Source organism: Pristiophorus japonicus, chromosome 3 (assembly GCF_044704955.1).
Source record: "Pristiophorus japonicus isolate sPriJap1 chromosome 3, sPriJap1.hap1, whole genome shotgun sequence".
NCBI classification, from domain to species: Eukaryota; Metazoa; Chordata; class Chondrichthyes; family Pristiophoridae; genus Pristiophorus; species Pristiophorus japonicus.
Genome location: NC_091979.1, coordinates 173,816,148 through 173,888,236, shown reverse-complemented (window position 1 = coordinate 173,888,236; position 72,089 = coordinate 173,816,148). Strand labels below are relative to the sequence as shown.

Here is a 72,089-nt window from a genome sequence, read left to right as displayed (position 1 = left end):
TCTGGTCACCACTGTACAAAAAAGATATTGCAGTCGATCGTTTCGGTACAAATGCAGGTGTGGGTGAGTTGGTTGGTTCTTCGCTGGGCTGTTGGGCAGCTGGCCTTGCCGAGCTGCTGGGGATGGTGAGTTCAGCTTCGTGGTCAACCATGATGTCAGTTGCCACTTGTGTGTGTGTCGGAGAGTCGAAGTTGGTGGTGTCCTCTTCGGGTTGCTCGTGGCTGTTTGTGAATCACAGTTTGGTTTGCTCCAAATGCTTTTTGCAAGTTAGTCCATTGGCAAGTTTGACCTGAAACACCTTACTCCCTTCTTTGGCTATGACGGTGCCAGCGAGCCATTTGGGATCATGTCCATAGTTGAGTACAAATACAGGGTCATTGAAAGGATACAGAGAGTGCTACCAAAATAATTGAGGAGATGAGGATTGGATTATGAGGAACGATTGTGTAAATTGGGCATGTTCTCACTGGGAAAGTGAAGATTGCGAGGTGATAGGATTACAGTTTTTAGGATTCCAAAGCGACTAGATAATGTAGGCCCCGGTGTGATGATGGTGGAGTGACTGAATGTTTAAGGTGGTGGATGGGGTGCCAATCAAGCAGACTGCTTTGTCCTGGATAGTATCGAACTTCTAGAGTGTTTTTGGAGCTGCATTCATCTAGGCAAGTGGAGAGTATTCCATCACACACCTGACTTGTGCCTTGTAGATGGTGAAAAGGCTTTGGGGAGTCAGGAGGTGAGTCACTTGCTGCAGATACCCAGCCTCTGACCTGTTCTTGTAGCCACAATATTTATGTGGTTGATCCAGTTAAGTTTCTGGTCAATGGTGACCCCCAAGATGTTAATGATGGGTGATTCAACAATGTTAATGCCATTGAATGTCAAGGGGCGGTGGTTAGACTTGCGCTTGTTTGAGACTGTTAAGCTTATAATAAAGTAATGCAACTGAGTACTGTAGACAATGAGTATATGTGACCTCAAACTCCGGTGTTGGTACAGCATGGGAGGCCGGCTTATGTACAGTGCTCCCAAGGGATGCTGGGATCCCTTGGGACTCCAATAGGTGAGCCCTCTGGTGGCGGTATGATACAGGTTGCTTAGGGTTGCATACATAATTTCACTCCCTCCCAAAGTCAATAGTACTTATTTACAGGGTGAGGCGATCTGGGGCTTTTCGCTCGCTTGTCGATCGTCTCGGTACAAATGCAGCTGTGGGTGAGTTGATTGGTTTTTCACTGGGCTGTTGAGCAGCTGGCCTTGCCAGGCTGCTGGGGACGGTGAGTTCAGCTTCGTGGTTAACCGTGATGTCGGTTGCCACTTGTGTGTGTGTTGGAGGGTCGAAGTTGGTGGTGTCCACTTCGGGTTGCTCGTGGCTGTCTATGAATCGCAGTTTGGTTTGGTCCAAATGCTTTCTGCAAGTTAGTCCATTGGCAAGTTTGACCTGAAACACCCTACTCCCTTCTTTGACTATGACGGTGCCAGCAAGCCATTTGGGACCATGACCATAGTTGAGTACAAATACAGGATCATTGACTTCAATATCACGTGACAAGTTTACTCGATCATGGTACATGCTTTGTTGATGCCGCCTGCCCTCGACATGGACAAGCGAGAGCCTTGTTTTGAGCGCCCTTTTCATGAGCAGCTCAACTGGGGTAATCCCGATGAGTGAATGGGGTCTGGTGCGGTAGCTGAGCAGGACCCGGGACAAGCAGGTCTGCAGGGAGCCTTCTGACACACATTTCAAGCTTTGCTTGATGATTTGGACTGCCCGTTCTGCCTGGCCATTGGCTGCGGGCTTGAACGGTGCAGATGTGAGCTGCTTGATTCCATTGCAGGTCATGAATTCCTTGAATTCAGCACTGGTGAAGCATGGCCCATTGTCACTGACAAGGACATCAGGCAGGTCGTGCATGGCGAACATGGCTAGTAGGCTTTCGATGTTGGCATTGGACCTGCTTACAGACATTATTACACACTCAATCTATTTTGAATAAGCATCCACAACAACCAAAAACATTTTGCCTAGAAACGGACCCGCAAAGTCAACCTGAATCCGAGATCACGGTTTGGAGGGCCATGACCACAAACTTAGCGGTGCCTCTCTGGGTGCATTGCTCAGTTGAGAGCAAGTGTTGCATTGGCGCACGCATGACTCTAAATCTGAGTCAATGTCGGGCCACCACACATGGGATCTTGCTATAGCTTTCATCATTACTATGCCTGGGTGGGTACTGTGTCGGTCACGTATGAACGTTTCCCTGCCTTTCTTCGGCAAAGCCATGCAATTGCCCTCCAAAAGACAGTAAGCCTGAATGGACATTTCGTCTTTGCGTCGCTGGACGGCTTGATCTCTTCATGCATCTCCACTGGGACGCTGGACCAGCTCCTATGGAGGACACAGTTTTTTACAAGGTACAGTAAAGAATCCTGGCTTGTCAAGGTCCTGATCTGGCAGGCCATAATGGGTGACTTTTCATTTTCGAATGCATCCATCACCAAGAGCAAGTCTGCAGGCTGTGCCATTTCTACCCCAGTGGTGGGCAATGGTAGCTGACTAAGAGTATCAGCCCAGTTCTCTGTGCCTGGTCTGTGGCGGATTACATAGTTATATATATGCAGACAGCGTGAGCGCCCATCTTTGGATGCGAGTAGAGGCATTGCTATTAATCCCTTTGCTCTCTGAGAATAGCGATATGAGCGGCTTATGGTCAGTTTCTAACTCAAACTTGAGACCAAACAGATACTGGTGCATTTTTTTCACCCTGTAAACGCATGCCAGAGCTTCTTTATCAAACATGCTGTAGGCCCTTTCGGCCTTGGACAAACTCCTGGATGCATAGGCAACCGGTTGCAATGTTCCCGATTCGTTAGCTTGTTGTAAGACACACCCGTATGAAGACACATTGCAAGCTAGCATTAAACGTTTACATGGGTTATACAGAACAAGCAGTTTGTTGGAACATAATAGATTTCTGGCTTTCTCAAAAGCAGCCTCTTGTGATTTCCCCCATACCCAGTCGTCTCCCTTGCTTAGCATACATATAGGGGTTCTAGCAAGATGCTTAACCCGGGTAGGAAATTAGCGAAGTAGTTGAGGAGTCCCAGGAAAAATCGCAGCTCCATCACGTTCTGTGGTCTCGGCATGTTCTTGATGGCCTCCTTCTTGGCGTCAGTGGGTCTAATGCCACCTGCCGTGATTCTTCTCTCCAAGAACTTGACCTACAGCGCCAGGAAAACACACTTCGAGTGTTTCAATCTGAGTCCCACACGATCTAGCCGACTTAGAACCTCTTCCAGGTTCTTCAAGTGTTCAGTGGTGTCCCGACCTGTGACCAGTATGTCGTCCTGGAAAACCACGGTGCGTGGAACCGACTTTAGCAGGCTCTCCATTTTCCTTTGGAAAATTGTTGCGGCCGATTGAATCCCAAACGGGCATCTATTGTAGATGAACAGACCTTTGTGCGTGTTGATGCGGGTGAGGCCTTTCAAAGATTCCGCTAGCTCCTGCGTCATGTAGGCCGAGGTCAGGTCCAACTTGGTCAACGTCTTTCCTCTGGCCAGGGTCACAAATAGGTCGTCTGCCTTGGGTAGCCGGTACTGGTCCTACAGCGAAAAACGGTTAATCATTACTTTATAGTCCCCATAAATTCTGACCGTGCCGTTGCCTTTGAGAACCAGAACAATCGGACTGGCCCACTCGTTGAACTCCACTGGTTCAACTCAATTTCTACTTTCTCTCGCATCATGTATGGCACCGCCCGTGCCTTGTGGTGTATGGGTCGTGTACCGGGAACCAAGTGGATCTGCACTTTCACCCCCGAGAAACTTCAGATGCCTGGATCAAACAACAATGGGAACTTGCTCAGGACCTGGGCATATGAGGCATCGTTGACAGACGAGAGCGCTCGGATGTCGTCCCAGCTCCAGCAGATTTTTCCCAGCCAGCTTCTGCCAAACAGTGTGGGGCCATCTCCTGGTACAATCCATAGTTGGAGTTCGTGCACTGCTCCATCATAGGAGACTTTTACTACTGCGCTGCCGATAACGGGAATCAGCTCCTTAGTGTAAGTTCTTAGCTTGGTATGAATGGGGCTAAGCTTGGGCCTGTGTGCCTTGTTGCACCACAGCTTGTCGAAGACCTTTTTGCTCATGATAGACTGATTCGCATCCATGTCCAGTTCCATGGATATTAGAATTCTGTCCAGTTCAACTTTTAGCATGAGCGGTGGACATTTCGTGGTGAAGGTGTGTATCCCGTACACTTCTGCCTACTCGGTTCGAGTCTCTAGATCAGCCTGATCTGCCATGGATCGATCCTCCTCTGCAACGTGGTGGTTTGCAGGGTTTGCAGCTCGTCTGCATATTCGCTGGAGGTGTCCCATTGTTCCACAGCCTTTGCACACATCGTGTTTGAAGCGGCATTGATGGGCTCGATGATCACCTCCGCAGCGCCAACAAGGTGTTAACTGCCTCGCATTAACGATTGATGGCGGACTCTGGGTCATCTGAGGTCGTGCAGCTGCTGGCGTGTACGTTCTGCCATATGCATTCCTGCCTGAAAATGACATTACTTTGTGTGTAGTACTTGCCGAAACCTCTTTATGCTGCAAAATTTGTTTGGTGTTATCGCTGATGGACATAAATGCCTCGGCTATCGTTATGGCTTTGCTCAGATTTGGTGTTTCAACAGTCACTGTGTAGAATTGATACCTTGCCATCAGAAAGCTTTCCTTCAGATTTAGGTACTCCCGGACCAGCGTACACTGTTCTTCATATGATTTGGTTATTGGTTTCACCGGAGCTCGAAGATTCTTCATGAGGCCATAGGTTGTTGCCCCACAGACGGTAAAGAGGATCGCCATTCGTTTGGCAGCGTTCTCATCCCATCCCTTTCCAGCTCGTTGGCCACGAAGTATTGGTCGAGTCACTCCACGAAGGCCTCCCAGTCGTCCCCTTCTGAGAATTTCTCCAGGATACCAACAGTTCTCTACATTTTCACGTGGTTGTTTGTTATCTCATCGCCAGTTGTTAAGCTCATAAAGTAATGCAACTGAGTACTGTAGACAATGAGTAAGTGTGACCTCAGCTCCTTTATTCAAACTCCAGAGTATTGGTAAAGCATGGGAGGCCTGCTTATATACAATGCTCCCAAGGAATGCTGGGATCCCTTGGGACTCCAACAGGTGAGCCCTCTGGTGGCGGTATGATACAGGTTGCGTGGGTTGCATACATAACAGAGACGGTCATTGCCTGCCACTTGTGTGGCGCGAATGTTACTTGCCACTTATCAGCCCAAGCACGAATTGTGTCCAGGTCTTGCTGAATGCAGGCACAGACTGCTTCATTATCTGAAGAGTTGCGAATGGAACTGAACACTGTGCAATCATCAGTGAACATCCCCACTTCTGATCTTATGATGGAGGGAAGGTCACTGATGAAGCAGCTGAAGATGATTGGGCCTAGGACACGGCCCTGAGGAACTCCTGCAGCGATGTCCTGGGGCTGAAGATGATTGGGCCTAGGACACGGCCCTGAAGAACTCCTGCAGCGATGTCCTGGGGATTGAATGGCCATGTTATCAGTTGCCTGTCCAACTTGAATACTTATCTTCAATTTCTGCAAACTGTAGCTTCTTTAAAAACTTATGTGAAATCATTGAGTTTTAAAACATGACACTTCATCATAATTGAATCCAAAAATCCCTCCCATGAAGAAAAAAATGATAAAGGATCCTGAAACATGACAATCAATCACCAATACTGATGAATCTCAGCTATTCCCAAACCACTGAAAACACTCCCACAAATTCTTTAGAAACACCCGTCTTAAATCTTACCAACAAATAGACAAATCTTTTTTATTTGTATTGTTCCTTATTTTCCTGTCTATTTCCTTTCCTTCAGCAGCCTAACTCTTGAGTGCCAGCTCGGGAGTGCATTCGCATCTGGGTAGCTGTTGGGTAAAAGTCCTGTTCTACGATTCAGTGCAGCATTGTCGGTCGGATGAGATGTTAAAGCGAAGCCTAGTCTGCCTGGTTGAGTGGGCGTTGTAGTCCATGGCATTATTTAAAAGAGGTGAGCAGACTTCTCCTAGTATCCTGGCCAATATCCCTTCCACAGCCGATGCCAGCATCACAGATTCATTGTTCTTTCATGTCACTGGGGTTCTTCACACAATTTGTTTGCTGCATCGCCTATATCACACCAGTATTTGTACTTCAAAAAGTACTTGGTGTGAAGTGCCGAGACGTTTTTCAGACACATGATAAAGTATCATATAAATACAAGCTTTTTTCTCTAAAAGCTTATCTCTTCGACCAAAGCTTTCACTCTCCTCAGCATCACCTCCCACCCACCCCCCCACCACACCTGCACACCAGTCCCGACTCTCACAGACCCCACCCTCACAACCTCCACCTTCATACCTCCCCCCATCTTCACACCCCTCCCACCATCCTACCCCCACCCTCACAAACCTCTCCCAGCCTTACACCCCCTCCCATTCTCACACTCCCCATCCCCCGGATCTTCACACCTCCTCCACCTCACATCCCCCACACCCTCAAACCTCCCACCACCGCCCCCGCCCCCCCCCCCATCCCACAATCTAAGTTAATACCACAGAGCAATACTGATGGAGTGCTGCATTGGGGGTGGTGTTAAATTAAGGTCCTGCCCACCTATACAGGTCGATGTTATAGCTAAGTGGGAATGTGGTGAGGTCAATATTCCAAAAAGATGAAATTAAAATGGTTTGAAAGGCCTTCTTCATCAGAACCTGATTATTAAAAGGAAGATCATAATTATTGAAAAGTTATACATTATTGAGGCATTCCATCCTATACGCTCCATAAACTCCAACTCATCCAAAACTCTGCTGCACAAATTGAATCTGCACCAAATTCCACTCACTGACCTACATTGGTTTCAGGTCCTCCAGCGCCTCAAATTTAAAACTTTCATCCTCGTGTTCAAATAGCCTCACCCCTCCCTATCTCTGCCACATTCTTTAGCCATGCAACATCTGAGAACTTTGCATTCCTCCAAATCTGGCCCCTTGTGCATCCCCAACTCCCTTCACCCTACCATCAGCCTTCGAGCCACTAAACTCTGGAATTCCCTTCCTAAACCTCTCCACTTCGCCACCTACTTAAAACCCACCTTTTTGAACAAGCTTTTAGTCACACCTCTTAATATCTTCTTCTTTGGCTTGGTGTCAATATTTGTCTGATTACGCTCCCGTGAGGCACCTTGAGATGTTTCTTCCAGATTAAAGGTGCCATATCAATACAAATTGTTATTTTTGTCATCAGGACATATAGAAGTGGCACAATGAAGTATTTTGATGTGGTTTATGTTATTGCATTGTGTGCTGGGCAATCTATTTTTTCTTTTTCTCTTGAACATATTTTTAGAAAGCCAGAAGAAGCATTGTTTTGAATGGTACAATTCTGTTTGTAGCACAGTTTAGATTGTAGAGTAACTTTCAACTTCAACATTGACTTCAATGAAAATTGGGCAGGTTGTATAATGGGCAGACAATCTGATTTTACTAGTTTCACACCCCCCTCGAAGTTGAAAGCTACCCTCCCTACCCCCTCAATTGTTTTCGATAAAACCTATTGAATTTGTTATGCTCCCATTCTGCCACCCCACACCACATTATTGCTGGGTGCAGCCAACACATGATTAACATGTGATGTGCATTCCCACCATCATGGACACAGCAACAACACTAACTGGCTGCATCCTATCCCCACACACTGTGCAATCAAAATGTACAACGGCTCCCTGAAATGTATGTCTCTATGTAAATTATTGTATATAAAAAGCAATAAAAAACATATCCCCTGTATTAGCTATGACTCGCACTTTGCTCAATTTAGTGTGCAGATGGTGCAGCTACAAAGGGAACAATGAATTAGTGTTAGAGTCAGATTTGCCAAAATTAGAATGTATCTGCTGATCCAGTCATAACAAAATCTAGGTTATTTAACCTCCCATTTCCTCAACTATACCAATGGCCATTTAACACCCACTGAACTTGGCAACAGGATCTCTCCCAGTTACTATAAATATTGAAACTTCAAAACACATTCCAGAAGCAACTTGGCGTCAACCTCAGCCAAACCCTACAATCAAAGGAGAGGAAATTACTTCACCAATCGTAAATTGTAAATATTTTTTGAGATTTTAAATCTGGATAAAACTGTATAAAAACTTTTCAGAGCTGGCTCTTGTTCCAGTAACCATTCATTTCACATCCTATTATACACTAACACAAATCATTTAAACAAATAAACTCCCTCGCATTTCAAATTTTGGTTAATCTTGAGACATCCAGTAAAAGATTCAGATCTCATCTCATTAGTGACCAGCTTTCTTTATCCTCAGATCAGTGAGCAGTGACCTGTTTGACATGAGCTTGTATGTGCATTCAACAACAACTTGTATTTATATAGCACCTTTAATATAGTGAAACATCCCAAGGCGCTTCACAGGAGCATTATGAGATATAAATTTGACACTGAGCCACATAAGTAGAAATTTGCTTTCAAGTAGTTTGGGCGTGTAACTGGCAAATGAATTTCAATATAGGTAAGTGTGAGGTGGTGCATTTTGGTCGGAGGAATAAGGAAAGTAATCCTTGGGAAATAAGGGGGAAAAATTCAGGTCGTTTGCACCTTGTGTTGTAATGGGGTACAAACAACTTTTTTGCCCAGGTGCAGTGCCACTACCGACTCGTGTGAAATGCCACAGGAGTTTAGCGGCGACGGTAACCGGTAGCGTCCTGCTCCTACCGGTAGCACCCTGCGCTGCTGCACCGGCGATGATATCATCATGCACAGTGACCCATTTTCGCCCCGGAACAAAGATTTGGTAGCCCATTGTGAAGCTGCCACGAGTGGAGTAGGCCGCTCGCGGGGCAAAAATTAAAGGGGAGGTGAGGCAGCCAAAATAATGGCCAACTCACCGTTTGTAGATCAAAGGGTGCATGCCGCAATATTGCAACTAGGCACTCCGCCGGGCTGTTGCCATGGCAACCCGCTCCCTGCTGGTCCAGCGATGCCCCTATTTCCCACCCGTGGAGTCGGCAGCTTGGCCATTCCCTTTAATGGAAGGGGAGAGCTCTGTCTACACACCAGCACTATGCGTCCCACCACGTAGTGCTGAAAACTTTGCGTGGCTTTTCACCGCGCTCCCGCCCCCGAGAGGAAGTGCAGCACGATATATTGCGCTGGATATCCTCTCCGGGGTGATTCCCCGAATATAGGTTGCTGGGTGGGACTTCCGCGCCTGGCGCAGGAACTCCCCCTTCGTGGCTGTTACCACCCAAATTTCGCCCTTGAAGAGTCTAAATAAGGAGGAGGTGCAAAGGAAGATAGGGGTACAGATTTACAAGTCATGAAAAGTAGCAAAGCCATAAAAGTGCAAACCAAGAACTGGGGTTAATTTCTAGAGGAATAGAATTCAGAATCAGAGAATTTCTGTTAAATTCATATAGAACCTTGATTAGACTACATTAGGCATACTGTGCATTGTTCTCGTCTCCATATTACAAAAAGGGTATAGAGGCACTGGTGAAAGTTCAATAAAGATTTATAAGGATGATACCATAACTGGACTGTTAAAATTATCCAGAAAGACTTAACAGGCTGGGGCTCTTTTCTCTAGAAAAGTCAAGGTTGAGAGGTGACCTAATCGAGGTCTTTAAAATCATGAAAAGTTTCAATAGGGTAGACGGAGAGAAAATGTTTTCACTTGTGGCGGGTGTCCAAAACTAGCGGCCATAAATATAAGATAGGCATTAATAAATCTAATAAGGAATTCGGGAGAAACTTCCTGACCCAGGGAGTGGTTAGAATGCGGTATGGGCTACCACAGGGAATAGTTCAGGCGAATAGCATAGATAAACACATGAGAGAGAAAGGAATAGAAGGTTATGCTGATGAAGAGAGGTGGGAGAGGCTCGAATGGAGCATAAACCTGGCATCGACCAGTTGAGCCGAATGGCCTGTTTCAGTGCTGTAAATTCTACATAAATCTATGAAGCCTCTATAGGGGGGATTTTAACTCTCCCCGATCGGCAGGAAAGAAGCGTGGGGTGGTGGTGGTGGGGGCAGGGGTGCAGTTAAAATGGAGTGTCTCCATTTCACGCTCTATTCCCGCTGAGTCCCTATCTTAATGGGGAAACCATATTACTAGGTATGACAGTAGAGGGGCAATGGCGAGCATTTAAAGAATTAATACATCATTTAAAAACAAATATACACTCCTTTAAGACACAAAAATCCCACAGGAAAAGTGGTCAAACCGTGGGTAACAAGAGAAGTTAAAGATAATATTAGATCAAAGGAAGAGGCTTATAATGTTGCCAAAAAGAGCAGTAAGCCTGAGGATTGGGAGGATTTTAGAATTAAGCAAAGGAAGGCCAAGAAATTGATAAAGAATGGGAAAATAGAATTTGAAAATAAATTAGTGAGAGACATAAAAACAGACTGTAAAAGCTTCTATAGGTATGCAAAAAAGAAAAGATTAGTGAAAGTAAATGTGGGTCCCTTACAGGCTGAGACAGCAGATATTATAGTAGGGAATAAGGAAATGGCAGAGAAATTAAACAAATACTTTATGTCTGTCTTCATGGAAGAAGCCACAAAAAAAACTCCCAGAAATAGTGGTGATTCAAAGGTCTAGCAAGAATGAGGAACGAAAAGAAATTAGTATTAGTCAAAAGATAGTACTGGAGAAATGAATGGAACTATCACTGATAAATCCCCTGGACCTGATGGCCGACATCCAAGGGTTTTGAAAGAGATCGCTATTGCGATAGTGGATGTATTGGTTGTCATCTTCCAAAATTCCACAGATTCTAGAAAGGTACCCGTGGATTGGAAGATAGCAAATGTAACCCCGCTATTTAAGAAAGGTTGGGAGAGAGAAAATGGGGAATTACAGACCAGTTAGCTTGACATCAGTAGTAGGGAAAATGTGAGAATCTATTATTAAGGATGTGGTAACAGGGCACTTAGAAAATAATAATAGGATTAGGCAAAGTCAACACAGATTTATGAAAGGGAAATCATGTTTGCCAAATCATGTTGGGTTGTAACTAGAGAATAGATAAGAGGAAACCTGTGGATGTAGTGCATTTGGATTTTCAGAAGGCATTCGATCAGTTGCCACACAAGAGGTTATTAAACAAAATTAGGGCTCATGGGATTGGGGGTAATATACTAGCATGTGTTGAGGATTGGTTAACGGACAGAAAACAGAGAATAGGAATAAACAGGTCATTTTTAGGTTGGCAGGCTGTAACTAGTGGGATGCCACAAGGATCAGTGCTTGGGCCCCAGCTATTCACAATCTATATCAATGATTTGAATGAGGGGACCAAATGTAATATATCCAAGTTTGCTGATGATACAAAGCTCGGTGGGAATGTAAGTTGTGAGGAGGATGCAAAGAGAGTTCAAGGGAATATAGACAGGCTAAGGGAGTGGACAAGACCATGGTAAATGGAATATAATGTGGAGAAATGTGGCGTTATCCGCTTTGGTCGAAAAAAGAGAAAAGCGGAGTATTTTTTAAATGGTGAGAGACTGGGAAATGTTGGTGTTCAGAGGAACCTGGTTGTCCTTGTACACAAATCACTGAATGTTAACATGCAGGTACAGCAAGTAGTTAAGAAAACAAATGCTAAGTTGGCCTTTATTACAACGGGATTTGAGTATAAGAGTAAAGTCGTCTTACTGCAATTATATAAGGCCCTGGTGAGGCCGCACCTGGAGTATTGTATACAGTTTTGGTCTCCTTTCTGGGGAGTCTAGAACCAGGGGTCACTGTCTCAGAATAATGGGTCGGCCATTTAGGATTGAGATGAGGAGAAACTTCTTCACTCAGAGGATGGTGAATCTTTGGAATTCTCTACCCCAGAGGGCTGTGGATGCTTAGTCGTTGAGTATATTCAAGAGGGGGGTTGATAGATTTTTGAATATTAAGGAAATCAAGGGCTATTGGGATAGTGCAGGAAAGTGGAGTTGAGATAGAAGATCAGTCATGATATTATTGAATGGCGGAGCAGGCTCGAAGGGCCAAATGGCCTACTCCTGCTCCTATTTCTTATGTTCATTTGTTCTTAATGGTGCAAGCTTTGAAGGCCAATGAGGCTGTTGCCACACTCCGGCAGGGGTCTCATTACTAAATGCAAATCGGGCTCCAAGTTCATACATGGAATCCCAGCGGCATCTTAACCAGCTCAGATACTGGCACTGCGCAGAATTTAGAGGGCAGCTTAGAGGTGGAATCTGCATGTCGTGAGCCACCGGGCATGAGTGGGCTGCAGCCAGGGCAGAGGAAAATTGTAGCACAGGTGCCATCTCCCTGGATGAAGAGATCACACATGAGGTCTGCTGCAGAGGTCTCACATGAGGACTTGGATGGAGACGCCTACAGAAGAAGGCTGATGGGTCTGCACAACAAAATGCTTGGTGCAGGCCTGCCAGAAAGCTTGAGTGCAATGTCAAGGAGCATGGAGGAGTCCTGCACCAACCTTGCACAGGGCTTTTCGCAGAACTTTCGGAGCCCATCCTTTCCAGCATGGAAGGTGTAGGAAGATCCATTAGAGCACTTGTGGACCCAACCAACATACAGCGTCAGGTGGCTGATGTCTCAGCTTCCACTGCCGCAAAAGCAGAAGGCACTCTTTGTCTAAGTGCTGGAGTGGAAGCTCCGACTGAAGTCATGCAAGCTCAGACTGCTCACATGCATGTCCAGCTTTCTGTCACGCAAGCTCAGACTGCTGCCATCGTAGCTGCATTTACCACTGTGGAAAGGTGCTTGCAGAATGTCACAGCATTCCAGCAATTTATTCTCCAACAGATGGCTATGAATGCTGAGACACTGCTCCGGGGGAGTGGCAGTGGCTCTGTGACTGAGATCATGCTGCACTATTGCTCCTCAACCTCTTGACCTCTCTACAGCCTTTGACATGGTTGAAAACACCATCCTCCTCCATCACTTTTCCTCCATTGTCCCGCTCAGTGGAACTGCCCTCAGCTGGTTCCACTTGTAACCAGAGCATATCCAGCAATGGTTTTTTTCCCACCATCGTACCATTAGCCTGATTCTCTTCCTCACCTCTATGCTACCCCTTGGTGACATCATTTACAGACATGGGGTCAGCTTCCACATGTATGCTGTTGACCCCAGCTCTACTACTCTATCATCTCTCTCAACATCTCCACTCCCTCTGTGCTGTCAGATTGTTTGTCCAACATCCAGTCTTGGATCAGTTGCAATTTCCTACAGCTAAACTCTGCACCCTTACCAGAAATTTCATCCTGGCCATTATTCAAGACTGAACTAGACTGTTTAAAACTTTCTATTTAACCCTGAGCTGCCAACACCGTACGCTCCCCATCATCAAGACTACCTCTTTCCACTTCCCTAACATTGTTTGCTTCTGCTCCTACCTCAGCCCAGTTGCTCCTGAAATCCTCATCCATGCCTTTGTCACCTCCCGAATGGACTATTTTAATGCCCTCCTATCCTCTACCCACCGTATATTTCAGCTCACCCAAAATTCTGCTGTCCATATCCTATCCCACACCAAGTCCCACTCACCCATCACCACTGTCCTTGATGACTTACATTGTCTTTCGGTCCCCAGTGCCTCAAATTTAATATTTTCACTATAATGTTTAAATGCCTTCTTTGCCTCACTCCTCCCTATCTCAGTAATCTCCTCAAGCACTACATCCTTCCCCAGAACTCTCTTTCCCTCTGAATGTGGCCTCATGTAATTGCCCCTCTCTTTTCCCCACCTTTGGCAGCCATGCCTTCAGTTGTCGAGGCCCCGCGCTTTGTAATTCTGTCCCTAAATCCTGCCTTTTTCCTTTAAGACCCCCCTTAAAAGCTACTTCTTAGACCAAGCTTCTGACCACCCTTCCAAATATCGCCTACTTTGTCTCAGTGCCTATTTTTTTCTGATTGTGCTTTTGTGAAGTGACTTGGGACATTGATCTACATTGGAGACACTATATAAATGCAAGGTGTTGCTATTGATGGAATATCAGGATGTAAAGAGCTGCCCAATGTTAAATACTGTCCCCAATTTTTTAATAAGTCAGCCAAATTTGTCAACAAGATAAATGGTATCTTAAATTCAGACACGGCCAATACATTGAGGGATTAGGAGATTTTCTTTGCAGCAGACATGAGGCGTCAGGTTTCTTGGCTTCAGTTGCAGTGTTGATCCAGGAAATTCCAGGATTAGTTAACATTCACAGATTAGTGCCAATTATCCATAAAACCATTGTTCTTACAGAACAAGTCATCACAACAGAAAGTTAGATGTTATATGCAATCGGGGTTTTTCCTATTAATTGACTTTAATTAATCTAGTCACCTTACTCAAAGAACTATAACTAAGGGGCCTGCATGTTCTCCAAGGTTTTCTTAACAACTGTCTAAAAGAAGTTTAATTTATTTTTTGCAGGAGCACCATCTTCAGGAAATGCCTTTATCATGTTTGCAAACCCACTCAATGGGATGACATAAACGGTGTTGAAGTGCCTTTCGTCATCATTCTGAAGACCATGTCACGTAGAGACTTTAGGCATTTTCCCTTCCCAGTGTAAAAAGATGTCTTGTCATCCAGATTTTCATGCAGTCTGTGGCCCTTCAAAGAGAGGCAGCACATGAACAGGGAAGCAGAACTGTCATTGATACCAGAGCTGGACTAAGCAGAGTTTATCCAAAACAGACCATTTCTGTTGGTGTTGGTTGGTTTTAGAAAATGAATTTGAGACAGAAGAAACTTTGATCATCAGCCCGACAGTCTGAACTTGCCCGGATGCCTTCCGGTTCGAAGGTCAATACTCTCCACGAATTGCAAATGAAAGCACTTTAAAGTAAAAAATGGGGATGCCATTAAAACTAACGTGGGCCGGATTTTCGAGAAGTTTGCAACCGGGTTTTTGACGCGATTTTACCCTCTGCGGCGAAAACCCGGTCGCAAAGCCCGGACGGGATCCTCGGGTACCTGTTTGCGGCAGCGCTTTCAAGAACAGCCGGGAGAGGTGCACCAACGTTCAATGACTCGCACTTGCATTTGCGTCCGACTTTCGGCACTCTTCCGACCCGTACACCGCGCCCAGAATAGCGACAGGTCAAACCTGTCAGTGCAGCCCTGCCAGCAGTATGTAAATCTGCAAACAATGTAAGTTAGACCAATATGTTGAGGAACCAACCAGGGAGCTGGCCATCCCAGACTGGGTGATGTGTAATGAGAAAGGACTAATTAGCAATCTTGTTGTGCAAGACCCCTTGGGGAAGAGTGACCATAACATGGTAGAATTCTTGATTAAGATGGAGAGTGACACAGTTAATTCAGAAATTAGGGTCCTGAACTTAAGGAAAGGTAACTTCGATGGTTTGAGCCGTGAATTGGCTAGAGTAGACTGGCAAATGATACTTAAAGGGTTGATGGTGGATAAGCAATGGCAAACATTTAAAGATCACATGGATGAACTTCAGCAATTGTACATCCCTGTCTGGAGTAAAAATAAAATGGGGAAGGTGGCTCAACCATGGCTAACAAGGGAAATTAAGGATAGTGTTAAATCCAAGGAAGAGATATATAAATTGGCCAGAAAAAGCAGCAAACCTGAGCACTGGGAGAAATTTATAATTCAGCAGAGGAGGATAAAGGGTTTAATTAAGAGGGTGAAAATAGAGCACGAGAAGAAGCTTGCCGGGAACATAAAAACTGACTGCAAAAGCTTCTATAGATATGTGAAGAGAAAAAGATTAGTGAAGACAAATCCCTGGGGCCTGATAGTCTGCATCCCAGAGTACTTAAGGAAGTGGCCCTAGAAATAGCGGATGCATTGGTGATCAGTTTCCAACAGTCTATCGATTCGGGATCAGTTCCTATGGACTGGAGGGTAGCTAATGTAACACCAATTTTTAAAAAGGGAGGGAGAGAGAAAGCAGGTAATTATAGACCGGTTAGCCTGACATCAGTGGTGGGGAAAATGTTGGAATCAATTATTAAGGATGAAATAGCAGCGCATTTTGAAAGCTGTGACAGGATTGGTCCAAGTCAGCATGGATTTATGAAGGGGAAATCGTACTTGACAAATCTTCTGGAATTTTGTGAGGATGTAACTAGTAGAGTGAACAAGGGAGAACCAGTGGATGTGGTGTATTTGGACTTTCAAAAGGCTTTTGACAATGCCCACACAAGAGATTGGTGTGCAAAATCAAAGCACATGGTATTGGGGGTAATATACTGACGTGGATAGAGAACTGGTTGGCAGACAGGAAGCAGAGAGTTGGGATAAACGGGTCCTTTTCAGAATGGCAGGCAGTGACTAGTGGAGTGCCGCAGGGCTCAGTACTGGGACCCCAGCTCTTTACAAAATACATCAATGATTTGGATGAAGGAATTGAGGGTAATATCTCCAAGTTTGCAGATGACACTAAACTGGGTGGCGGTGTGAGCTGTGAGGTGGACGCTAAGAGGCTGCAGGGTGACTTGGACAGGTTAGGTGAGTGGGCAAATGTATGGAAGATGCAGTATAATGTGGATAAATGTGAGGTTATTCACTTTGGGGGCAAAAAACGCAAAGACAGAATATTATCTGAATGGTGGCAGATTAGGAAAAGGGGAGGTGCAACGAGACCTGGATGTCATGATTCATCAGTCATTGAAAGTTGGCATACAGGTGCAGCAGCGGTAAAGAAGGCAAATGGTATATTGGCCTTCATAGCTAGAGGATTTGAGTATAGGAGCAGTGAAGTCTTACTGCAGTTGTACAGGGCCTTGGTGAGGCCTCACCTGGAATATTGTGTTCAGTTTTGGTCTCCTAATCTAAGGAAGGACATTCTTGCTATTGAGAGAGTGCAGTGAAGGTTCACCAGACTGATTCCCAGGATGGCCAGACTGATATACGAGGAGAGACTGGATCAACTGGGCCTTTATACATTGGAGTTTAGAAGGATGAGAGGGGATCTCATAGAAACATACAAGATTCTGATGGGATGGGACAGGTTAGATGCGGGTAGATTGTTCTCGATGTTGGGGAAGTCCAGAACCAGTGGACACAGTCTTAGGATAAGGGGTAGGCCATTTAGGACTGAGATGAGGAGAAACTTCTTCACTCAGAGAGTTGTTAACCTGTGGAATTCCCTGCCGCAGAGAGTTTTTGATGCCAGTTTATTGGATATATTCAAGAGGGAGTTAGATATGGCCCTTACGGCTAAAGGGATCAAGGGGTATGGAGAGAAAGCAGGAAAGGGGTACTGAGGGAATGATCAGCCATGATCTTATCGAATGGTGGTGCAGGCTCGAAGGGCCGAATGGCCTACTCCTACACCTATTTTCTATGTTTCTATGTTTCTATGTAAAGTTTTTATTTTTTAATTTTTTTGCAGTGATTAGATAGTTACTGCTTGTAAATTAAGAGTCTTGGAAATGTTTTTCCAATGTTTTGGGGAATTTTTTTTCCCCCTATCAGGGCCTCTCTTGCAGCGCTCCCGGTCCCAGACTAAATTTGGCGAAACTTGCGTATTTCCACCGCGAATGTTTGTGCAACTAGTTTCACGTATCACTACCGTTTTTGCCAAAAATACAGCCCCACAGCTGCGTATACGGCGGCAGAGAAGAAGCAGCTCCAAGGAATTTCCTGGCTTAGGATTGTCAGTTCTTCCTACAGAAAGACTTGCACTTAATTGGACCTTATCATGTCTCAAAGCATTTCAAATACTATATATTACATTGAAGTGCATTGACTGTAGAAAACAAGTCATCACAACCATGAAATATATGAAAGTGGATTCGTTTCTATCTACTGATCAGAATTAATCCTGTTACCTTACTAGAAAGGACATTCATGGTAAAGAGCCTCCACGTTCTCAATAGTGTTTGAAGAACACCATCTTCACAAAACACCTTCAGTAAACTCTCCATTTTCAAACCCACACAATTGGGTGACATAACTCATGCAAATGTGTTTATTGCTTGTGTCTAGTTCCTCGTTCTTCTCAGAGCAAAATAAAAAGATTGTCAAACAGTTTTTCATGTTATTATATGCGGCAGCCATTATACACAAAGTTTGGTGCCACAAAAAGCAATGAGAGAGACTGACTGTTAACCTGATCTTGAAGGAGGGATGTGGCCAGAATGACCAGCCATCAGATCACCACCTAAACAGGTATCAGAACCTCTGGCAAGACCCACTCCAGTGACTTGAGCACAAAAATCTAGGGTGACACTCCAGTGCAGTGCTGTGGGAGCAGGGGCATTATCCCCAGTGTCCTGGCCAATATTTATCCCTTAATCAACATAACAAAAATAGATTATCTGGTCATTATCACATTGCTGCTTGCGGGAGCTTGCTGTGCGCAAATTGGCTGCCACGTTTCCTACATTACAATAGTGACTACACTCCAAAAGTACTTCATTTGCTGTAAAACACTTTGAGACATCCGGTGGTTGTGAAAGGCGCTATATAAATGCAAGTCTTTCTTTCAGTTCAGTACGACACCAGAGTGTCAGTGAGGTTATATTTCAAGTATTGGAAATAGCTTGGGCCCACAATCTTCTGACTCGGGAGCTGGAGAGCTACCAACTTATTCAAGCAGACACAGACCAAACCTTGTTCGGATATCCAGCAGAATTAAAATATCAGGACATGGCTGATCCAAGTGAGATTTTCTGGAGTATTTGTTTGGATCGGCTAATTTCACCATGTTTTGGGCTCCATTCAGATGTCTCTTACACAATGAACTGAATGACATTTGCAGGAGATGCATCATTTATTTTCGTACATCGAGATTATGGATATTAAGGAAATCATTGGGCCGCAAATTCCGGCCTCGCCGGGTCCGTACGAAGTGCGCACAGACTCGGCGAGGCCTCACAAAAGCCAGTTTTCGGGGCGCGTTGCACATGCACCAAAAACCTGCTTTTCTGATCTGTAAAAATTTGTCTTGACAGATCCTCCTCATCCCCGGGACATGGATATCTGCGCGGGAGAGATTGGGCTATCTGCCCAACTCATGCCCAGCGAATGTCCTTCAAACTTTTCCGCCTGGTAAAAGCAGGCGCATAGCTTACCTTTACCAGTAAGAGTAAAACAAATAAAAATGTAACTTAATCATACATTTTTATATTAAAAACCCTATCCATTAAGGTAAGTTTATTTTTAACTCTATTAAAACACATTAAAAAAATCCAATAATTTAAATTTTCTAAAACATTTAATTACACTTAATTTCAATTAATTTTAAATATGTGAAGTGTTTTTTAATTTATTATGCTGTGTTCCTTGTTTTAGGAGGGTTTTCTCATTGATAATAATGGGAACTCGCACGATCAGAGTACCCATTTTTATCAATGAGAATACTGCAGGGTGATCGGTGGTCCAGGCCTACGTGACTCCAGCATTTCCATACATACGGGGAAGTCATCTTCCCATACGCTGCACAGCCAATGAAGGCCTCCGACCGGAATCGAAGGTGCCGCCGTGACCACCAGGTATTTTCGTTAAAAAATTTTTGATCGGAGGCGTTTGTCCGAAGGAAGCCTCTGACCGTAATTTTCCCCTATTGGATAGTAAGGGAATCAAGGAATATGGGGATAGTGCAGGAAAGTGGAGTTCAGCTAGAAGGTCAGCCATGACCTTATTGAATGGTGGGGCAGGCTCGAGGGGCCAAATGGCCTACTCCTGCTCCTAATTCTTATGTTCTTATTAGAGGCTCAAAGTGCAGCTGGACATTTAAATAAGAGTGACCAGAATAATTCTGGGGATAAAAGCGCTGGGCCGCTTCTCATTGGAGAAAATAAACACTGAGAGAGTATGTCACAAATTCTGGATGGATACACTAAACATTTGCTCGGATTTAGCATCTCCGGTCACTCCTGCAAGAGGATCTTGTGTTCTTTACAATCCAAAATGCACCCTTTCCTGCCCAAAATATAGGCAACAACATATAGGGGTAGAGGAGGGGAGGTAAGCATGGGGTGAGAGGTGGCTATGGGGGAGGCCGGAAATGGCTGAAAAACCCAGAAAGGCCGGAGGAGCAAAAGTCCTGCTGGATTTAATGGCAGGACCACATTATTATTTTTCTGATCCATTTCCCACCTGGGAGCTGGATGAATGGATAACCTGGTGGAAGGGAAAACAAGCAGCAGGAAGCCGTAGTCGGGGATGCTTGAGGATGGAACCCGGCAATCGGTGTGGGGAGAGAGGGGTGAGGGGGAGCGAGATTGGGTTGGGGGGAGGTCATTGATCAGAGCTGGGGGAGGCCAAAGGCATCCTTGAGAGGCCTAGGGTTCTAAAAGAGGTGGCTGCAGAGATAGTGGATGTATTGGTTTTGGTCTTTCAAAATTCCCTAGATTCTAGATCGGTCCCAGTGGATTGGAAGGTAACAAATGTAACCCCGCTATTCAAGAAAGGAGCGAGAGAGAAAACAGTGAACTATAGACCAATTAGCCTGACATCAGTCATCAGGAAAATGCTGGAATCCATTGTTAAGGAAGTGTTATCAGGGCACATTGACATGATTAGGCAGAGTCAACATGCTTTTATGAAAGAGAAATTGTGTTTGACAAATTTATTACAGTTTTTTGAGGATGTAACTAGCAGGGTAGACAAAAGGGGAACCAGTGGCTGTAGTATATTAGGATTTCCAAAAGGCATTCGATAAGGTGCCAAATAAAAGCTTATTACACAAGATAAGGGCTCATGGGATTGGATAGAGGATTGGTTGAAGGACAGAAAATAAAGAGTAGGGATAAAATGGGTCTTTTTCAGGTTCACAGGCTATAACTAGTGGGGTGGCACAAGGATCAGTGCTGGGGCCTCAGCTATTTACAATCTATATTCATGATCTAGATGAAGGAACCAAGTGTAATGTATCTAAGTTTGCTGATGATACAAAGCTAGGTGGGACAGTAAGCTGTGAGGAGAACACAAAGCGTTTGCAAAGGGATATAGATCGATTAAGTGAGTGGGCAGTAAGATGGCAGATGGAGTATAATGTAAGGAAATGTGAGACTATTAACTTTGGTAGGAAGAATAAAAAAACAGAATATTTTTAAATGGTAAGAAACTTTTAAATGTTGGTGTTCACAGAGATTTGGCTGTCCTTGTGCAAGGAACTCAGAAAGCTAGCATGCAGGTACAGCAATCAATAAGGAAGGCAAATGGTATGTTGTCCTTTATTGCAAGGGGGTTGGAGTATAAGAGTAAGGAAGTCTTGCTACAATTGTACAGGGCCTTGGTGAGACCTGGAGTACTGTGCACAGTTTTGGTCTCCTTATCTAAGGAAGGATATACTTGCCTTGGAGGTGATGCAACGGAGGTTCACCAGATTGATTCTTGGGATATGAGAGCTGTCTTATGATGAGAGATTGTGTAGAATGGGCCTAAACTCTCTGGATTGGTGACATCATTGAAACTGTTATGTATATAATGACTCAAAAGACTTGTTACTGTAAACTCACTCAGATGTAAACCTGGTCCACTTTATTCGTGTCCAAAGTGACGACCAGACATGGTACCAGCACTTATATACCAGAGTCCACACACATGCGCGTGCAGCCCGATGACCTCCGATAGTGGCCGCCCCCCTGGTGTTTAGTGACCCCAAGCATCAATACATGACAATATCCCCCTTCAAGTATCAGTCTCTTTACGAATTAAGACAGTCTGGGGCTTTCCGCTCACGAGTTGATCATCTCAGTTCAACTCCAGTTCTGGGCGAGCGTTCTGAGTTAATTATGACTGGAGGCTGAGTAGCCGATCTGATGGGAGTGGTAATGACCATGTCAGAGACTGAAAGTCCAGGTTTGCTAATAACAGCAAAGTCCTCTGATGAATGACCATTGGTTGGTTGGTCACTGACGGCATCTTCCTCAAGCGGTTCCAGTTCATCCGTGTGCCGCAGTTTCATTTGATCAACATGTTTCCTGCATGTTTGCCCATTCTTGAGCATGGCAATAAACACCCTGTTACCCTCCTTGGCTGTGACAGTACCGACGATCCACTTTGGACCTTGACCATAGTTTAATACATAAACCGGATCATTGACAGAAATATCACGTGACACAGCAGCACGGTCATGTTAAATTTCTGACTTTGACGTCTGTTTTCAAGACGATCATTCAAATCGGGATGAACAAGAGAGAGCTTGGTCTTGAGACTTCTCTTCATCAGTAGTTCAGTGTGAGGTCTTGTCCTGTAACTAAGCAATATGCATGACAAACGAGTCTGCAGTGAACCCTGAGTTACACATTTCATGCTCTGCTTGATCGTTTGAACAGCACGCTCTGCTTGACCATTGGAAGCAGGTTTGAATAGGGCTGACCACACATGTTTAATACAATTGAGTTTCATGAACTCTTGAAACTCCAGACTTGTGAAGCAAGATCCGTTGTCGCTCACAACAATGTCAGGCAAACCGTGAGTAGCAAACATGACACGACGGCTCTCAATGGTAGCTGTGGATGTACTGGATGACATAATAATACACTATCCACTTTGAATATGCATCCACCACAACAAAAAACATCTTTCCCAGGAAAGGGCCGCAAAATCGATGTGTATCCTCGATCATGGCTTAGATGGCCACGACCAAAGACTCAGCGGAGATTCCGCTGATACTTTACTTAACTGCATGCAAGTATTGCACAGATGCACACATGATCCCAGATCAGAGTCAATTCCAAGCCACCAAACATGAACCCTGACAATGGCTTTCATCATGATAATGCCAGGATGAGTGCTATGTAGTTCACGTACAAATTTTTCTCTGACTTTCTTGGGCATAACAACATGATTGCCCCACAGTAGACAATCTGACTGAATGGACAGTTCATCTTTGCGACGGTTGTAAGGTTTGGTCTCATCACACATCTCCATGGGTATTGCAGACCAATCACCACTGAGGACACAACGTTTTACAACTGATAAAATAGGGTCATGGCTGGTCCAGCTCCTAACTTGTTGAGCAGTGACAGGGGTATCTTCACTCTCAAAAGCCTCCATTACTAACATTAGATCTGCAGGTTGAGGCGCCTTCATACCTGGTGTGGGCAAAGGCAGACATCGGCACAATTCTTAGTACCCGGTCTGTGACGAATAACATAATCATAGGCAGACAGCGTCAACGCCCACCTCTGAATGCAGGACAATGCATTGGTATTAATACCTTTGTTTTCCGAAAACAATGAAATTAATGGTTTGTGATCCGTTTCAAGTTCAAAGTGAAGACCAAACAGGTACTGATGCATTTTTTTTACCCCATGCACACAAGCCAAAGCTTCTTTTTCTACCATGCTGTAAGCTCTTTCCGCTTTTGACAAATTTCTCGAAGCATACGCAACAGGTTGTAGTTTACCCGACTCATTTGCTTGTTGGAGTACACAGCCAACCCCATATAATGAAGCATCACAGGCCAATACAAGACGCTTACACGGATCATAGTGAACCAGCAGCTTGTTTGAACAGAGCAGATTCTTAGCTTTCTCAAAAGCTCTATCTTGAGATACACCCCAGACCCAGTTGTCGCCTTTTTTGAGCAGCTCTAGTAAAGTGCTCAATCCGGGTAAGAAATTACCGAAGTAGTTGAGTAGCCCAAGGAATGAATGCAGCTCTGTCACATTCTGAGGCCTGGGTGCATTTTTGATGGCCTTGGTTTTCGAATCTGTAGGCCTGATGCCATCAGCAGCAATCTTCCTCCCCAGGAATTCAACTTCAAGTGCCATGAAGACACAATTTGAACATTTCAGCCTGAGTCCCACTTTGTCCAGTTGATGTAGAACTTCCTCAAGGTTGTTCAGATGCTCAGCAGTGTCGCGACCTGTGACCAGAATGTCATTTTGAAACACGACAGTTCTTGGGATGGACTTCAGTAGACTCTCCATGTTCCTCTGAAATATGGCTGCAGCCGAACAAATTCCAAAAGGACACCTGTTGTAAACAAACAGTCCTTTATGGATGTTGATGCAGGTAAGTTTCTTCGAAGTGTCGACAAACTCCTGTGTCATATAGGCCAACGTCAGATCCAGTTTAGTGAATGACTTTTCACCAGCTAGCATGGCGAACAGGGCATCAGCTCTTGGTAACGGATACTGATCCTGTTTCGAAAATCAGTTAACCGTAACCTTGTAGTCTCCACAAATCCTGACAGTGCCATCACTCTTCAACACAGGAACAATAGGACTGGCCCACTCGTTAAACTCGACTGGTGATATGACTCCTTCACATTGGTCTGTCAAGCTCAATTTCAACCTTCTCCCTCATCATATAGGGAACAGACCGAGCTTTATGATAAACAGGCTTTGCATCAGAATCCAGGTGAAATTGCACCTTGGCTCCCGTAAAATTTCCAATGCCCGGTTCAAACAAAGAAGAAAACTTCTTCAACATTTGAGCACACGAAGTGTCATCCACCAATGATAATGCTTCGATATCGTTTCAATTCCACTTGATTTTCTCGAGCCAATTCCTGATGAACAGCGTTGGCCCATTGCCTGGGGCGATCCATAATGGAAGATCATGAACCACACCATCATATAACACCTTGACGACTGCACTGTCAATCACGGTATGAGTTCCTTGGCATTGACTGGACTCAGCTTAGGCTTCACCGCCTCAGTGTCCCACAGCTTGTCGAATGTCCTTTGGCTCATTATCGATTGACTCGCACCGGTGTCCAGTTCCATCGATACAGGCACGTGATTCAGTTTCACATTACACCACTTTTCAAAAAAGGAGGGAGAGAGAAAACATGGAATTATAGACTGGTTAGCCTGATATCGGTGGTGGTGAGGAAAATGTTGGAATCAATTATTAAAGATGAAATGGCAACGCATTTGGAAAGCAGTGACAAGATTGGTCCAAGTCAGCATGGATTTATGAAAGGGAAACTATGCTTGACAAATCTTCTCGAATTTTTTGAGGATGTAATTAGTAGAGTGGACAAAGGAGAATCAGTGGATGTGGTGTATTTGAACTTTCAAAAGGCTTTTGACAAGGTCCCACACAAGAGATTAGTGTGTAAAATTAAAGCACGTGGTATTGGGACATGGATAGAGAACTGGTTGGCAGACAGGAAGCAGAGAGTCGGAATAAATGGGTCCTTTTCAGAATGGTAGGCAGTGACCAGTGGGGTGCCGCAGGGTTCAGTGCTGGGACCCCAGCTGTTTACAATATGCATCAATGAATTAGATGAAGGAATTAAATGTAATATCTCCAAGTTTGCAGATGACACTAAGCTGGGCAGCTGTGAGGAGGATACTAAGAGGCTGCAGGGTGACTTGGACAGGTTAGGTGAGTGGGCAAATGCATGGCAGATGCAGTATAATGTGGATAAATGTGAGGTTATTCACTTTGGTGACAAAAACAGGAAGACAGAATATTATCTGAATGGTGACAGATTAGGAAAAGGGGAGGTGCAACGGGACCTGGGTGTCATGGTACATCAGTCATTAAAGTTTGGCATGCAGGTACAGCAAGTGGTGAAGAAGGCAAATGGCATGTTGGTCTTCATAACTAGAGGATTTGAGTATAGGAGCAGGGATGTCTTATTGCAGTTGTACCTTGGTGAGGCCACACCTAGAATATTGTGTTCAGTTTTGGTCTCCTAATCTGAGGAAGGACGTTCTTGCTATTGAGGGAGTTCACCAGATTGATTCCCGGGATGGCAGGACTGACCTATGAGAAGAGACTGGATCTACTGAGCTTATATCCACTGGAGTTTAGAAGAATGAGAGGGGATCTCATAGAAACATATAAAATTCTGACGGGATTGGACAGGTTAGAGGCAGGAAGAATGTTTCCATTGCTGGGGAGTTCCAGAACCAGCGGTAATAGTCTAAGAATAAGTGATAAGCCATTTAGGACCAAGATGAGGAGAAATTTCTTCACTCAGAGAGTGGTTAACCTATGGAATTCTCTACTGCAGAAAGTTGTTGAGGCCAGTTCGTTAGATATATTCAAAAGGGAGTTAGATATGGCCCTTATGGCCAAAGGGATCAAGGGGTATGGAGAGAAACCAGGAAAGGGGTACTGAGGTTGAATGATCAGCCATCATTTTATTGAATGCCGGTGTAGGCTCGAGGGGCCGAATGACCTGCTCCTGCACCTAATTTCTATGTTTCTATGTTTCGATGTTTCTAATAACCATTATCGGCTGGCTCTTTCCCAAGAACGAATACAGACCATACACTTCCTTCTCGGGTTGTGCATCCAGGCCAGCGCTAGACTGGTCATCATCACCAATGTGTTGAGTGGCAGCACGCTTGCTCAGCTATGAGCACATTCTCTGAAGATGCCCCACTTTGGAACAGTCGTTACAGATGTACTGCCTAAACCTACATTGATGAGGTCGATGATTGCCCCCACAACACCAACAGGGTAAAATAGGATTCGTACTAATAGGTGGACTTTGAGCAGCTACAGGTTTCACGTAAGCAGTCGAGTAGGCCCTGCCATAAGCAGCTCTGCCGGACGACAACACAATCTTGTTTACAGTACTTGCCGTGGAGCTCCGACTCTTCGATGATATCTGCCTTAAATTATTATCTGTTGTCATGCATGCCTGGGCTGAGCAGTCACGATGGCCTTGCTCAAATCCAGCGTCTCTGCAGCCAATAACTTCCGGAGAATCACATCTTGTTTGATGCCTATCATGAAGAAATCTCGCAGCATGTTTTCCAACACGGTCCCGAACTTGCACGGCTCAGCAAGACGTCACAGGTCGGCAACGAATCCCGACACATTCTGGCCCTCATCATGAATATGTGTGTGGAAGCGATAGTGTGATATGATGATCCCCTCGTTTGGCTTGAGATGGTCACATACCAAAGCACACGAAATCCTTGTATTCTTTGTCCGTTGGACGTGCAGTTGAGAGCAGATTCTTCATGAGGCCATATATTCTTGAACCAGGAACGTGAGGAAAACCGCCCGGCACCTAACTGCATCATTGTCTCCCACCATGTTGTTGGCCACAAAATACTGATCCAGACGGTCGATAAAATCCGCCCAATCCTCGCCATCCATGAATCTCTCCAGAATTCCAGTAGTGCCCATTGTGCATGCGAAGGTTCTTAAGTTACCCCTTCACCAAATATTATGTATATAATGATTCAAAAGACTTGTTACTGTAAACTCACTCAGGTGTAAACCTGGTCCAGTTTATTCACGCCCAAAGTGACTACCAGACATGGTACCAGCACTTATATACCAGGGCCTGCACACACGCGCATACAGCCCGATGACCTCCGACAGTGGCGCCCCCTGGTGTCTAGTGACCCCAAGCATCAATACATGACAGAAACATACAAGATTCTGAAGGGGATTGACCGGGTAGATGCTGATAGGTTGTTTCCCCTGGCTGGCTTGTTTAGAACGAGGGGGCATAGTCTCAGGATAGGGGGTAGGCCATTTAAGTCAGAGATGAGAAGGAATTTCTTCACTCAGAGAGTTATGAATCTTTGGAATTCTCTATCCCAGAGGGCTGTGGATGCTGAGTCTCTGAATATACTTCTCGGCCTTTTGGCTAAGATCTGCATAACTAACCTGACCAGCCACCATGACTTCCGGGTGGTTCCTCCCTGGTCAGGAAGGTATATGCTTACATTTTTGTAAACAGGAGGTGGGTGGGATGGCTTGACCCATCCACCTCCACGGAGGTGTGTGGGGGACCTGACCCATCCACCTCCATGGCACGAACCTGGTATTGCAGTACTTCCAGGAACGGTGCAGTGGCTCTAGGCCTTTTGGCTAAGAGCATTGGCGCAGAGTGATCCTTGACTGGTGCAGGGTGACCTCTGGCGTTTGTGACTTGACAAAGAATTGGAAACGATTGGCTACGAATTTATTAAAAAAAAAATTAAAAAAAAAAAAATATATATATATTCAAGGCTGAGATAGGTAGATCTTTGGCATCCAGGAGAATCAAGGGATATGGAGGTCCGGCGGGAAAGTGGAGTTGAGGTCGATGATCGGCCATCAACTTACTGAATGGCGGAGAAGGCTCGAAGGGTCGTATGGCCTACTCCTGCTCCTATTTCTTATGTTCTTATTTTCTTAGGCCGGAGGGGAGCATCCTTGCTTCACCTGGCCCATAAGGAATGCTAAAAGAGGCAATTTCCTTGTGCAGCCAGCAGCTCCCGCCTCCAATGAAGTATCCTGCTTCTTCACGGGGAGACACTCGGGCACCCTGATAGTCACTGCTGTAAAAAGGGCTGTGTGCACGGGCACGGCATATTGGGATCGTGTTCCTCGTATTTCAATCTTTAACCCCACCCTGACCCTCTTCCACTTAACAGGGGTTTAATATCGAGGCCTGTGTGTGTGAGAATGTGTGTGAGACTGTGTGTGAGATTGTGTGTGAGACTGTGTATGAGTTTCTGTATGTGTGAGAATGTGTGTGAGACTGTGTGTGAGATTGTGTGTGAGACTGTGTATGAGTTTCTGTATGTGTGAGAATGTGTGTGAGACTGTGTGTGCGAGGCTGTGTGTGAGTCACTGTGTGTGAAACTGTGTGAGAATGTGTGCGAGACTGTGTGAGTCACTGTGTGAAACTGTGAGAATGTGTGCGAGACTCTGTGTGAGTCACTGTGTGTGAATCATTGTGTGTGTGCGACTATGTGTGAGACTGTGGCTGGAAAATTGGATCCATTTGTGCAGGCCATTGAAGCCAGTTTGGAAGAAAAAAATAGCGGTCGTCTTGCTTCCGCCCACTTCTGGCATAGAACGTGGCGGGCGCCATTTTGGGCAGGTCTATAGTGCTGTCATTGTCTGCGTCGCTTCACATATTTAGATGAGCCAGATCGTGATGACAATCGGTGTGCAACGCTGAATTGATGCACAATCTGGTATTTTGGACATTGCTATTCCCTTTAATACCCTCTCCAAAGCATGCATGACAGAACGTGTGTATAACAGTACGACAAACCCATTGCCAGCATTTCTTAAAGGGACACACAAAACTTTCAGCTAAGTTTAGAATTTTGCTTTTTCGACTGGTTTCCTTACATTTTATTGGAGTAGTGGCTTGGTGCAATACATTTAAGAAGTTGTTAAAGCGTGATGGGATGCAGGGAGTGCTGCTGAACATTTGCAAGGCTTTGGTTTTTAAAGAAGGGCCTCTGTGAACACCACTTGCTCCCAGTCCTGGTGGTTTGTTGCAGTCCTCCTTGGGTTGAAGCATGACATGGAGATGGCGCAGAGGCAGAACAAGCTGATCACAGAGGGAGGAGGATGAGGAAAAGGAGGGAGCAGAAGGAAGATGCAACCCAGAGAGCCCCTTTCTGGCCGAGATATCTGGAATGGAATCATCTGCCTGCGGTACCAGTGAACACAACCCCAATTCCTCTTTCAACATTAGTCCCATACCTTACCTTCCCTCTGTTATTGACCATCATAGCATCCTCTTGGCGACATTGCTGAAGTAAAAACCTCTACAAAGCAAACTTTCCAAACCAAATTTATACATCTACCTATCCAATATGACATCCAGAAATCAACTAAACACTAGTGTGCATTCCCTTAGTGAATGTCTTATGTGTGCATTTGCCTATCCTATTGATGTCACACAGACCTACCCCAGTGGCTGCAGCATAGCTAGTGGAAGGCTGCTGACTTTCAGTGGGGGATGTGGGAGTGAAAGCCCATATTTCTGAAATGCTTCGCTTTCAGTGCAGTCTGTAGATGACACATGCTGGGTTAAAAGTTGAAGCAGCTTTCTAATTGAAGTTTGTATCAAAGCAGAGGATGTCTCACAAAACAAGATGCTAGATGATATGGAGCCATTCAACCATTCAAATGTGTCAATCTCATCACCTGTGTGTGTTATATATGTGGACTTGTATTTACTCTGTACAGCCACCAGAGGGCTCATCCCCTGGAGTCCCAAGGGATCCCATAATCCCTTGGGAGCACAGGTATTTAAAGATGCTTCACAGGTTGGAGAGGCACTCTGCAGACCTGTAATAAAAGACTAAGGTCTGACTTTTCTTTGAGCTCACAGTGTTCAGTTTGACTCTTTCTCTTTTCACAACAACTGGCAATGAGATACAGATAGCGAACCCAAAGATGCAGAGAATAGTAGGCATCCTGGAGACATTTTTGGAGGGAGATGATTGGGAAATTTTCGTGGAGCGACTCGACCAATAATTCATGGCCAACGAGCTAGATGGGGAAGAGAGCGCTGCCAAACGAAGGGCGATCCTCCTCACCGTCTGTGGGGCACCAACATATGGCTTCATGAAGAATCTGCTTGCTCCAGTGAAACCCACGGAGAAATCATACAATGATTTGTGCACACTGGCCCGAGAGCATTTAAACCTGAAAGAAATCAATCTGATGGTAAGGTAACGGTTTTACACCAACAAAAGGTCTGAAGGTCAGGAAGTGGCGAGTTATGTCGCCGAGCTAAGACGCCTTGCAGGACATTGCGAATTTGAAGGACATTTGGAGCACATGCTCAGAGACTTTTTCGTACTTGGCATTAGCTACAAAACCATATTTCGCAAACTTTTGACTGTAGAGACCCCAACCTTAAGTAAGGCCCTAGCGATAGCCCAGGCGTTCATTGCCACCAGTTACAATACTAAGCAAATCTCTCAGCACACAAGTGCTGCTACAAGTACTGTGAACAAAGTGATGTTGTTTTCGAATCGTAGCGTACAGGGCAGGTCACACAAACCTCCAGCTGCACATCCGCAAATGACTCAGAGTCCATCATCAAGGGTGATGAATGCAAGGTCATTAACACCTTGTTGGCGCTGCGGGGGTGATCTTCGTTTCTATTCATGCTGATTCAAAGAGTACGTTTGCAAGGGCTGTGAAACAATGGGACACCTTCAATGAGTGTGCTGGCGAGCTGCAAAGCCTGTTAAACCTGTAACTCATCATGTTGCAGAGGAGGACAGATCCATGGAGGATCACAACGAACCAGAGCCTCAGATAGAGGAGGCAGAGGTACATGGGGTGCACACATTCACCTCAAATTGTCCCCCGATAATACTGAATGTTGAACTAAATGGACTCCCGGTGTCAATGGAGCTGGACATGGGCGCGAGCCAGTCCAGCATGGGCAAAAAGACTTTCGAAAGATTGTGGTGCAACAAGGCCTCAAGTCCAGTCTTAACTCCAGTTTGCACAAAACTAAGAATTTTCACGAAAGAACTGATTCGTGTAATCGGCAGTGCTACCATAAAGGTCTCCTACGATGGAGCGGTGCACAAGCTACCACTCTGGGTGGTACCGGGCGATGGTCCCACGCTGCTTGGCAGGAGCTGGCTGGGAAAGATACGCTGGAACTGGGACGACATCTGAGTGCTATCACCCGCTGACGACACTTCGTGTGCCCAGGTCTTAAACAAATTTCCTTCACTGTTCAAACCAGGCATCGGGAAATTCCAAGGAGCAAAAGTGCAGATCCACCTAATTCCGGGGGCGCGACACATCCATCACAAGGCGAGAGCAGTAGCGTACATGATGAGAGAGAGGGTAGAGATCGAGCTAGACCAGCTGCAAAGAAAGGGCATCATTTCACCGATCGAGTTCAGCGAGTGGGCCAGTCGTATTTTCCCAGTCCTCAAGGGAGACGGCACCGTCAGAATATGTGGCGATTACAAAGTAACTATCAATCGTTTCTCCCTGCAGGAGCAATATGCACTACCAAAGGCTGACGACCTCTTTGCAAAGCTGGCAGGAGAAAAGACATTCACAAAGCTGGATCTGACTTCAACCTACATGACGCAGGAACTGGAGAAATCATCAAAAGCCCTCACCTGCATCAACACGCACAAAGATCTTTTTGTTTATAACAGATGCCCATTTGGAAACTGATCAGCGGCGGCAATATTCCAGAGAAACATGGAAAGTTTACTGAAGTCGGTCCCGCACAACGTGGTCTTCCAGGACATCATGGTCACAGGTCGGAAAATGGTCGAGCACCTGCAGAACCTGGAGGAGGTTCTTAGTCGACTCAACCACATGAGGCGTTTTCCTGGTGCCTGAAGTGGAGTTCTTGGGAAGGAGGATTGCGGCGGATGGCATCAGGTCCACCAATGCGAAGACCGAGGCAACAAGAACGCACCGAGGCCACAGAACGTGACGGAGCTGCGGTCGTTTCTGAGTCTCTTGAACTACTTTGGTAACTTCTTACCGGGTCTCAGCATACTGCGAGAACCACTACATGTCTTCCTACGAAAAGGGGGCAAATGGGTTTGGGGAAAAAGCCAAGAAAATGCCTTTGTAAAAGCGAGAAAATTGTTGTGCTCAAACAAATTGCTTGTGTTGTATGATCCATGTAAGTGTTTGGTACTAGCATGTGATGCGTCGTCATATGGCGTCGGATGTGTATTGCAACAAGCCAATGATTTTGGGAAACTGCAACCAGTTGCTTATGCATCCAGGAGTCTGTCTAAGGCCAAGAGAGCCTACAGCATGATTGAGAAAGAAGCATTAGCGTGTGTCTATGGGGTAAAGAAAATGCATCAATATCTGTTTGGGCTAAAATTCGAATTGGAAACTGACCATAAGCCACTTATATCCTTGTTTTCCGAGAGTAAAGTGATAAATACCAACGCATCGGCCCACATCCAGAGATGGCCGCTCACATTGTCCGCATACAACTACGCCATCCATCACAGGCCAGGCACAGAAAACTGCGACAATTCTCTCAGTAGGCTGCCATTGCCCACCACGGAGGTGGAAATGACGCAGCCCGCAGATCTATCCATGGTTATGGAAGCATTTGAGAGTGAGCAATCACCCGACACTGCCTGGCAGATCAAAACCTGGACCGCTCATTATCTCTAGTCAAAAGCTGTGTGCATCACGGGAGCTGGTCCAGTGTCCCAGTGGAAATGCAGGAAGCGATAAAGCCATTCCAGCGGCGCAAAGATGAAATGTCTATACAGGCAGACTGCCTTCTGTGGGGTAATCGAGTAGTGGTCCCCAAGAAGGGCAGAGACACCTTCATCAATGACCTCCTCAGTACCCATCCAGGCATCGTAATGATGAAAGCGATAGCCAGATCCCACGTGTGGTGGCCCGGTATCGATGCGGACTTAGAATCCTGTGTTCACAGATGTAATACATGTTCGCAGTTAAGCAATGTACCCAGGGAGGCGCCGCTAAGTTTATGGTCTTGGCCCTCCAAACCGTGGTCTAGGGTACACGTCGACTATGCAGGCCCGTTCTTGGGTAAAATGTTCCTTGTGGTTGTGGACGCATACTCCAAATGGATTGAATGTGAGATAATGTCGTCTATTACGTCCGCTGCCACTACTGAAAGCCTGCGGGCCATGTTTGCCACACACGGCCAACCCGATGTCCTGGTGAACAACAACGGGCCATGTTTTACCAGTGCTGAATTCAAAGAATTCATGACCGTAACGCGATCAAACATGTCACATCTGCTCCGTTTAAACCAGTGTCCAATGATCAGGCAGAGAGAGCAGTGCAAACCATCAAGCAAGGCTTGAAGAGGGTAACTGAAGGTTCACTGCAGACTCGCCTATCCAGAGTCCTGCTTAGCTACCGCACGAGACCCCACTCACTCACTGGGATCCCACCTGCTGAACTGCTCATGGAAAGAGCACTTAAGACAAGGCTCTCATTAGTTCACCCTGATCTACATGAACAGGTAGAGAGCAGACGGCTTCAACAAAGTGCATACCATGATAGCGCAAATGTGTCACGCGAGATTGAAATCAATGATCCTGTATTTGTATTAAATTATGGACAAGGTCGCAAGTGGCTTCCTGGCACTGTCAAGACCAAAGAGGGGAGCAGAATGTTTCGGGTCAAACTTTCAAATGGACTCATTCACCGGAAACACTTGGACCAAATCAAACTCAGATTCACAGACCCACCTTGGACCCTACCTTTTTTGATCCCCCAACATACACACCAGTGGCAACTGGCACCACGGTTGACCACGAACCAGAACCCATCATCCACACCTGCAGAGCCCAACACAGCAGACAGCCCAGCAAGGCCAGCTGCACAGCAGCCCAACGAGGGCCCAACAAATGATCCACAACACCAGCTTTCACACCGACATGATCAACCAGGGCAAGAAGGGCCCCAGATCAACTCACATTGTAAATAGTTACACTATTGACTTAGGGGGGAGTGTTGTTATATATATGGACTTGTATTTACTCTGCACAGCCACCAGAGGGCTCATCCCCTGGAGTCCCAAGGGATCCCATAATCCCTTGGGAGCACAGGTATTTAAAGAGGCTTCACAGATTGGAGAGGCACTCTGGAGACCTGCAATAAAAGACTAAGGTCACACTTTACTTTGAGCTCACAGTGTTCAGCCCGACTCTTTCTCCATACACAACAATGTGTTTACAGTAATTCATGGCAAGGGTCGATTGTGACAACAAGACCTGATTTCACGTCAATGGGTAGCTTGTCATTTAGTCTACATCATCTGTATGTTAATTATTTATATGTACCATTGATACTATGCATGGAATTGAAGACTTGATTTTGTATAAACTCCTGCTGATCACCTGGTTTGTGTACAATAGTTCATGAAGCAGTTAGACATGATTTCAAGACAATGGTCATTTAGTCCACATTGTCTGTATGTTAATTATTTGTATGTACCATTGATATTATGCATCGAATATCATCATCATCATAGGCAGTCCCTCGAAATCGAAATTGAAAAATTGAGTTCTTAGATGACTGAACAGTCCAATATGGGTACCACAGTCTTTGACACAGGTAGGACAGACAGTCGTTGAAGGAAAGGGTGGGCGGGTCTGGTTTACCACACGCTCCTTCCGCTGTCAGCGCTTGATTTCTGCATGGTCTTGGCGATGAGACTCGAGGTGCTCAGCGCTCTCCTAGATGCTCTTCCTCCAGGGACTCCCAGGTGTCATGGGGATGTTGCATTTTATCAAGGAGGCTTTGAGGGTGTCCTTGAAATGTTTCCTCTGCCCACCTGGGGCTCGCTTGCCTTGTAGGAGTTCCGAGTAGAGCGCTTGCTTTGGGAGTCTTGTGTCTTGGCCGACTTTTGTATGAGATGTGAGAGGAGGCTGTTTGAGGAGAGACAGTAATTTTGGATTGTGTTTCTCATGAGCAGAGAGCATGCACTGGGTTTGTTTAGTGTCTGTGCCTCAGTAACTTTCATACTGTTTATTTGTGTAGTTTTCAGGTTTAAATAAAAGTCCTAATCCTGCCATTACTACAACTAGTGTGTGTGTAATTCCGACGTTTAAAGCAATGAAGCGAAAAGAGCAAGAAAGCTGTCCAACAGGGGACACTGTAGATGGCCTTGCAGGTGGACCTCGAGGAGCTGGTGTTTGGAAGTATGAAGTTGAACGATGGTGTTAATAGAACATGGATCAGATTTAATGTAAAACATATTTTATTCAAAACTTTACAATAACTTAACTTTAATAAAATTATTCTTGTATCAAACTTCACTTTTAGATCACTCTTTAAGATGACTTAAATACTTTAAGATCACTTATAAACTTGTAAATTTACATAACTTACAAAAAACTTTTAATTTGAGAACAGTTACAACTGTAACAATAATAATAATAACAACAGCAGCAAAGAAAGGCTGCACCCATCTCTCATCCCCCTTAGTCTAAGACCGCCCGCTGCGCTTGGTCTTGGACATTCCACCACCCCTGCCCACAGGCGGTGGCACAGTGTTTCTGGGCTTGATACCAAACTTATTATTTCTAATATCTCGGGTACTGCGCATCTCTTGAGGGTAGGAGGCGTCAGCATCAGGCGGCAAGTTGAAGGGCCCAGGCGGCAAGTTGGAAGGCCCGGCTTTGGGTTCTTCAGAGGCTGGTGTAGGAATTGGAGTGGGAGTGGCAGTTGATTCTGTCAATGGGCGCGGGGTCTGGGCGTGTTCCCTTACTGCAGCAGCTAACTCCAACATGCCGACCCTGATGCACCCTGACAGTGTCTCAACGACCTGCAACATTCCCTCCCTCATGGCCAGTGACATGGTTTGCACTACCTCTGACATTCCCTCCCTCATGGCCACTTTTCCCTCACTGATGGTCCCGGATATCGTTCCCATTTCTCGTCAGAGTGTTGTTACTTCTCCAGACAGTCCCGCTACCTCATCACTCACCCCACTGATGATGTCCAGGAGTGATCGCATAAGGTCAATGCTCTCCGCACTCAATGACATCATCTGAACCACATCTGTTCAATCCTGCACCTCAGGAGAGTGTGGTCGAGCTCTCCTTCCCCTCCTCCCCATGGGTGTGGCTCGCATCCCAACACTGGGACCCACAGCCTGGGACGGTGGGACCCTGGGTGTGCCTCGCTGCACCCCAATGGAACCCACAGCCTGGGACAATGGGGCCCTGAGTGTGCCTCGCTGCACCCCAATGGAACTCACAGCCTTGGACGGTGGGACCCTGGGTGTGCCTTGCTGCACCCCAATGGAACCCACAGCCTGGGACAATGGGGCCCTGAGTGTGCCTCGCTGCACCCCAACACTGTGACCTGCAACCTCGAAAGGTGTGAAACCATGAAATGTCCCACCAACATTCAAACCATTAGTCACAGAAGGGGCTGTCACCTTCATGAGCAGCACCTCCTCCAAAGTCAATACAACAGTGGGAGCTTCATCCAGCTCCATCCCCTCCCTCTCACCCCCAGGGATGGATTGGAAGATGTTCTCTTCTGGCTCGTCCACGTCTGAATCTTCTTTTGCAGCATCAGGGTTGGCCTCAATTTCTGCAAAATATAACAGAACAGTCAAATGGTTAGCAGCAGAGGAGGGGGCAGGATGGGTGGCATGAGTAGGCTCACACATCGCAGGCCAGGTAGCAGGCTGATTTGAAGGGCCACGATGAATTTGCAGGACTTACCCTCTCCCTCGAGTGTGGGCACAGCTTGTGCAGTACTGATTGATTTTTTCCAGGTAAGACCCATCAAAGCAGCGACCCTCTCTTCCAAGGGTGTCACTTGGAGCAGATTTGCCAGGGCTCCTCCTGTTCGAGTTCTTTCCTTTTTATTACATGCCAGCCTCCTCTGCAAAGATATGAAAACCTAACTTTTGAAAGAGGGTGTCTTTCTGTTGGGTGGGATATACAGAATGTCACATTTACAATTGCAATTACATTGAATAAATTAAAATATTACTTACACTAACTACTTGACCAAGTTCCTGCCATTTCTTTTTACACTGGCCTCCAGATCTCGTGGTGTTCACCACTGCGCAGTAATCTTCTGCAACTTGGTTTCAGCGTTTCTTCATTTCTTTTGGTGGAACTTTTATGTGGCCTCTGCTGGTGTCCAGCTCCTGCCATCTGTTCTCAATCACAGTAACTAGTGCCTCCACTTCAACCTGTAAGAAATTCTTGGTCCTCGCACTGCTTTGCATCTTGTATTGCTCCAGCTGTGATTTTCCCAATGCTCTCACACAGCACTCCGTCTCACACACACAACTGGCTCTTTAAAAATGGCCGATTGCCAAATCCGAGCTGTACTGAGCATGTGCGTCCATTGGAACAACATTAAAAACATAACTTTTTTTCCCGCACATGTGCAGAAGGTGCGGCTTTGTTTTTTGGTGCAGACAGCAGGCTCCACCCCCCGAGGTGACGGGACACGCTGCGCAGCGCCAAATTCGAATTATACATCTGGGAAAGTTTGGCAAAATATTTCTGCCACATTTCTGGCCTAGAAAAACTGGCAAACTCTGGCAATATGCCAGAAACAGGCTTGGGGAAAATTGAGCCCTGTGTGTTGCTTGTATCAGGCACGTGGCTTTACTTTGATGTGGAGTGTGGATGTGGAGTATGTCAGAATACACATGCATGGCGTCCACGATGAGATGATGGATAATGGAAAGCATGGAATGGCAGTGTGAATTTTAGTTCAAAAGTGCATAAGTGAGAGACTGAAAAGAGAAAAGAAAATAAGTATTTTATCTGTAACCTTTATGATGTTGACGAGAATAGTCTATATATTGACTAACTCAAGTTGCATTAATTGCTATAAAGTCAAGCGAAGACACAATGGGTTGGTGCTATTCCAACTTGTTAGTAGAATAACTCCACCACATCAAATTCCTTCCTTTCAGTATGGTGACTAAATGCATAAATATATAAACTGTGCTTTTCAGTCCCTTTGGCAGAGCCAGCCATTTTCCACTGGCCCTGAACCTTTTCATCTCCTTCTTTGTTCACTCTCTGTGGTTAGTTTTATTTTAGAAACATTTCCACTTCTGAAATAATTTTAATCAGGAGTCATTTAATCCATTAAGTGTGTTCCGTCACCCTTCCTCCTGATGTATATTCTTGCATCCTGGCAACACCCGTATCTCCTGTTGTGCGTGGATGGTGCCAGACTTCTCCAAGACAGATGTCACTCCCATTCCACTGCTCTGTCCTGGCAACAACCATCTCACTGACTGTGCAAGCATCAGCTCACACCAAGTATCACCTGGTCCCAGTCATCTCGTCCATTGTGCATCAGGTCAGACTGTCCTGGCAACACAAAGCTATTGGCCTCGATATGAACTCCTCCACAATGGCCGAGAGAGGGTCGGGGGTGGGGTTAAGAGTTAAATATGAGCAAGGTGACCCCAACATACACCCTCTCCCATTTTACTGCAGTGGATATTGGGGTGTCCAAGTGTCTTCCCATGGAAAGGCAGGTCACTTCATCAAGGGCCGTCCAATCCCTCAAGGAAGCCTTTGGTCTCCCCCCTGCCAATCACAGCCCCTATCCCTCCAGCCCCATATGACAACCTTCCCCCTGCCCGATTGCCAGGTTCCTTCCCCAAGGGTCCCAGGCTGCGGCCTCCTGCACTGGCTTTCCCTCTCACCCACCACCCAGGTGCCAGGCTGGAATCAGACCAAAAATTGATAATGAGTTCCTGCTGTTTGGTTCATCAGGACAGCTGCTTCTCCAGCCTTGCTGTCTTCTTCGACCGTTTTCAGCCTCCCCACACCTCCCCTTCTCCCGCACCCTCCCCTTCCCTGAACCCTCCCCTTCCCCCGTACCCTCCCCACCCTCCCCTTCCCCTGAACCCTCCCCTTCCACCGCACCCTCCCCACCCTCCCCTTCCCCTGAGCCCTCCCCTTCTCCCGCACCCTCCCCACCCTCCCCTTCCCCTGAACCTTCCCCTGAACCCTCCCGTTCCCCTGCACCCTCCCCTTTCCTCGCACCCTCTCCTCCCCCGCCCCCACCCTGTAAATATCCGGGCCATCCAGATACACACATCAAACTTCCACACTTACTGTAGCATCTGGAAGAATGACACTCCCTACAGGCTGTGCACGGGGTCTCACCAGAGCTGTCATCTCAAAGTGTTCCTCAGGCCTGGGACCCTGATGCACACACCGACATTACATTTCTGCCCTATCCAGGTAATGCCCTCATCTTCCAGTGGATACCATGCTCGTGTCTCCTGATAAGCAAACATATCCACATTCCACTCTACCTTATCGAGGCAAAGCCAGCATTTCCTCATGGATACCATGCTTCTGCATTCTGATCTACATATTCACATTTCCCAACTCGACAAAACGTGCACAGTGCCTTAATACAGTCACACATCACATATTCAATACTGAGCTTAAACCTTGATTGAGACAAAACTGCCAAAGTTCTTTAGCTCCAAGTTGCGTAACCGTTGTGTAATGTACATACTGTTATTCTGAAAGATTATTGTAATGAAAATTATTTTGAGAAATGTGTGTCTGCTTGTTCTGACCTGCTATGCACTTGAAGGACATTCCATCTTCTGAATGATAAGCATCAAAACATGTGGTTCAATGTTTTATCCCATCCAGACATCGCAATTTCATTTTACATCATTCATCCAGCTGTACAGGCCTGAACAAACATCCCTTGATCATGATAAGGACACATTCGGGCTTTGAGTCATTGAGGATTATATTGAAATGAGCACCGCAATTTTGTGTGTGATTTGATTTCCCGTTCAATATGCTTGTACCTAATGTTATCATTTTCTCAGAGAAACATGCAATTTTAGGCAGAATTGTGACTCCTATGATCTCAATGTCAATATGACAACAAGAAATGTCCATCCAACAAATTGCTTCCAGGCGCACTTTATTTATTACCTCCGTGGGTCAATGTACCATCTATTGTAGTGCTCACCAATAGTGGCACGAAAGGTTTCAGGTTTAAATAACTCTTTTTGTTAACTTTGTGTTCATTAACGGTAAGGGCTGTTAACGCTAAGAATGGGGCACCCTCCATTTCAGCCACACAATGTCAGCACCAACCATTTGCAAGTCACATATAGCATGGTTCCCCCACTCTCTGAAATATCACTCAATCACCTTCCACTCATGAGATTAAATAAATTGATCAGGTCACATGCTCGTACTTGACCTTGATGGGCTGAATTATATTTTCTTGTTCTGTGCCTTCTCATGTTCTGATTGTTCCCTTAACAACAACAGCATGCATTTATATAGTGCATTTAACATAGTAAAACATCCAACCATTAAACTTTCCAACTGAAAAAAAAGGAATGAACTTTGTGCTTCTCTATAACTGTCATTAGTGACTGCACTGATAGAGGACGGCAACATGTCGCCTGGTTATCTATCAAAGAAATGTGATGATTGGGGTTCCTTTGCCAGCTGGGGAGAATGGGGGATAAATCTCCCATTTGGTCAGTTCATGTGAAGCTGATGTTTTAATGAAAATGTAATTATCATCATCAAATTAATATATATTATTTTCCAATTTCCCCCTTTCGTCCTCAAGGTGACATTATGCTGCTAAAATTGCTGGGGTACAGGGATCAAGGGGTATGGAGAGAAAGCAGGAAAGGGATACTGAGGTGAATGATCAGCCATGATCTTATTGAATGGTGGTGCAGGCTCGAAGGGGCAAAAGGCCTACTGCTGCACGTATTTTCTATGTTTCCATGCATGGTGATGAAAGCTCTCCAGCATTTCGTCCAAATAGACATTCCTCATTCATGAGCCTTAATATTGCGTATCGGCAGGTTATTTTCCCATGTCAATGCCTACCCTGAGCTTGTCCTCACACACTATCCGCACAATGCACTTTTCAATGGGGAGTTTACTGGCACAGAGAGTGGGAACCTGGCTAATGTTTTTCCAGTCCACCTTCCAGGGGCACTGAGTCTGATTATAATACCTCCATTGCCATCCCAGCTAAGATCAGATAAAGGAGGATCTTCCTATTCTGTGTGGCTCAGAAGCACACCAGATGGCACAGTTACCATTAAGGCTTTGAGGGATCTTTGTTGCTCAATGAAATTAAGGTTAATATTGGACACTTGGTGCACACAACTCTTTTGTTGCAAAAACAAAATCAATTAAATCAAGTGCCCCCTGATTAAAAGGGGGGGACACTCCAAACAGTTTTCAAATGCCTTCATTTGTTTTTTTTGCATTTTTTTTGTTTTTTTTTGTGGGGTTTTTTGGTCACTAAAACCACAAATTATACAAGTGCCCCCTGGCTAAAAGGGAGGGGACACTAAAACCTAGCACAATAAAACAAATTAAACTTTAAAACATATAAAATCAAATTAAAATTTGGTTGCCGGGGGTGATACTGCACTCATGTCCCTCCGGCGCCCACCTCTTGCGGAAGGCCGCGAGCATACCAGTGGACACCGTGTGTTCCATCTCCAGGGACACCCTGGCTTGGACGTAACTGCGGAAGAGAGGCAGGCAGTCGGGCTGAACGACCCCCTCGACTGCCCGCTGCCTGGACCGGCTGATGGCACCCTTGGCTGTGCCCAAGAGCAGTCCTACGAGGAGGCCCTCGGACCTACCTGCTCCCCTCTGCACAGGGGGGAGCGGGTAGGGAGATCAGGAGTATGGGACTGAAGTGCAACCAGAATTTGAGGAGTAGCCCCTCTTGGTGCACACAACTCTTTTTGGGGAGTACAAAATAACATTAGATCGAGTACCCCCCGATCTGGGGGACACTCCAGACACTTATGACACCCCTCTTTTTTTTTTGTTTTTTGGGAGGTTTTTTTGTATTTTTGTAGGGCTTTTTTTGTGTTTTTTTTTAGGGCATTAAAATTCCACATTTGACAAGTGCCCCCTATAAAAGGGGAGGGGGACACTAAAAACCCCGGCAATTAAAACAAATTAAACTTTAAAACATAAAATCAAATTAAAATTTGGTTGCCGGGAGTGATGATGCACTCCAGTCCCTCCGGTGCCCACCTCTCGCGGAAGGCCGCGAGCGTACCGGTGGACACCGCGTGCTCCATCTCCAAGGACACCCTGGCCCGAATGTAGGCACGGAAGAGAGGCAGGCAGTCAGGCTGAACGACCCCCTCGACCGCCCGCTGCCTGGGCCAGCTGATGGCACCCTTGGCCATGCCGAGGAGCAGTCCTCCGCACAGGGTGCCCAAAGATCAGGAGTGTGGGACTGAAGTGCAACCAGAATTTGAGGAGTAGCCCCTCTTGGTGCACACAACTCTTTTGGGAGGAAACTAAACATTAAATCATGCCCCCCGATCTGGGGGTCACACCAAACATTTTCAAGGCCCTTTTTTGTGGGGTTTTTTTGTTTGTTTTTTTTTGTTTTTTTGGGCATTAAAACCATTTTTTTTTCCAAGTGCCCCCAATAAAAGGGGAGGGGGATACTAAAAACACCGGCAATTAAAACAAATTAAACTTTAAAACATAAAATCAAATTAAAATTTGGTTGCCGGGGGTGATGATGCACTCCAGTCCCGCCGGCGCCCACCTCTCGCGGAAGGCTGCGAACATACCGATGGACACCGTGTGCTCCATCTCCAAGGACACCCTGGCCCGGATGTAGACATGGAAGAGAGGCAGGCAGTCAGGCTGAATGACCCCCTCGACCGTCCGCTGCCTGGACCGGTTGATGGCACCCTTGGCCGTGCCCAGGAGCAATCCTACAAGGAGGCCCTCGGACCTACCTGCTCCCCTCCGCACAGGGTGCCCAAAGATCAGGAGTGTGGGACTGAAGTGCAACCAGAATTTGAGGAGTAGCCCCTCTTGGTGCACACATACATCCAGATACATTGACAGCTATCACTAACAAAATCTGATGAGTAGTTTAGTGGCTTCCCATGCTTTATTGGGTCTGCCTAAATGGAACCATCAGTCAACCAATATCGATGGCTGTCTTATTGATTAGATTATAGTTTGTTGACAAAGTCCCCCAATCTTGCCAATGAAATAGCAATTATAGTGCATAATCCAGAGAAACTTAAGCATGGAAGGATTTCTGTTTCTGTGGAAAGGGTTGTTAGAATATGGAATGTTTTACCACAGCGTGAAAGCTGAGTTAATTATGGCACTTAAACAATAATTAAATCAACCCTTGAAGAAGACAGGTAGTAAAGAGTAATATCAAAAGAAAAGGAAAATGGATTAGAGTAAATAGTTCTGGTTAGAGGCACAGACTCAATGGACAAAATTTCTGTCAGTCTATGACAAAAACAAACCCAGGTTCAGTGTGGTTGCCCAATGTAAGAGAACCAATGCACGTGAAGTGGCAAGGTGTTGTTTCATGACACTCCACAGCATTGCGTTCCTAATCATCATCACAGGCAGTTCCTCGGAATCGAGGAAGACTTGCTTCCACTCTTAAAATGAGTTCTTAGGTGGCTGAACAGTCCAATATTAGAACCACAGTCTCTGTCACAAGTGGGACAGATAGTCCCACAGAGGGAAGGGCTGGGTGGGACTGGTTTGCTGCATGCTCTTTCCGCTGCCTGCGCTTTCTTTCTGCATGCTCTCGGCGACGAGACTCGAGGTGCCCAGTGCCCTCTCAGATGCACTTCCTCCATTTCGGGCGATCTTTGGCCAAGGACTCCTAGGTGTCAGTGGGGATGTTACACTTTATCAGGGAGGCTTTTAGGGTGTCCTTGTAACGTTTCCACTGCCCACCTTTGGCTCGCTTGCCGTGAAGGAGTTCCAAGTAGAGTGCTTGCCTTGGGAGTCTTGTGTCTGGCATGCGAACTATGTGGCCTGCCCAAGTGTGGTCAGTGCTTCTATGCTGGGGATGTTGGCCTGGTTGAGGATACTAATGTTGGTGCGTCTGTCCTCCCAGGGGATTTGTAGGATCTTGCGGAGACATCGTTGGTGGTATTTCTCCACGACTTGAGGTGTCCACTGTACATGGTCCATGTTTCTGAGCCATACAGGAAGGCAGGTATTACTACAGCCCTCTAGACCATGAGCTTGGTGGCAGTTTTGAGGGCCTGGTTTTCAAACACTCTTTTCCTCAGGCTGCACTGGTGCACTGGAGGCGGTGTTGGATCTTGTCGTCGATAATGCTCTTGTTGATAGGAGGCTCCCGAGATAAGGGATGTGGTCCACATTGTCCAGGGCCGCGCCGTGGATCTTGATGACTGAGAAGCAGTGCTGTGTGGCGAGGACAGGCTGGTGATGTAAGGCCCATGCTTTTGTTCGCCTCAGTGACTACATCGACTATATCCTGGAGTTCAGCCTCTGTATGTGCACAGATGCAGGCATCGTCCGCGTATATAGCTCGACGACAGAGGTTGGGGTGGTCTTGGACCTGACCTGGAGATGGCGAAGGTTGAACAGGTTCATAGCAGCCATGTTGCTGTACATGAGGAGCAAGTGTAGGGGAAGGAGGGAAAAAGACAGAGTCACCCACTGTAATTGATCTTGTGGAACCCCACGTAGGCAGCTTTGCAGCAGTATGGGCTGGAAGTCACGGGGCAGGTAACCTGTCCTAATGCCCCGGAAAGGAATGTGTACACAATCCAGAGTATTTAAGAACAGTAAATAGTAATACAAAGAAATATAGTAAGAAAGAAAAGAAAGATTTGCATTTATATAGCACCTTTCACGATCACCGGACAGCTCAAAGCGCTTTACAGCCAATGAAGTACTTTTGGAGTGTAATCACTGCTGTAATGTGGGAAACGCAGCAGCCAATTTGTGCACAGCAAGCTCTCACAAACATAGCACAGTTTAATAGCCTTGATTAGTCAAGTGAACTCTTTCAGAAAATTAATTTGATGATACATGATGGTCGTTCGCCTCTGGGGCCCAGGTTCTGATCCAAGTCAGATTAATGAGTTAAAAGTCCTCTCTGTCCGTTTGGTGTTTAAACCCTAAGTTAAATATGTCTGGGATAGGTTCAACCTAGTTCATGTGGGTACAAGTCAACAGCATTGAACTACACATGATTGAAGTTGCTTTAGAATGCCCATTCTAGAAAGCCATAGGCTAGGTCGTTGTGGAAGACGGAAATCTCTCATGGGTGCATCATGAGATACTCTTCTGAAGTTCAGGTTAACGCACGTTTTTGGGGCAAAGAAGTGGGAGCTTCAAGGTTCATTTACAATGCCTATGTGGTGAAGATGAAAATTTACCCCTACCTGTTCAGCGTTAGTACGAAGCAGTGCATACACTACTGCCAGTGTGAATGCGGAATTAAGACCTGCCTGACTGTAGATTGAAGCAAAGTAAGGCTCCTTTGTCTCACTCTGCCTCCCTCTGGTGTCAGATCAGACCCCTGGCTCCACATTTAGGCTGCATTGGCACTGCAATATCTGTAGTGTCAATGCAAAGAGAAACTTCTTTACACCAACACGAGAGTTATAGTGTAAATGCACCATTAGTCACCATCTAACTCATGATAATAGAATCCTAGAATGATACAACACAAAAGGAGGTCAATCAGCCCATCGTGCCTTTGCCGGCTCTTTGAAAGAGCTATCCACTATTCTCACTCCCCTGCTCTTTCCCCTTAGCCCTGTAGAATTTTCCCTTCAAATATTTATCCAATTCACTTTTGAAAGTTACTATTGAACCTCCTTTAACCAACCTTTCAAGCAGTGCATTCCAGTTCATAAAAATTCACTGTGTATTTTGTTTTCCCTCTGTCGCCTCTGGTTCTTTTGCCAATGATCAAATCTGTAGTTACCGACCCTTCTGCCACTGGAAACAGTTTCTCCTAATTTACTCGATCGAAACCCTTCACAATTTTGATGTACCTAACAATAGAAGTGATTAGCTTGACATTGGAAGCACTCACATTCTTGTTTTCAATGAGCATCCGGTCTTCTTTTTACAAAATTAATTATTAGCAATATTTGATAACTATCAAACACAAAACATTAAAGAAACAGAAAGAAAATAAGCAATACCATAATATTTGGCCCTTTAAATGTGGGATGATCACTGCCTGTTTTAATTTGCAATAAACCAATGAATAAAATCTGTTTTTCAAAAATGTTGGATTGTTATACTCATCAATTATCAAGTTGGCAACAGAATTATTTCAGCCCATTTAAATGTTGTGGTTTCAAAGCCTTTGAAACATTGGTTGTGAAACTGTGAGTCATTATTTGAAGAGATCGCAGCATATAAAAATCCATCAACGGATAAAGTCTCAGTAAGAAGTGATAGAGGCATCATCCACAGCTGATTACGATCAAAGTTTATCATTCAGACAAGATGCATTCTTTTCTATTGGCTTTTGCTGCGTTTCAGGTTCTCCAATGCTGTGCTGGTATGTTTTTAAGTCATTTTTAAATGTAAAACATTTTTTAAATTAAGGTCCTATAAGGACCTATTTTGTAAATGTTGATTGCATTTCTACTGGGAAAAGAAAGACAGATTATTAAGAAATACAAAGTACTGGCATTATTGCATTCCTTCCTCACCTTATTTTCTAGGGATACCAATATTTGATTTCACCCCAGTCGTTCAGGACGCCCTGCAAACATCCATCATACAGCTGAACAGCAACACAATCGGAGATTACCTGCTCGCTGCAACCAGTAATGAGTTACTGCGTGTAAGCATGATTTAATCTTACTCTACCTAATTTATTTCCCGCATCTCTATTTTTTTTGTTTGGTCCACTCTCTTTCTGTCTGTATTTTTCTCTCCCTTGTGTTGTTTTTGTGTCTTTCTCTCTGTTTTGTCACTGTCTTTGTCTCTCACTCAATTCGTACCTCTGTCTCTATCAGTTTTTTCCCCTTGTCCTGCTATTTCTCTCTCTCTTTTTCTTTTCTGTCTCATCCCCTAGATTCACTGTATACCTCTTTATATTTATTTGTCCTTTATCTCTAACTGTTGGAAATTTATTGCCACATTCTCTTTCTCGCCATATCTTATGCGCTCTCTCTTTCTGTTTCTCCCTGTCTTTCTCTGTCCTTGTCGTTTGTCTCTGTGCCCCTGCTTTTGTCTTTCTGGTGTTGATTTTGAATGTGGCTGTCCAAGGTAAAGAGGGTGTTAGTGGCCTGAAAATGTTGCCATCACGTTTAGACTGATTCACTGGCTACTGCCATTTTGATAGGGACCTTCAGAAGAATGGCCAGCGTGCTTGCCTGTTTCAGGTGGGAGGCCAGCCCTGCAACTTGTGGTTCCATGACATAGCTAGGACCTCAATTGCAATTTTCAGATACAATGGACAGAGAGGGCACCGTGCACACTCCTCCTAATTGTACCAGGTATGAGCGGCTCAATAAGTGGTCCTTAAAGGAACCGCTGGAAGCTGCTCATAAAACATAGAAACATAGAAACATAGAAAATAGGAGCAGTAGTAGGCCATTCGTCCCTTCGAGACTGCACCGCCATTCAATATCATCATGGCTGATCCTCTATCTCAACACCATATTCCTGCTTTTTCCCCATACCCCTTGATGTCTTTTTTGTCTAGAAATCCAACTCCCTCTTAAATATATTCAGTGACTTGGCCTCCACAGCCTTCTGTGGTAGAGAATTCCACAGGTTCACCACCCTCTGAGTGAAAAAATTTCTCCTCATCTTGGTCCTAAATTTCCTACCCTTTATCTTGAGACTGTGACCCCTTGTTCTAGACTTTCCAGCCAGGGAAAACATCTTCCCTGCATCCAGTCTATCCAACCCCGTCAACATTTTTTACGTTTCAATGAGATCCCCTCTCATTCAGTATAATGTGGATAAATGTGAGGTTATCCACTTTGGGGGCAAAAACGCGAAGACAGAGTATTATCTGAATGGCGGCAGATTAGGAAAAGGTGAGGTGCAATGAGACCTGGGTGTCATGGTTCATCAGTCATTGAAAGTTGGCATACAGGTAGAGCAGGCGGTGAAGAAGGCAAATGGTATTTTGGCCTTCATAGCTAGGGGATTTGAGTATTGGAGCAAGGAGTCTTACTGCAGTTGTACAGGGCCTTGGTGAGGCCTCACCTGGAATATTGTGTTCAGTTTTGGTCTCCTAATCTGAGGAAGGATGTTCTTGCTATTGAGGGTGTACAGCGAAGGTTCACCAGACTGATTCCCGGGATGACAGGACTGACATATGAGGAAAGACTGGATCAACTGGGCCTTTATACATTGGAGTTTAGAAGGATGAGAGGGGATCTCATAGAAACATATAAGATTCTGATGGAACGGGACAGGTTAGATGCGGGTAGAATGTTCCCGATGTTGGGGAAGTCCAGAACCAGGGGACACAGTCTTAAGATAAGGGGTAAGCCATTTAGGACTGAGATGAGGAGAAACATCTTCACTCAGAGAGTTGTTAACCTGTGGAATTCCCTGCCGCAGAGAGTTGTTGATGCCAGTTCATTGGATATATTCAAGAGGGATATGGCCCTTACGGCTAAGTGGATCAAGGGGTATGGAGAGAAAGTAGGAAAGGGATACTGAGGGAATGATCAGCCATGATCTTATTGAATGGTGGTGCAGGCTCGAAGGGCCAAATGGCCTACTCCTGCATCTATTTTCTATGTTTCTATGTTTCTTCTAAACTCTAGTGAATACAGGCCTAGTCGACCCAATCTCTCCTCATACGACAGTCCTGCCATCCCAGGAATCAGTCTGGTGAACCTTCGCTGCACTCCCTCTATGGCAAGTATATCCTTTCTTAGGTAAGGAGACCAAAACTGCACACAATACTCCAGATGCGGTCTCACCAAGGCCCTGTATAACTGTAGTAAGACATCTTTGCTCCTGTTCCCAAATTCTCTTGCAATGAAGGCAACATACCATTTCCCTTATTAACTGTTTGCTGCACCTGCATGTTTGCTTTCAATGGCTGGTGTACAAGGACACCCAGGTCCCTCTGTACATCGACATTTCCCAAGCCATCACCATTTAAATAATACTTTGTCCTGATGTTTTTCCTGCCAAAGTGGATAACTTTATATTTATTCACGTTATACTGCATCTGCCATGTGTTTGCCCACTTACTCAACCTATCTAAATCGCCTTGCAGTCTTTTCATCCTCCTCACAACTCACAATCCCACCTAGTTTTGTGTCGTCAGCAAACTTGGAAATATTACATTTGGTTCCCTCATCCAAATCATTTATATGTATTGTGAATAGCTGGGGCCCAAGCACTGATCCCTGTGGTACCTCACTAGTCACTGCCCGCCACCCCGAAAAAGACCCGTTTATTCCTACTCTCTGTTTCCTGTCAGTTAACCAATTTTCAATCCCCGCCAGTACATTACCCCCAATCCTATCAATTACATCTTCAAAAAACTCCAATGGGTTTGTCTAACATGATTTTCCTTTCATAAATCTATGTTGACTTTTTCTAATCACGTTGATATTATCTAAGTGTGCCGTTATCACATCCTTTATAATAGACTCTAGCATTTTCTCTACTACTACTGATGTTAGGCTAACCGATCTATAGTTCCTTGTTTTCTTTCTCCTTTTTTAAATAGTGGGGTTACATTTGCCACCCTCCAATCTGCAGGAACTGTTCCATAATCTATAGCATTTTGGAAGATGACAACCAATACATCTATTATTTCCATGGCTACCTTTTTTAATACTCTAGGATGCAGATCATCAGGCCCTGGGGATTTATCGACCTTCAGTCCCATTTGTTTCTCTAGCACTATTTTCTTACTAATAATCATTTTCTTTAATTCCTCTTGCTCACTAGACCCTTGGTTCCCTAGCATTTCTGGGACAGTATTTGTGTCTTCTTCCATGAAGACAGAACCAAAATATTTATTTAATTGTTCTGCCATTTCCTTGTTCCCCATTATAAATTCTCCCATTTCTGTCTGTAAAGGACCTATATTTGTCTTCACTAATCTTTTTCGTTTTACATACTTCTGGAAACTTTTGCAATCGGTTTTTATGTTCCTTGCAAGTTTACTCTCAGAATCTATTTTTCCCCTCTTAATCAATCTCTTGGTCCTCTTTTGCTTAATTCTAAACTGCTCTCAATCCTCAGGCTTGCTACTTTTTCTGGCAACTTTGTATAACTCCTCTTTGAATCTAATACTATCCTTCATTTCTTTTGTTAGCCATGGTTGGGCCACTATTCCTTTTGTGGTTTTACACCAGAAAGGAATTTATAACTGTTGCAATTCATGCATTTGTTCCTTAAATGTTATCCATTGTCTATCCCCATCATGAATCTTCCCAATCTATCATTGCCAATTCATTCTTCATACCTTCATAGTTTCCTTTGTTTAGATTTAGGACCCTAGTTTCGGATTGGACTACTTCACTTTCCATCTTAATGAAGAATTTAATCATGTTATGGTCACTCTTCCCTAAAGGACCCCGCACAACAAGACTGTTAATTAACCACTTCTCATTACACAATATCCAATCTAGGATAGCCTGTTCCCTAGTAGGCTCGTCAACATACTGGTCTAAAAAACCATCTCGTACACATTCCAGAAATTCAGCTGCCACAGTATTATTACTAATTTGGTTTGGCCAGTCTATATGTAGATTAAAGTCACCTACGATTACTGTAGTATCCCTGTTACATGCATCTCTAATTTCCTGTTTGATGCCGTCTCCTACACGACCACGGCTGTTTGGAGGCCTTAGACAACTACCACCAATGTTTTCTGCCCCTTGGTGCTCCTTAGCTCCACCCAGATTTATTCTACATCTTGATTTTCTGAGCCAATATCGTTTCTCACTATTGCTCTGATTTCATTCTTTACTAACAATGCCACACCACCCCTCTTCCTTTTTGCCTGTCCTTCCTAAATATCGAATATCCTTGGATATTCAGTTCCCAACCCTGGTCACCCTACAACCATGTCTCTGTCATTGCAGCTATATCGTATCCGTTTACATCCATTGCGCTATTAATTCGTCTACCATATTACAGATGCTTCGTGCATTCAGATGCAATGCTCTTAGATTTGTCTTTTTAACATTATTAGACATCTTAACATTATTTTGTACTATAGCCCGATTTGTCTTATCCCTATTTTTTTTTACCTGGACCCAATTTGTTAGTGCACTCTTTTGTTTGTATGCTCTGTCCCTTCCTGACATAATCTGGTTATCCTTACCACAATCACTTTCCTGCATTGCTTCCTTTTCATTTCTCTTTAGCATTCTAGATTTCTCTCCACTGCGACCGTCCTTCCCGCCACCCCGCCATCCCCCACTCCCAATCCCCCTTATTTAGTTTAAAGCCCTATCCACCTCCCTAGTTATTCGGTTCGCTAGAACTCTGGTCCCAACATAGTTCAGGTGTAGTCCGTCCTCACGGAACAGCTTTCTCTTTCCCGAGTATTGGTGCCAGTGCCCCACAAATCGAAAGCCACTTCTCCCACACTAACCTCTGAGCCATGTATTCATCGCCCTGATTCTATTGACCCTATGCCAATTTGCTCGTGGCTCAGGTAATAATGCAGAGATTATTACCTTTGTGGTTCTGCTTTTCAATTTAGTCCCTAGCTGTTCAAACTCTCTCAGCAGAATCTCTTTCTTCATCCTACTATGTCATTGGTACCTTGTGTACCACGACAACTGGATCCTCCCCCTCCCACTCCAAGTTCTTCTCCAGCCCAGAGTCGATGTCCTTTACCCTGGCCTTCGGGATGCACGCTCTCGGCTGCAGAGAAACCTATCTATCCCCCTAACTATGCTGTCCCCCTACTACAACCGTCTGCCTCTTTACTTCCCCCAACTTGAATGGCTTTCTGCACCTCGGTGCCTTGGTCAGTCTGCTCGTCCACCCCACAATCTGCAAACTTGTCCACAAGGGTTGCTAGAACTTCAAATCAATTGGACCAGTGCAGGGACTGAGGCTTCTGCAATATTACCTCCTGGATCCCCTTACCTGCTTCACTTGCAGTCACGCCCTCCTGTCCCTGACCACGTGTCAATTCTAAAGTATTTAATTTGGAGGGTGTGGCTGCCTCCTGGAGTAAAAGGTCCAGGTAACTTTCTCCCTCCCTGATGTCTCGCAATGTCTGCAGCTCAGTCTGCCATGTGTTTGCCCACTCACTCAATCTATATAATCGCCTTGCAGCGTCTTTGCATCCTTCACAATCCCACCTAGTTTTGTGTCCTCAGCAAACTTGGAAATATTACATTTTGTTCCCTCATCCAAATAATTTATATATATTGTGAATAACTGGGGCCCAAGCACTGATTCCTGTCATCATCATCATCATAGGCAGTCCCTCGGAATCGAGCAAGACTTGCTTCCACTCTTAGAATGAGTCCTTAGGTGGCTAAACAGTCCAACACGAGAGCCACAGTCCCTGCCACAGGTGGGACAGACAGTCGTTGAGGGTAAGGGAGGGAGCATTCCTTCTGCTGCCTGCGCTTGTTTTCTGCATGCACTCGGCGATGAGACTCGAGGCACTCAGCGCCTTCCCGTATGCACTTCCTCCACTTAGGGCGGTCTTTGGCCAGGGACTCCCAGGTGTCAGTGGGGATGCTGCACTTTATCAGGGAGGCTTTGAGGGTGTCCTTGTAACGTTTCCTCTGTCCATCCTTGACTCATTTTCCATGAAGGAGTTCCGAGTAGAGCGCTTGCTTTGGGACTCTCGTGTTTGGCATGCGGACAACTTGGCCCGCCCCGCGGAGCTGATCAAGTGTGGTCAGTGCTTCAATGCTGGGGATGTTGGCCTGGTCGGGGACGCTAATGTTGGTGCGTCTGTCCTCCCAGGGGATTTGTTGGATCTTGCAGAGGCATTGTTGATAGTATTTCTCCAGCGACTTGAGGTGTCGACTGTACATGGTCCATGCCTCTGAGCCATACATGAGGGTGGGTATTACTACAGCCCTGTAGACCATGTATCCTATGGTACCCCATTAGTCACTGCCCGCCACCCCAAAAAAGACCCGTTTGTTTCTACTCTCTGTCTCCTGTCAGTTAACCAATTTTCAATCGATGCCAGTATATTACCCCCATGTGCTTTAATTTTGCACACTAACCTCTTATGTGGAACTTTATCAAAGGCCTTCTGAAAATCCAAATACACTACATCCACTGGTTCTCCCATATCTATTCTATCAGTTATATCTTCAAAAAACTCCAGTAGGAGTTATAAGTATATAAATGCAAGTTGATGTTGTCACAACACTATGGGCCCAAGTTTCCACACGATAAAAAACGGGCGCCCCTCCGAGCTGGGCGCCCGGTTTTCGCGCCTAAAATGGCGCCTAAAAAAAAAATCGCGATTCTGGAGCGTTCTGCAGCTCCTTGTCTGCCTGGCGCAGCGCCCAGGGGGGCGGAGCCTACACTCGCGCCGATTTTTTAAGTGGGAGGGGGCGGGTACTATTTAAATTAGTTTTTTTCCTGCAGGCAACGCTGCGCGTGCGCGTTGGAGCGTTCGCGCATGCTCAGTGTGAAAAAAACATTGGCACTCGGCCATTTTTGTAGTTCTTTGCAGCTGTTTAATTTTTGAACATTTTTTTAATAAAAGCACATTAGCACTTGCAGCCTTCTCACTGTCTCCTTCCCCCCCCTCCCCCCGCGGGAAGAACTGGCGCCTCTTCTCCCCTCCCCCCCCGCGGAAAGAACGGGCGCCTCCTACCCCCCCCCGCGGGAAGAACGGGCGCCTCCCCTCCCCGCGGGAAAGAACCGACACCTCCTCTCCCCTCCCCCCACTCCGCGGGAAGAATGGGCGCCCCGCCCCCCCGCGGGAAAAAACGGGCGCCTCCTCTCCTCTCCCCCCCCCCCCCCCCCGGCGGGCAGAACGGGTGCCTCCCCCCCCCCGTGGTAAGAACGGGCGCCTCCCCCCCCCCCCCGCGGGAAGAACGGGCGCCTCAGGCTGACTGCAGCATTCTCCGTGCCTGGAGCACTTTCACACAGGTAGGAAGATGGTTTATTTAATATTTTCTTTGCTTATAAGTGTTTATTCAGGTTGGATTTATTTGTATAATAGTTGTATAAGTATAAATAAGGATTTATTGTAGAATTTAATGACTTCCCTTCCCTCCCCACCTCGTTCTGGACGCCTAATTTGTAACTTGCGCCTGATTTTTTTAATGTGTAGAACAGGTTTTTTCAGTTCTACAAAAATCTTCACTGGCTCCATTCTACTTTAGTTTGGAGTACGTTTTCACTGTGGAAACTTTCAAATCAGGCGTCAGTGGCCGGACACGCCACCTTTTGAAGAAAAAATTCTGTTCCAAAGTAGAACTGTTCTACCTGACTCGAACTGCAGAAAAAATAATGTGGAGAATTGGGATTTCTAAGATAGCCCGTTCTCCACCAGTTGCTCCTAAAAATCAGGCGCAAATCATGTGGAAACTTGGGCCCTTAAGCCCTGATTCTCCCAGCCAAGCTTCTCACTAATAATAATTTACATCAGCAGAGGAGTCTTGCAAAATTAACTCTTTGTATGTTGTAGAAACTTGTCAACTTTGCTATTTTATTTTGCTGATGAAGTGACTGAGAGTTGGTGATCTGGGAGCTTCAGGATTTCCTTTATATTTTGAACAAGCTGATGATTTATCTTTAAAAAAATTCCATCAATTAACTCGCATGCATTGTTTCTCAGATTATTCCTATAGGACCAAATGACTTCTCGGTGGATTTAAGATTTAATGCGAGGGAAACCCTATGCTCAAAAGACAGTGGATTCGAGACTGAAAACTGTGAGCTGAACAATGACCCCTTAGCTGTGAGTATTGATTATATGTTTTTAATATTGATGGTGTAATGTTAGTTACACAAAGCCCGACAGAGTGGGGAGAGACTATGGGTTCAATCCCGCTCAGTTCTCAAATAATACTAAACGCAAGAAATAACAACTGCTGTGCCCACCGATTAATTCAAAACTCTTCGGAACAAAATCCGTGAGTCTCAAAGCACTTACAATGTTTTGAATGTGTTTAATTTGTTTTTTCCACATGACTTCCATGGAAAGGAAGTTCGGACATGGCGTATAATAGGCGGCTCATTTAATATTGTCAGTTTTACACAAGTGGCTACAATTAAATTGACCCCAGTGACTTAATTTGATGAGAAATGTGGGCTGAACAAAGGCATGCAGGATGATTTTTTTTTATGCATTCACGGGATGTGAGTGTTGCCAGCAAGGCTAGCATTTATTGCCCATGAAAAAGTGGTTTACTTGGAGCATTTCAAAGTCAAGCACATTTTTGTGAGTCTGGAGTCACATGTAGGCCAGGCAGGGTAAGGATGGCAAAATTCTTTTCTTGAAGGACATTAGTGAACCAATCCAACAGCTTCATAGTCACTATTATTGATACTAGCTTTTCTTTATTCCAGATTTATTTAATTGAATTTAAATTCCCCAGCTGTAGTGGTGGGATTTGAACTCATGTTCATTAGCCCAGGCCTCTGGATTACTAGTCCAGTAACATAACCACTGTGCTACTGTACCCTCATTGGGAAGGTTTGGCTAGGATTAAGCTTTGCTTTTTGTTAATATTTTTGCAAGACAACCTTATCTGAAGACAAAATTATCATAAAGCAGAAGGCAACTGTATGGATAAGCCCTCAACATTAAGTTCGATTAATTTGAAGTAGTATCAACGATTTAAAGGTAAACATTACTATGAGTAATTACTATCAATAGAAAGTACTATCAATTAGTCAAAAGCAACTAACAATAAGTGATATCAATGGAAGCTGAGCATCTAGTGAGGATAAGATTGAGCTCAGATGTGCCATGTAGGCTTTTGGCTTGATCACTGCTCTGTGATAATATTGTTGATCTCAACCAGAGCACCAATGAAGGTACCACGATTGGCTTCCGCATCCACATACTAGAGAGAGTTAAAAGCAGCCAGCGTTCCGCTTCTGATTACTCTTCAATGCCCTCTGCCAGAAGTGCATTAGTGTGATTAGCGAGTAAGGATAGAATTGGTTCATGGTCAGAAAGCCAGCCAGTGGGCCACTGACTATCTGCGCTCACCCATGAAGAATGACCATTTTAATGAGGTACCAGAGGACAGTTCCACCTGTGCTGTAGTATCGTAGCATCACCTGCACATGTCTAACTTTATAAAGATCTACTTGGCCAAGCACTAGTCAGTCTCCTGTGGTGTTGCACACAGTATGTTGGAGAATAAGGTTACTCTCTTACCTGTCTGCTGATTTGTGTTGCTCGTTCTCTCTGTCTATCATCTGCTTCTGCCTCTACCTTTCTCTTCTCTGCTGCTTTTCAACCCTTAACAATTCTTCTTGCTTCCCTCAATTTTTTTTTTCCTCTTTCCTTTTTTGAGTGGGCAGTGATGGTGGTATGGACAGGCATGGTGGAAACAGGAGTACCAACAGCTGCTGACTGCATTTTGGGGTTGCAATGAAAATGCAGCCCTGAGATGCTCCATTCTCCTCCCCTTCCCCAATCACTTGTGCATTGCCCCAATCTCTCACTCCCATCAAGCTACCTTCCTCCCACCTTACCACATCCCCTAACTCCTCTTCTTTGAGGTTTGTTTTTGCTTTCTTCCTTTTTTTTGCTTTCAAAATTCAACTTATTTAAAAAAGTAATCTAGTTTCTAACATCTACAAAATGGGGGTGGGGTGGGACAGCGAGAGAGAGAAATGCAGCCAAGTCGTCTTTTTTTTCATTCTCACTTATGAAAATGGGAACAAGAATAGACCATTCAGCCCCCGAGCCTGTTCCGCCATTGAATTAGATCATGGTTGATCTGAACTTCAACTCCATGTATCTGCTTTTGATCCATATCCCTTGATAAAAATAATCTTACCTAATAAAACTCTACTGATCCCCAGCATCCACAACCTTTTGGGGTGAGCGAGTTACAGATTTCCACTACTCTTTGTGTAATGACTGATTTCTTTTAAAAAAAAATAAGCACTCACAAATTACCCCAGTTTTGAATATTTCCAAAACAGAGTGCATTTACAGTGTCAGCTACAGCTCAGTGGGTAGCACACTCACCTCTGGGTCAGAAAGCTGTGGGTTCAAAATCCTTCTCCAGGGACTTAAGCACATAAATCTAGGCTGACACTCCAGTGCAGTGCTGAGGGAGTGCTGCACTTTCGGAGGTGCCGTCTTTTGGATGAGACGTTAAACTGAAGCCTCATCTGTTCTTGCAGGTGGACGTAAAATATCCCATGGCCCTATTTCAAAGAAGCGCAGGGGAGTTTTCCCCGGTGTCCTGACCAATATTTATCCCTCAGTCAACATAACAAAAACAATTTAACTCATCATTATCACATTGCTGTTTGTGGGAGTTGCTGTGCGCAAATTCTTTCTTTTTTTTATTTGCTGTAGCCAATTCTTTGGGAAACTTTTTTTATTGATTTCAGTAATAATTCATGGCAAGATCGTGCAACTTCAATGGATTTAAGCTGAGGCTGAGCTGGCTAATTCAGCCACCACCATTGTCAAGCAGGTGAAATGAACTGGTTCTTATTTTATTTCTACAGAAAATGACCACATGCCGCAGCAGTGTTAGCTATTCCTCTGGTGTGGTTGTCGATGTTTATCTGCAGTGCATGGACAGCAGAGACAGAATTATGGGCAGCAGCAGTGAATCAGCCTCCTTCGAAAGTAGTGAGGAGGTAATCTTTTATTTCTAAGCTATAAGTTTAGTTTATTTTGAATACCAGTTAACTTTCTTCTTATGGACAACATTAATTTTGGGGGGGGGGATTAAACAGGCCTCAGCAGCTGATTCCTCTGACTGAGCTTCTCTAACATTGTATCCCAGACTTGCCCAATTGCTCAAGGTTTGAGTAGGCCCAGGGCTTCAACTCAATACAAATTTTTACCGTTATGTTTACCGTTATTTCAATTTACTAAGTTAAATATTTAATTTCAGCTTTGAAATGGTCAGAATGATTTAATGACTTTGTGAAAAGGTAAAGACATTTCTGGAACATGATTCCCAGATCTGATTGGTCCCTGCTAACTGCATGACCAATTATAGCGGGTGTTTGCCATGGATCAATCCGAAGCCAGGAAAATCTCTACATTCAAACTAAAGCAAAATACTGCGGATGCTAAAATCTGAAATAAATACAGAAAATGCTGGATATACTCAGCAAATTAGGCAGCATCTGTGGAGAGAGAAACAGAGTTAACAGCCACTATATTGACTGGAGCGGGTTTGGTAAACCAGGGGCCGGGGGGAAGGGGGTGGTGGTGGCCCAGTCCTCGATAGATGGAGTCTTCAGATGGGGGGGGGGGGATCTGATTGAGGCGGGGTCTGATGACAGGGAAGCGGGTAAGCTTGTGGGTGTAGGGGAAGCACTCCTGCTGCTCCTGGCCCACAAGCAGTGCTGTAAAGGCACTTACATTTTTCCCGAAGCAGTCCTCGCCTCCCTTTAGCTGCCGGCTTTCCCGACACCTGGGAACACCAGGCGTCCAGGGTTAAACCTGTATGTTAAATCCGAGGCTTCTAGCCACATCATCATATTTAAAATTCCAAGCTGCCTCCTGGGAGTGGGTTGGCTGCCCTCCCCTGTCCCACCTCTGTTAAAACCGGAGGTGGGCAGGTTGGGGTCGGGTTTGATATCTTAAAAATGTTAACAGCCCACCCAACCCCAACCTACCCATTTATGGGGGTTAAAATTATCCCCATAGTTTCAGGTTGATGACCTTTCGTCAGAAAGGTTAGAGATGTAACAAGTTTAAAGCACAGAGGCAGGGAAAGGGGAGGGAGGGGAACTCTACATTCATTTATCGACACAGACAGAACCCTTCTTATTAGCAGAGTGCTAAGGAATAGAATATTGCTCCAATTTTGTCATCCTATAATGGTGTCAAAGCAGTTCCAGGTCATGTTTACCATGGACCAGAGAAAGAGTAAAGCTTCTTGCATCCTGCCTCAACAACATGGCTTCACCCCAGCCTCAGAAGAACATATATCACTGCACCAATGTGACATTTCCAATTCTCACAATTGTTTTGGGGCTTTGCTGAGTGATTTTCCAATTTAGCGCTAAGTTGTGCAATTTTAACCATGTTAAGAGCTACCACATCAAAGAGACTTAGTCATGGGAATATAGCAATATAGGATTGAATGCGACTGACAGAGTCCATTTGACCTGTCACAATGTTCGATCAATTCTCTCAATAGCAATCCTGGAGGAAGGTTTCCTCTGTGCTCTAGGTGTAGCAAATCTTTATAAATGTGCTATATGGCATTAGACTCCAAAAACAAGCGCTCTACTCAGAGTTCCGACATGGCGAGTGAGTCCCAGGTGGGCAGAGGAAACGCTTCAAGGACACCTTCAAAGCCTCCTTGAAAAAGTGCAACATCCCCACCGACACCTGGGAATCCCTAGCCCACGACCACTCAAAGTGGAGGAGAAGCATCCCGGAAGGTGCCGAACACCTCGAGTCTCTTTGCCGGGAGCATGCGGAAACCAAGTGCAAATAGCGGAAGGAGCGTACGATAACCCAAGAACCCCACCCACCCGTTCCTCCAACCACCATCTGTCCCACCTATGACAGAGACTGTAGGTCCCGCATTGATCTCTTCAGTCACTTGAGAACTCATATTAGTGTGGAAGCAAGTCATCCTTGAATCCGAGGGACTGCCTAAGAAGAGAAATATGGACAGAGGAAATCGGCACTGTATGTGCATTAAAATAGGTTTAGAATGGAAGTTTGAGAAGATGGGGAAAAATATATGTTGTTCCTGAGGGAGAATTGACTCTGATCATCAGCCCAAGTCACCTTTGGGTCCAGATCAACAAAATAAATAACATCAACTGAATGAATATAGGGAAATAAAATCAAATGTTATTATTAATTCATTAATGGTTGCTCAGGACTCTGAGGCAGACCTGAGATTGCTGTGCAAGGAACTTACATTCGCCCTCTTCTATCAGCCTCAAAACCTTATTTAAATTTAAATTTAATTTAGTTCAATTCTGAATTGAAGAGTGTCTCCGTTCCCAACACATTTTCTGCAGTCTTGAGTTGGACAATTTATGTTAACATTAATATTTTTATCACAGGTGAGATACCTAAGGAGGCAACCACAATTTCAGGACAGGCACTATTCATCAGTAAGTATCAGTGACCATTTGAAATCAATGCAATCAGTATGTGGAGATCAAATACCCATATACCCATGGCCCTTCCAGTGTATTCCCAGCATAACTTCGACCTTACATCGAGCTGTTAAGGGACGGAGCCTCTGACTGCTTCTACAAGGCCGGTTGGGTAAGATGGGGCAGGGTGGGGGTGGGGACTGCAAAGACTGGGAGTTGCCCGTGTCCCGGGCACTAAATGGGACCTAGTGCCAGATTGATGGAGGGCGCCTGGTGATACCAGACAGATTGGGGTAGAAATTCATCTCGACCAGTATTGCAAAATGAGCGGACTCACATCGGTCGCCTGTGATACGCACCCCCTCCCTCTAATATCCAACTCTATTGGCTTTAATAGACCAAAATATTGGGCAGGGCATATACATGTGGCTGATATGATAATGCCCGTTTTGCGATACCGTCTAAGGTGAATTTCTCCCCACCATACTGCCAGACGGAAGTATTGGGCCCTGGCAGAAAAAGGGATACGTCTTTTTTGCCCACTGGGACACTTGACAGTTCTTTCTTGAGTTTGTAGGGGTACTCCATCCCCCTGAAAGGCCACTGTTACACCCTAACTTGTGGCCTCTTCGGTGGAATGACCAACCCCGATGTGCCACTAATGGCATGGATGCAGGCCATTCCAAATAATGGAGCTCATGCAACCTATGAAAAACGTGAGGGTCAGTGTCAGAAGTCGTTCCCTCACATGCCGTCCCATTATCTTTGGCTTGTCAATCCTTCAAATGACACAATCAATAAACAATCTTTCGAAGTTCAATTCTCTTTATTCTCTGATAGATTGACTGGGATTACCGGAATAACAAGCAATTTGCTCAGCCTCGCTTAAATGATCCTGCTCCAAGGAAGACAGATACCCGGGACAACAATTTGAACCAAGGATTGTTCTCCAGGAAGAATCCACGCCGTAAACAGAATCTGGACTCTTTTGTTGAATAAATTGTTTTCAAAGTTCACAGAGCGCACAAGTCCATACATACACTACTTGTTTTAAATGCAAGCGCTGGAAACGAAAGAGTTCTTGATCTAATAGCTGGTGATTTGTAACTACACCACTTCTCTTTTGCACAAGAGGTAGAAAGCATAACAATAAAACACGCTGATTATTATGTACAATGTCCTGTTTCAGTTTTGTGATACCTCAGCAATCTGCAATTGCTCTAAAAATGACGAAGATTTGTGCTCCAGGCTTTGACCATTGCCTTCTAATGAATTGTTGGCAGAAAACCAACATTTACAGTCTTAAAATGTAACAAGGTTCCGAGCAACCAGCGGTGACGAGAAGAAAACTTGGCCACATTTCTTTTTAAGACCTGCAGTCTGTAAGACCTATTTTTACAGTTTATGTACACTTGGCCCATGTGATCTCCTGGACTGGTTGTGATCACCTGATATGGTCGGACAGAAATGTTTCAGATTTATTTTTCTTACTGGCCCTGGGTTTTCTGTTTTTTGCCCCTCCCAAGAAATTGTATGCCAGTGGGTGGCCATTAGTTTCGAGTTACAATGCTCCGGGTATTATAAGAACATAAGAACATAAGAATTAGGAACAGGAGTAGGCCATCTAGCCCCTCAAGCCTGCTCCGCCATTCAACAAGATCATGGCTGATCTGGTCGTGGACTCAGCTCCACTTACCCGCCCGCTCCCCATAACCCTTAATTCCCTTATTGGTTAAAAATCTATCTATCTTTGACTTGAAAACATTCAATGAGCCAGCCTCAACTGCTTCCTTGGACAGAGAATTCCACAGATTCACAACCCTCTGGGAGAAGAAATTCTTTCTCAACTCGGTTTTAAATTGGCTCCTCCGTATTTTGAGGCTGTGCCCCCTAGTTCTAGTCTCCCCCACCAATGGAAACAACCTCTCTGCCTCTATCTTGTCTATCCCTTTCATGATTTTAAATGTTTTTATAAGATCACCCCTCATCCTTCTGAACTTCAAGGAGTAAAGACCCAGTCTACTCAATCTATCATCATAAGGTAACCCCCTCATTTCTCGAATCAGCCTAGTGAATCGTCTCTGTACCCCTTCCAAAGCTAGTATATCCTTCCTTAAGTAAGGTGACCAAAACTGCACGCAGTACTCCAGGTGCGGCCTTACCAATACCTTATACAGTTGCAGCAGCACCTCCCTGCTTTTGTACTCCATCCCTTTCGCAATGAAGGCCAACATTCCATTTGCCTTCCTGATTACCTGCTGCACCTGCAAACTAACCTTTTGGGATTCATGCACAAGGACCCCCAGGTCCCTTTGCACCACAGCATGTTGTAATTTCTCCCCATTCAAATAATATTCCCTTTTACTGTTTTTTTTCCCAAGGTGGATGACCTCACACTTTCCGACATTGTATTCCATCTGCCAAACCTTAGCCCATTCGCTTAACCTATCCAAATCTCCTTGTAGCCTCTCTGAGTCCTCTACACAACCCGCTTTCCCACTAATCTTAGTGTCATCTGCAAATTTTGTCGCACTACACTCTGTCGCCTCCTCTAGGTAATCTATGTATATTGTAAACAGTTGTGGTCCCAGCACTGATCCCTGTGGCACACCACTAACCACTGATTTCCAACCGGAAAAGACCCATTTATCCCGACTCTCTGCTTTCTGTTCGCCAGCCAATTCTCTATCCATGCTAATACATTTCCTCTGACTCCGCGTACCTTTATCTTCTGCAGTAACCTTTTGTGTGGCACCTTATCGAATGCCTTTTGGAAATCTAAATACACCACATCCATCGGTACACCTCTATCCACCATGCTCGTTATATCCTCAAAGAATTCCAGTAAGTTAGTTAAACATGATTTCCCTTTCATGAATCCATGCTGCGTCTGCTTGATTGCACTATTCCTATTCAGATGTCCCGCTATTTCTTCCTTAATGATAGTTTCAAGCATTTTCCCCACTACAGATGTTAAACTAACCGGCCTATAGTTACCTCCCTTTTGCCTGCCCCCTTTTTTAAACAGAGGCGTTACATTAGCTGCTCTCCAATCCGCTGGTACCTCCCCAGAGTCCAGAGAATTTTGGTAGATTATAACAAATGCATCTGCTATAACTTCCGCCATCTCTTTTAATACCCTGGGATGCATTTCATCAGGACCAGGGGACTTGTCTACCTTCAATCCCATTAGTCTGTCCAGCACTACCTCCCTAGTGATAGTGATCATCTCAAGGTCCTCCCTTCCCACATTCCTATGACCAGCAATTTTTGGGATGGTTTTTGTGTCTTCCACTGTGAAGACGGAAGCAAAATAATTGTTTAAGGTCTCAGCCATTTCCACATTTCCCATTATTAAATCCCCCTTTTCATCTTCTAAGGGACCAACATTTACTTTAGTCACTCTTTTCCGTTTTATATATCTGTAAAAGCTTTTACTGTCTGTTTTTATGTTTTGCGCAAGTTTACCTTCGTAATCTATCTTCCCTTTCTTTATTGCTTTTTTAGTCATTCTTTGCTGTTGCTTAAAATCTTCCCAATCCTCTAGTTTCCCACTAACCTTGGCCACCTTATACGCATTGGTCTTTGATTTGATACTTTCCTTTATTTCCTTGGTTATCCACGGCTTGTTATCTCTTCTCTTGCCGCCCTTCTTTTTCACTGGAATATATTTTTGTTGCGCATTATGAAAGAGCTTCTTAAAAGTCCTTCACTGTTCCTCAATTGTGCCACCGTTTAGTCCTTGTTTCCAGTCTACTTTAGCCAACTCTGCCCTCATCCCACTGTAGTCCCCTTTGTTTAAGCATAGTACTCTCGTTTCTGACACAACTTCCTCATCCTCAATCTGTATTACAAATTCAACCATATTGTGATCACTCATTCCGAGAGGAGATCGTTTATTTTTCCTGTCTCGTTACACAGGACCAGATCCAAAATGGCTTGCTCCCTTGTAGGCTCTGTTGCATACTGTTCTAAGAAACAATCCCGTATGCATTCTATGAATTCCTCCTCCAGGCTACCCCGTGCGATTTGAGTTGACCAATCGATATGTAGGTTAAAATCCCCCATGACTCCTGCCGTTCCTTTTTCACATGCCTCCATTATTCCCTTGATTATTGCCCGCCCCACCATGAAGTTATTATTTGGGGGCCTATAAACTACGCCGACCAGTGACTTTTTCCCCTTACTATCTCTAATCTCCACCCACAATGATTCAACATTTTGTTCATTTGAGCCAATATCATCCCTCACAACTGCCCTGATATCATCCCTTATTAACAGAGCTACCCCACCTCCCTTCCCTTCCTGCCTATCTTTCCGAATCGTCAGATACCCCTGTACGTTTAATTCCCAGTCCTGGCCACCTTGCAACCATGTCTCTGTAATGGCCACCAAATCATACCCATTTGTAATGATTTGTGCCGTCAACTCATTTACTTTATTTCTAATGCTGCGTGCATTTAGGTAGAGTGTTTTCATCCTAGTTTTTAAACCATAATTTTTAGTTTTTACCCCTCCTGCAGCCCTTTTATATTCAGTGGTCCCTTTTTGTTTCTTGCCTTTGGTTTCTCTGCCCTCCACTTTTACTCATCTCTTTTCTGTCTTTTGTTTTTGTCTCCTTTTTGTTTCCCTCTGTCTCCCTGTATTGGTTCCCATCCCCCTGCCATATTAGTTTAACTCCTCACCAACAGCACTAGCAAACACTCCCCCAAGGACATTGGTTCCGTTCCTGCCCAAGTGCAGACCGTCCGGTTTGTGAGGTGTGATAATACCCAGAGCATTGGGTCTTTTCCTGCCCGTCATTTTCATATGTTCTTACTTTCTTTCATTGAGTCTTCCCACAGTGTTGTGATCTTATTGGGTACAACAATGGTTAATGTCAAAACGCGAAGTAAAGCCGGAACCGCTTCACACATACACACTGCCTAAATAATGCCGGAACAACGAGGCTGAGGTGAAGCCATTTTACAGCGGGATCAGCTACACTATTCGCTGGTAAAAGAAGGAGATGCAGCATTGTCACAATGCAGGAAATATCCATTCCTGCAAGGAACCAATTCATCATTCCACATCGAGTATGAAGAATAGAATAGATTAGAATATACATTAGAATATGAGGATAAACCTACACTATACCACAAAGGCAAAATACTGCGGATACTGTAAATCTGAAATATAAACAGAAAATGCAGGAAATACTCAGCAGGTCAGACAGCATCTGTGGAGAGAGAAAAATAAAGTTAATGTTCCAGCTCGGTGACTGTTTATATTGCACTATACCACAATAAGCTCAACATCAAACAGGAAATTAGGGGTGCATGCAATAAAGCAGTTATAATGGGTGACTTTAATATGCACATAGATTGGGCTAGCCAAACTGGAAGCAATACGGTGGAGGAGGATTTCCTGGCGTGCATAAGGGATGGTTTTCTAGACCAATATGTCGAGGAACCAACTAGGTGGGAGGCCATCTTCGACTGGGTGTTGTGTAATGAGAGAGGATTAATTAGCAATCTCATTGTGCGAGGCCCCTTGGGGAAGAGTGACCATAATATGGTGGAATTCTGCATTAGGATGGAGAATGAAACAGTTAATTCAGAGACCATGGTCCAGAACTTAAAGAAGGGTAACTTTGAAGGTATGAGGCGTGAATTGACTAGGATAGATTGGTGAATGATACTTAAGGGGTTGACTGTGGATGGGCAATGGCAGACATTTAGAGACCGCATGGATGAATTACAACAATTGTACATTCCTGTCTGGCGTAAAAATAAAAAAGGGAAGGTGGCTCAACCCGTGGCTATCAAGGGAAATCAGGGATAGTATTAAAGCCAAGGAAGTGGCATACAAATTGGCCAGAAATAGCAGTGAACCTGGGGACTGGGAGAAATTTAGAACTCAGCAGAGGAGGACAAAGGGTTTGATTAGGGCAGGAAAAATGGAGTATGAGAAGAAGCTTGCAGGGAACATTAAGGCGGATTGCAAAAGTTTCTATAGGTATGTAAAGAGAAAAAGGTTAGTAAAGACAAACGTAGGTCCCCTGCAGTCAGAATCAGGGGAAGTCATAACGGGGAACAAAGAAATGGTGGACCAATTGAACAAGTACTTTGGTTCAGTATTCACTAAGGACGACACAAACAACCTTTCGGATATAAAAGGGGTCAGAGGGTCTAGTAAGGAGGGGGAACTGAGGGAAATCTTTATTAGTCGGGAAATTGTGTTGGGGAAATTGATGGGATTGAAAGCCGATAAATCCCCAGGGCCTGATGCACTGCATCCCAGAGTACTTAAGGAGGTGGCCTTGGAAATAGCGGATGCATTGACAGTCATTTTCCAACATTCCATTGACTCTGGATCAGTTCCTATCGAGTGGAGGGTAGCCAATGTAACTCCACTTTTTAAAAAAGGAGGGAGAGAGAAAACAGGGAATTATAGACCGGTCAGCCTGACCTCAGTAGTGGGTAAAATGATGGAATCAATTATTAAGGATGTCATAGCAGCGCATTTGGAAAATGGTGACATGATAGGTCCAAGTCAGCATGGATTTGTGAAAGGGAAATCATGCTTGACAAATCTTCTGGAATTTTTTGAGGATGTTTCCAGTAAAGTGGACAAAGGAGAACCAGTTGATGTGGTATATTTGGACTTTCAGAAGGCTTTCGACACGGTCCCACACAAGAGATTAATGTGCAAAGTTAAAGCACATGGGATTGGGGGTAGTGTGCTGACGTGGATTGAGAACTGGTTGTCAGACAGGAAGCAAAGAGTAGGAGTAAACGGGTACTTTTCAGAATGGCAGGCAGTGACTAGTGGGGTGCCGCAAGGTTCTGTGCTGGGGCCCCAGCTGTTTACATTGTACATTAATGATTTAGACGAGGGGATTAAATGCAGTATCTCCAAATTTGCGGATGACACTAAGTTAGGTGGCAGCATGAGCTGCGAGGAGGATGCTATTAGGCTGCAGAGTGACTTGGATAGGTTAGGTGAGTGGGCAAATGCATGGCAGATGAAGTATAATGTGGATAAATGTGAGGTTATCCACTTTGGTGGTAAAAACAGAGAGACAGACTATTATCTGAATGGTGACAGATTAGGAAAAGGGAAAGTGCAACGAGACCTGGGTGTCATGGTACATCAGTCATTGAAGGTTGGCATGCAGGTACAGCAGGCGGTTAAGAAAGCAAATGGCATGTTGGCCTTCATAGCGAGGGGATTTGAGTACAGGGGCAGGGAGGTGTTGCTACAGTTGTACAGGGCCTTGGTGAGGCCACACCTGGAGTATTGTGTACAGTTTTGGTCTCCTAACTTGAGGAAGGACATTCTTGCTATTGAGGGAGTGCAGCGAAGATTCACCAGACTGATTCCCGGGATGGCGGGACTGACCTATCAAGAAAGACTGGATCAACTGGGCTTGTATTCACTGGAGTTCAGAAGAATGAGAGGGGACCTCATAGAAACGTTTAAAATTCTGATGGGGTTAGACAGGTTAGATGCAGGAAGAATGTTCCCAATGTTGGGGAAGTCCAGAACCAGGGGTCACAGTCTGAGGATAAGGGGTAAGCCATTTAGGACCGAGATGAGGAGAAACTTCTTCACCCAGAGAGTGGTGAACCTGTGGAATTCTCTACCACAGAAAGTAGTTGAGGCCAATTCACGAAATATATTCAAAAGGGAGTTAGATGAAGTCCTTACTACTCGGGGGATCAAGGGTTATGGTGAGAAAGCAGGAATGGGGTACTGAAGTTTCATGTTCAGCCATGAACTCATTGAATGGCGGTGCAGGCTAGAAGGGCTGAATGGCCTGCTCCTGCAACTATTTTCTATGTTTCTATGTTTCTATTACTTTTGGGTGCTAATTTTAACCCTAGATTTTTTTATTACATGGTAGAGGTGTGGCCGTCATGTTTTTTCAACTGCGAGGTAAAATTGCTCTGGCTGCTGTGTAAGGTGATATAAATGCACTCAAGAAGATTTCCTCTCGTAATTTTACCAGAACTGTCAATACATTCATAAAAAAATCTCCATGAACACCAATGGCTACCAACCAGAGCCCTCCTATCCCTGACAGACACAGTAAGTTCCCCCTCATCAGTTCCTCCAGTAATTTTGATGGAATTCACTATATCAGCAAAATCCCAGTTTAATTTTTTTTTACAGAGGTTACTGATGGTTAGCAGAACCTGTTCTGTATCTGTAAAGCATGCACTACCATGTTCTGCCACCAGGGAGCTCATCCCCTGAAGTCCCGAGGGATCCCAGCATCCCTTGGGAGCACTGAATATAAGCCAGCCCCTAAGGCCTGTTCCTAACTCTGGAGTGTCTTATTAAAGACTGAGGTCACTGTTACTTTAACCTCCCTGTGTGCAGCCTCGTCTGTGTTAGGAACACAATAACTGGCGACGAGAATACGAATCCAAAGCAAAGATGCAGCAAGCTGTGGGCATCCTGGAGAAATTCTCGGAGGGTGAGGACTGGGAAGCCTATGTCGAACGGCTAGACCAGTACTTTGTAGCCAACGAGCTGGATGGAGAAGGAAATGCTGCAAAAAGGAGAGCGGTCCTCCTCACAGTCTGCGGGGCACCGACCTGCAGCCTCATGAAGAATCTTCTGGCTCCGGTGAAACCCACAGATAAGTCGTATGAGGAGCTGTGTACACTGGTTCATAGAAACATAGAAAATAGGTGCAGGAGTAGGCCATTCGGCCCCTCTAGCCTGCACCGCCATTCAATGAGTTCATGGCTGAACATGCAACTTCAGTACCCCATTCCTGCTTTCTCACCATACCCCTTGATTCCCCTCGTAGTAAGGACTTCATCTAACTCCTTTTTGAATATATTTAGTGAATTGGCCTCAACAACTTTCTGTGGTAGAGAATTCCACAGGTTCACCACTCTCTGGGTGAAGAAATTCCTCCTCATCTCGGTCCTAAATGGCTTCCCCCTTATCCTTCGACTGTGTCCCCTGGATCTGGACTTCCCCAACATTGGGAACATTCTTCCTGCATCTTAACCCGAGGGAGAGCGTGCTGATGGCAAGGTATCGGTTCTACACGTGCCAGCGATCTGAAGGTCAGGAAGTGGCGAGCTACGTTGTCGAGCTAAGGTGACTTGCAGGACAATGTGAGTTTGATGGCTACCTGGAGCAAATGCTCAGAGACTTTTTTGTACTGGGCATTGGCCACGAGACTATCCTACGAAAATTTTTGACTGTAGAGACACTAACCCTCACAGGCGTTTATGTCCACCAGTGATAACACCAAACAAATCTCTCAGCACACAAGTGCTAGCAATGTTCATAAATTAACTGGACCTGTGTTTGCGAGCAGAAATGTACAGGGTAGAACCCACGAGTCTGCAACTGCCAGCAGGCCTCAGGTGACCCAGATGATTCAGAGTCCCCAACAAAGGATGAATGCAAGGCAATTTACACCTTGTTGGCATTGTGGAGGCTTCCATTCAGCTCTTGTAAACATTCAAAGGGTATGTTTGCAAGAGCTGTGGACCAATGGGGCACCTCCAACAAGCTTGCAAATGAGCTGCAAGCTCTGCATAACCTGCTAACCACCACGTGGCAGAGGAAGATCAGTCCATGGTGGGTCAAAGCAATTTCGAGCCTCAGAGAGAGGAGGCAGATGCTGAAGTACACGGGGTGCACACTTTTTCGACGAAATGTCCACCCATAATGCTAAATGTAAAATTGAATGGCTTACCCGTAGCCATGGAACTGGACACTGGCGCTCGCCAATCCATCATGAGTAAAAAGATGTTTGAGAGACTGTGGTGCAACAAGGCATTCAGACCAGCCCTGAGCCCCATCCACACGAAACTGAGAACGTACACCAAAGAGTTATCACTGTCCTGGGCAGCACCATGGTCAAGGTCACCTACGAGGGCATGGTGCACGAACTGCCATTCTGGATTGTCCTGGGTGATGGCCCCACACTACTTGGAAGGAGCTGGCTGGACAAAATCCGCTGGAACTGGGATGACATCCGAGCGCTATCACATGTCGATGAGGCCTCATGTACCCAGGTTCTGAACAAATTTCCTTCCCTTTTTGAGCCAGGCATTGGAAACTTTTCCGGGGTGAAGGTGCGGATCCACTTAGTCCTAGAGGGATGACCTATTCACCACAAGGCGCGAGCGGAACCTCACATGATGAGGGAGAGAGTGGAAATCGAGCTGGTCAGGCTGCAATGTGAGGGCATCATCTCCCCAGTGGAATTCAGCGAGTGGGCCAGCCTGATTGTTCCAGTACTCAAAAGTGATGGCACGGTCAGGATTTGCGGTGATTATAAAGTAACTATTAATAATCGTTTCTCGCTACATGACCAATACCTGCTACCTAAGGCAGATGACCTATTTGCGACGCTGGCAGGAGGCAAGACGTTCACCAAGCTCATCCTGACTTCGGCCTACATGACGCAGGAGCTGGAGGAGTCTTCGAAGGGCCTCACCTGCATCAACACGCACAAGGGACTGTTCATCTACAACAGATGCCCGTTTGGAATTCGGTCGGCTGCAGCGATCTTCCAGAGAAACATGGAGAGCCTACTCAAGTCGGTACCATGCACGGTGGTCTTTCAGGACAACATATTGGTCACAGGTCAGGACACCGCCGAGCACCTACAAAACCTGGAGGAAGTCCTCCAGCGACTGAATCGCGTAGGGCTGCGGCTGAAGGTCGAAATGGGTCTTCATGGCAACAGAAGTGGAGTTTTTAGGGAGAAAGATCGCGGCGGACAGCATTCGGCCCACAGACGCCAAGGCAGAGGCTATCAGGAATGCGCCCAGGCCACAGAACGTCACAGAGCTGCGGTCGTTCCTGGGACTCCTCAACTATTTTGGTAACTTCCTACCGGGGTTAAGCACCCTTTTAGAGCGCCTACATGTGTTATTGCGAAAAGGTGAGAACTGGGTATGGGGGAAAAAAGCAAGTAATTGCTTTTGAGAAAGCCAGAAACATTTTATGCTCCAACAAGCTGCTTGTATTGTATAATCCATTGTCGTACGGAGTCGGGTGTGTATTACAACAAGCTAACGTTGCGGGGAAGTTGCAACCTGTCGCCTATGCTTCCAAGAGCTTGTCTAAGGCTGAGAGGGCCTACGGCATGATTGAGAAAGAGACATTAGCGTGTGTGTTCAGGGTAAAGAAAATGCATCAGAACCTGTTTGGCCTCAAATTTGAGCTGGAAACCGATCACAAGCCACTCACTTCCCTGTTCGCTGAAAACAAGGGGATAAATACTCATGCCTCAGCCTGCATACAAAGGTGGGCACTCGCGCTTTTAGCGTCTAACTATACCATCCGCCACAGGCCAGGCACCGAGAACTGTGCACATGCTCTCAGTCGGCTACATTGCCCACCACGGGGGTGGAAATGGCGCAGCCTGCAAACTTGTTGATGGTCGTGGAAGCATTGGAAAATTATAAATCACCTGTCACGGCCCGCCAGATTAGGACTTGGACCAGACAAGATCCTCTGCTGTTCCTAGTAAAAAACTGTGTACTGCATGGGAGCTGGGCCAGCATCCCCATTGAAATGCAAGAGCCAATCAAGCTGTTCCAGCGGCGAAAGGACGAGCTGTCCATTCAGGCAGACTGCCTGTTGCATGGTAACTGCATAGTGCTACCAAGAAAGGGCAGGGAGACGTTCATCTCGGATCTCCACAGCAAACACCCGAGTATAGTAATGATGAAAGCGATAGCCAGATCCCATGTGTGGCGGCCTGGTATCGACTCTGACTTAGAGTCCTGTGTGCGGCAATGCAGCGTATGTGCTCAGTTGAGCAACGCGCCCAGAGAGGCATCACTAAGTTTGTGGTCCTGGCCCTCCAGACCATGGTCGAGGATCCATGTCGATTATGCAGGCTCGTTTCTCGGTAAAATGTTCCT

The 72,089-nt window shown here is 45.3% G+C and overlaps 1 protein-coding gene and 1 pseudogene across 1 annotated transcript; both read left to right on the top strand.

Annotated features, from left to right (window-relative positions):
* The first annotated feature begins 27,558 nt into the window (after positions 1-27,558).
* On the top strand, positions 27,559-27,789 carry LOC139260629 (U2 spliceosomal RNA; annotated as a pseudogene).
* Positions 27,790-46,436: 18,647 nt separating this feature from the next.
* LOC139259409 (secreted phosphoprotein 24-like) lies at positions 46,437-61,346 on the top strand. Its single transcript, XM_070874873.1, has 6 exons — positions 46,437-46,534; positions 46,701-46,822; positions 54,752-54,874; positions 57,619-57,753; positions 60,160-60,210; positions 61,036-61,346. Exons 1-6 carry the CDS (start codon positions 46,480-46,482, stop codon positions 61,192-61,194), a joined length of 645 nt encoding a protein of 214 aa, XP_070730974.1. The 5' UTR covers positions 46,437-46,479; the 3' UTR covers positions 61,195-61,346.
* The last annotated feature ends 10,743 nt before the right edge of the window (positions 61,347-72,089 follow it).

Excerpts from the sequence above, each read along its gene's own strand:
- LOC139259409 (XM_070874873.1), top strand. The coding sequence starts at position 46,480 with ATGCATTCTTTTCTATTGGCTTTTGCTGCGTTTCAGGTTCTCCAATGC. Across the intron at positions 57,754-60,159 it reads CCTTCGAAAGTAGTGAGGAG|GTGAGATACCTAAGGAGGCA; the intron begins GTAATCTTTTAT and ends TTTTTATCACAG. Across the intron at positions 60,211-61,035 it reads AGGACAGGCACTATTCATCA|ATTGACTGGGATTACCGGAA; the intron begins GTAAGTATCAGT and ends ATTCTCTGATAG.